Source organism: Homarus americanus, unplaced genomic scaffold, assembly GCF_018991925.1.
Source record: "Homarus americanus isolate GMGI-L3 unplaced genomic scaffold, GMGI_Hamer_2.0 scaffold34664, whole genome shotgun sequence".
In the NCBI taxonomy this organism is placed as follows: Eukaryota; Metazoa; Arthropoda; class Malacostraca; order Decapoda; family Nephropidae; genus Homarus; species Homarus americanus.
This window is the reverse complement of record NW_024755072.1, coordinates 1-52,500: the sequence shown is the minus strand read 5'-3', so window position 1 is coordinate 52,500 and position 52,500 is coordinate 1. Positions and strand designations below refer to the sequence as shown.

The following is a 52,500-nucleotide window of genomic DNA, read 5'->3' as shown; positions in this document are numbered from 1 at the left end:
CAACACACCACCACAACACAACACACCACCACAATACACACTACAACACCACCACACCACACTACAACACACCACCACCACACACAATATCACACTACAACACACACCACAACACACCATACAACACACCACCACAACAACCACCACAATATCACACACAACACACACCACACCACTACAACACACCAACCACCATCACACACACACTACAACACACACCACAACACACACCATACACACACCACACCACAACACACCATACCACCATCACACAATATCACACTACAACACACACCATAACACACACACCTACAACACACCACAACACACCACCACACCACAACACACCACCACAACACACCACCACACCACACCATACCACCATCACACACCACACCAGCATCTCCCTGCAACACAAGACGTGGTCCAGAAATATCCAGGCTGCAATATTATCTTAAACCCACCTGCTCGTAAATGCTGGGAGGGGGGGGAATACCCTCTCCACCCCCCTATTAAAGGTGGCAGTATCGACCAAGACACACACATACTGGTCTACACACACACACACACACACACACACAAGCAGAAGGAAAAGCATCAGAAAAACAGAGGAAACACAAGAGATAAAACTTGTGGGTTAATTTTGACATTATCGAACACAAGCGGAAATGGAAATATCCTGATGACTCACACACACACTCCACTTACCCTAACCTAACCTAACCCAACCCAACTCAACCTAACCCAACCTGACCCAACCCTAACCCAACCCAACCCAACCTAACCCAACCCAACACTCCTCTACCGCAGTATACCGTCACTAGATCAGGTATAACTCGGTATCCGGTCAATATATCACTTTAATTGATCTGTTGACAAAATAAACACGAGTGGCCTAGATACCTGTACCGGATGTTTTAATGAGAGAGAGAGAGAGAGAGAGAGAGAGACGGTTATGTTAGGTTACGCATAAACGACCATCAGGTAATAACAACCAGTTACCTCCACACAGGCAGCTACCAATAAGGAGGGTACTACCGCCTGGGAAGATATTGGAAGCATAATGTGTTGTGTAATGGTAGACCCTGCTGCCATATGTGACCAGGTTAGTGATCTGACTTTCTGCCTCATTTACACACAGGGTCTCAAATGTTTCCCTGACAACACAACATACATATATTGTTTCTCACTATTGATTTATTTTTTCGTTTTTGTATTTATTTATGGTTATTATTATTTTTTAGTGTTATTTTATTTGTATTAATTTGCTATCAATTGTTGTAATAATAATAATAGATATTATTATTATTACGTTTTCGCCCCCCAGGCCCTGATGTGGGTGAATGGACTGTGCCCGAGTGGACTGATCCCCGTAACCACCTGATCAATTAAGCTGTCAACCCCTTCCACTGTTATTTTCACCACCAAACAAACTAGTATTGAAATCCCTTTAACCAGAGAGTCGACTTGTATTGATATTGAGTCAAATAAACACGAGGTGACTGAAGTAGTTGACTATTATTGTGCTTAGAGTGTCAGATAGTCCCAACTGACACACGAGATTGAATTACTTGACAGAGGTGTATTGTAGTAGTAGTAGTAACACAGATAGGATAGTTTCTTATGTATTAGGATATTTAATATTAAGGTAAATAAATGGTGGCGAGGTGTGGCTATTGGGGAGGCTGGAGGCCACGTTAAAAAAAAAAAAAAAAAAAGTAGTAGTAGTAGTGTTTTTTTTTTTTGTAATGTAGAGGTTGTTGTTGTTGACGTCAGTACTCGAGGATTCTGGACGCGGGGACAGCAAGCCTTCTTTGACATAAGGATATTCAACCCCATGGCTCACCGTAACCTAGCTCTCGATGCTGCACACAGGAGGAACGAGAACGACAAGATAAAGGCATATGGGGAGAGAATTCAGAACATGGACCAGAGCAGCTTCACTCCTCTGGTGGGATGGGACCAAGTGCAAGATGTTTCGACGCCAGACTCCGAGGAGGTGCTATCAGAACGGAAACAGCAGCCTAGAAATTACGTTACAGCCTGGTTAGGATATCAACAAAACAATGAACACCTCAATGGGTTAATGTGTGTGTGTGTGTGTGTGTGTGTGAAAAACAAACAAACATCATCTCCAACATAACCTAATCTAACCTAACCAAACCTAACCCAAAACCAAACCTAACCCCTTCTAATCTAACCAAACCTAACTTAAAGCTGACCAAGACTTCCCAGGTAGCAATAGGGTATTTAATCTTCAGGTAAAATAAGCAGGGACTAATCTTCAGATAAAATAAGCTTGGGGACTAATCTTCAGGTAAAACAAGCAGGGACTAATCTTCAGGTAAAATAAGCAGGGACTAATCTTCAGGTAAAACAAGCTAGGGGCTGACATTACCACTAAGAGCCAAGTCAAGGTAACTGTGAATGGAGGAGGAGGGAGGTGTGACAGTCTCCAGGGACCTGATTGGCTAGTGTTACTGTCTCAAGAAAGGTGATTGGATGTTAAGTTGGAGGGCGGGGCTAGGGGTGGGCGGGGTCTAGAGGGGAGGTGATGGTGGGCTATAAATAGAGGAGACGATGAGATGACGCACCCAGATGACAGGTGATGATGGGGGAGACAAGACAGACAGTAGACCAAAATCCATACAAATAAAAATCAACAAAAACAGGAAAATCAGTTTAAAATAAGAGTAAAAGAGATAAAAGGGGGGAGAAGGAGGAGGAATAAATGAGAGAGAGGGAGAGTAATGTATTGTATTGATAAAGTGAAAGAATATAAATGATTGATTAAGGAATGGACGGGGCTCTCTCTCTCTCTCTCTCTCTCTCTTCACTCTCTCTCTCTCTCTCGTTACCAAAGATAACACTCATCCCACCACACCCCAACCACACCATATCCCACCACACCATATCCCACCACACCCCAACCACACCATATCCCACCACACCACACCCCAACCACAGGTATAGAGGTAAGCGGAGGTGTTTTCAAGTGCCTCTGTCGACCTGGCCCTTGAGGCACTGTGAGAGATCCAGGGGCGTCAACCTTACCTTCTGGCACTCACCCAAGTACGACCCCCCCCTCCCTCCCCTCCTCCTTGTATGAAGACGACCGGCAGCTGGATGGCAGTAGACTGTATAACTTGTTAGTATACATCATACACCCACTGGCCACCAACAGACTCTTCTACACACATAAGTGTGTGTGTGTGTGTGTGTGTGTGTGTGTGTGTGTGTATATCTGTAACTGTGTGTGTGTATAACTGTGTATGTATGTCTAACTGTGTGTGTGTGTGTATAACTGTATGTATGTCTAACTGTGTGTGTGTGTGTGTGTGTGTGTGTCTGAACTGTGTGTGTGTGTGTCTGTAACTGTGTGTGTATGTCTGTAACTGTGTGTGTGTGTGTATGTCTGTAACTTGTGTGTGTGTCTGTACACAAAAACAATAATAATTGACGGTTTATTGAAAGTTCTGCAGCCTGAAGGGAAAAATATACATTGGACATAAATGACTTATTACATACATTGGTGGTTTAACAAAGCCTTCATTAGAGAAGTAGAAACATACAGTGAACATACAGATTAATGTAGGTGTGAACAGCAAACTGTAGTAGTAACCTCTCCCAGATGGTGTTAGGAGGACCACGTGGTGTAGTAGTTCCTCACAGATGGTGTTATGAGGGCCTCACGTGGTGTAGTAGTTCCCTCAAGATGGTGTTATGAGGGGCTCACGTGGTGTGTAATACCTCACAGATGGTGTTGTGAGGCCTCACGTGGTGTAGTAGTTCCCCACAGATGGTGTTATGCGGGCCTCACGTGGTGTAGTACCTCACAGATGGTGTTATGAGGCCTCATGTGTGTGTGTGTGTGTGTGTGTGTGTGTGTGTAACTGTGTGTGTGTAACATTGACCTCAGTATAGGGTCAGGTCACCAGATACAGTAAAACCTCTATTTAAGGAACTATATGAAAGGCTTAGTTCGCTATATATGAAATCTCCTAACAGACTATATGAGAGGGGGGGTAGTTCGTTATATGGGAGTCCGTTATATGGTAGTTCGTTATATGGGAGTCCGTTATATGGGAGTCCGTTATATGGGAGTCCGTTATATGGGAGTCCGTTATATGGGAGTCCGTTATATGGGAGTCCGTTATATGGGAGTCCGTTATATGGGAGTCCGTTATATGGGAGTCCGTTATATGGTAGTTCGTTATATGGTAGTTCGTTATATGGTAGTCCGTTATATGGAGGCTTCCTAGCAGTAACTACCCATTCCCCATCACTAGTTAACCTAACCTAACCAAAAACCAACCTCACACAATTATACTATGACCATTACAAGAGAAAAAAATTAATATAATAATTTAATGTAAAATATAAGACAAACAGACCGACAGGCAAATAACAGACAGACCGACAGACAGACCGACAGACAGAAACAGACAGACAGGAAGCCTCATTATCATTTAACTTGGATAAACAATTCTTAACGAGTTCATCCACTCCATAATACTACTTCTTGTGAGGAGAACTAACATGCCGAGTCTAACTACCCTAACCTAGTTTATTTTAGCCTTACCTAACTCGTGAATTCTCCCTGACCCGTGTGTGTTCCTTCTGGCCCCGTGTGTGTGTTCCTTCTGTCCCGTGTGTGTGTTCCTTCTGGCCCCGTGTGTGTTCCTTCTGGCCCCGTGTGTGTGTGTTCCTTCTGGTCCTGTGTGTGTTCCTTCTGGCCCTGTGTGTGTTCCTTCTGGCCCCTGTGTGTGTGTTCCTTCTGGCCCCGTGTGTGTTCCTTCTGGCCTCGTGTGTGTCCGCCCCGTGTGTGTGTTCCTTCTGGCCCTTTGTGTTCTTCTGGCCCCGTGTGTGTGTTCTTCTGGCCCTGTGTGTGTTCCTTCTGCCCCCGTGTGTGTGTTCCTTCTGGCCCCGTGTGTGTTCCTTCTGGCCCTGTGTGTGTTCCTGGCCCCGTGTGTGTGTTCCTTCTGGCCCGTGTGTGTGTTCCTTCTGGCCCCTGTGTGTGTGTGTTCCTTCTGGCCCCGTGTGTGTGTGTGTTCTGCCCTGTGTGTGTGTTCCTTTCCCTGTGTGTGTTCCTTCTGGCCCCTGTGTGTGTGTGTTCCTTCTGGCCCCTGTGTGTGTGTGTTCCTTCTGCCCCGTGTGTGTGTGTTCCTTCTGGCCCCGTGTGTGTGTGTTCTTCTGCCCCGTGTGTGTTCCTTCTGGCCCCGTGTGTGTGTGTTCCTTCTGGCCCCTGTGTGTGTGTGTTCCTTCTGGCCCCGTGTGTGTGTGTTCCTTCTGCCCTGTGTGTGTGTGTGTGTGTTCCTTCTGGCCCCTGTGTGTGTGTGTGTTCCTTCTGGCCCCTGTGTGTGTGTGTTCCTTCTGGCCCCTGTGTGTGTGTTCCTTCTCCGTGTGTGTCTGCCCCGTGTGTGTGTTCCTTCTGGCCCCGTGTGTGTGTGTTCCTTCTGGCCCGTGTGTGTGTGTGTTCTTCTGGCCCGTGTGTGTGTGTGTTCCTTCTGTCTGTGTGTGTGTGTGTTCCTTCTGGCCCCGTGTGTGTGTGTTCCTTCTGGCCCCCGTGTGTGTGTGTGTTCTTCTGGCCCCTGTGTGTGTGTGTTCCTTCTGGCCCTGTGTGTGTGTGTGTTCCTTCTGGCCCGTGTGTGTGTGTGTTCCTTCTGGCCCTGTGTGTGTGTTCCTTCTGCCCCGTGTGTGTTCCTCTGGCCCGTGTGTGTTCCTTCTGGCCCCGTGTGTGTGTTCCTTCTGCCCCGTGTGTGTGTGTTCCTTCTGGCCCCGTGTGTGTGTGTGTTCCTTCTGGCCCCGTGTGTGTGTGTGTTCCTTCTGGCCCTGTGTGTGTGTTCTTCTGGCCCTGTGTGTGTGTCTTTCTGGCCCCTGTGTGTGTGTGTGTGTTCCTTCTGGCCCCTGTGTGTGTGTGTGTTCCTTCTGGCCCCTGTGTGTGTGTGTTCCTTCTGGCCCCGTGTGTGTGTGTGTTCCTTCTGCCCCGTGTGTGTGTGTTCCTTCTGGCCCTGTGTGTGTGTGTTCCTTCTGGCCCCTTGTGTTCCTCCTGGCCCTTGTGTTCCTCCTGGCCCCTTTGTGTTCCTCCTGGCCCCTTGTGTTCCTCCTGGCCCCTTGTGTTCCTCCTGGCCCCTTGTGTTCCTCCTGGCCCTTGTGTTCCTCCTGGCCCCTGTGCCCTCCTCCTGGCCCCTTGTGCCCTCCTGGCCCCTTGTGCTCCTCCTGGCCCCTTGTGCTCCTCCTGGCCCCTGTGCCCTCCTGGCCCCTTGTGCTCCTCCTGGCCCCTTGTGCCCTCCTGCCCCTTGTGCCCTCCTCCTGGCCCCTTGTGCCCTCCTGGCCCCTGTGCCCTCCTGGCCCTTGTGCCCTCCTGGCCCCTTGTGCCCTCCTGGCCCCTTGTGCCTCCTGGCCCCTTGTGCTCCCTCCTGGCCCCTTGTGCCCTCCTGCCCCTTGTGTTCCTCCTGGCCCCTTGTGTTCCTCCTGGCCCTTGTGTTCCTGGCCCTTGTGTTCCTCCTGGCTCCTTGTGTTCCTCCTGGCCTTGTGTTCCTCCTGGCCCCTTGTGTTCCTCCTGGCCCCTTGTGTTCCTCCTGGCCCCTTGTGTTCCTCCTGGCCCCTTGTGTTCCTCCTGGCCCCTCAGGTTCCCTCCTGGCCCCTTGTGCCCTCCTGGCCCCTTGTGCTCCTCCTGGCCCCTTTGTGCTCCCTCCCGCCCCTTGTGCTCCTCCTGGCCCCTTGTGCTCCTCCTGGCCCCTTGTGCTCCTCCTGGCCCCTTTGTGCTCCCCCTCCTGGCCCCTTGTGCTCCTCCTGGCCCCTTGTGCCCCTCCTGGCCCCTTGGCCCTCCTGGCCCCTTGTGCTCCTCCTGGCCCCTTGTGCTCCTCCTGGCCCCCTTGTGCCCTCCTGGCCCCTTGTGCTCCTCCTGGCCCCTTGTGCCCCTCCTGGCCCCTTGTGCTCCTCCTGGCCCCTTGTGCTCCCTCCTGGCCCCTTGTGCTCCCTCCTGGCCCCTTGTGCCCTCCTGGCCCCCTGTGCTCCTGGCCCCTTGTGCTCCTCCTGGCCCCTTGTGTTCCTCCCGCCCCTTGTGTTCCTCCTGGCCCCTTATGTTCCTCCTGGCCCCTTGTGTTCCCTCCTGGCCCCTTGTGTTCCCTCCCTGGCCCCTTGTGTTCCCTCCTGGCCCTTGTGTTCCTCCTGTTTTATAACAGGAGAAACGATCAAATTTTTCCTATTATCATCCCAATATTAACAAATACTAACACTATATTTTACATAATCAATCCACAACATAAACCTAACCTAACCCAATAGCGCTAGGGTGATTAATCTTTGGATGAAATTAATGTGTACAGTATATGTATCTAATATTAATCTAGGTCATCTAACTCATTATGCTACTAATCTATCAACAAATAAATAAGTCTTAGATACATTATCCCTCAATACCTTATTTCTTATTATTTTACAAACTTTATTTACAATTTTGATTAGTTATATTTACACCTTATCCATATTTACAAATCACGAGTTTTTTCAAGTTTACGTTTTTTTCCCCAAGTTATTTACATTTTTAATAATATATTTTTTTTACAATCGCCATTTACTTCAGCCCAGCAGTTTTTTTATCGTCATTTACAATTCACATTATTTTATCGTCATTTACAACTCTCTTATCGTCACTTACAACTCATTTTATCGTCATTTTCAACTCATTTTCCAATATTGATATTCGTACGTTTCGTCACAACAACTAATTAGTTTTGTCAAATTCTAAAAAAAAATCTGTACATTTTTTATGTATTCAAACTGTACTCACTACATAAAGCATTTCACAACTAAACTAACACAACCAACTCACAACAACACAACCATCTCACAACAGCACAACCATCTCACAACAACCATCTGTCAAAAACCACCCTCCCAGTATCACAACAACCATCTGTCAAAAACCACCCTCTCAGCATCACAACAACCATCCACAACCATCTCACAACAACCATCTGTCAAAAACCACCCTCCCCAGCATCACAACAACCATCCACACAACCATCTCACAACAGCCATCTGTCAAAAACCACCTCCCAGCATCACAACAACCATCCACAACCAACTCACAACAGCCATCTGTCAAAAACCACCCTCCCAGCATCACAACCACCATCCACAACCATCTCACAACAACCATCTGTCAAAAACCACCCTCCCAGCATCACAACAACCATCCACAACCATCTCACAACAACCATCTGTCAAAAACCACCCTCTCAGCATCACAACAACCATCCACAACCATCTCACAACAATCATCTGTCAAAAACCACCCTCTCAGCATCACAACAACCATCCACAACCATCTCACAACAACCATCCACAACCATCTCACAACAACCATCCACAACCATCTCACAACAACCATCTGTCAAAAACCACCTCCCAGCATCACAACAACCATCCACAACCATCTCACAACAACCATCTGTCAAAACCACCCTCAGCATCACAACAACCATCCACAACCAACTCACAACAGCCATCTGTCAAAACCACCCTCCCAGCATCACAACAACCATCCACAACCAACTCACAACAGCCATCTGTCAAAAACCACCCTCCCAGCATCACAACAACCATCCACAACCAACTCACAACAGCCATCTGTCAAAAACCAACCTCCCAGCATCACAACAACCATCCACAACCATCTCACAACAACCATCTGTCAAAACCACCCTCTCAGCATCACAACAACCATCCAACCATCTCACAACAACCATCTGTCAAAACCACCCTCTCAGCATCACAACAACCATCCACAACCATCTCACAACAACCATCTGTCAAAACCACCCTCTCCAGCATCACAACAACCATCCACAACCATCTCACAACAACCATCTGTCAAAACCACCCTCTCAGCATCACAACAACCATCCACAACCAACTCACAACAACCATCTGTCAAACCACCCTCCCAGCATCACAACAACCATCCACAACCAACTCAACAACCATCTGTCAAAACCACCTCTCAGCATCACAACAACCATCCACAACCAACTCCACAACACCATCTGTCAAAAACCACTCTCAGCATCACAACAACCATCCACAACCAACTCACAACAACCATCTGTCAAAACCACCCTCTCAGCATCACAACAACCATCCACAACCATCTCACAACAACCATCTGTCAAAACCACCCTCTCAGCATCACAACAACCATCCACAACAACCATCTGTCAAAACCACCCTCTCAGCATCACAACAACCATCCACAACCAACTCACAACAGCCATCTGTCAAAACCACCTCTCAGCATCACAACAACCATCCACAACCAACTCACAACAACCATCTGTCAAAACCACCCTCTCAGCATCACACCAACCATCCACAACCATCTCACAACAGCCATCTGTCAAAAATCACCCTCCAGCATCACAACAACCATCCACAACCAACTCACAACAGCCATCTGTCAAAACCACCCTCCCAGCATCACAACAACCATCCACAACCATCTCACAACAACCATCTGTCAAAAACCACCTCCAGCATCACAACAACCATCCACAACCATCTCACAACAACCATCCACAACCATCTCACAACAACCATCCACAACCATCTCACAACAACCATCCACAACCATCTCACAACAGCCATCTGTCAAAACCACCCTCTCAGCATCACAACAACCATCCACAACCATCTCACAACAGCCATCTGTCAAAATCACCCTCCCAGCATCACAACAACCATCCACAACCAACCCACAACAGCCATCTGTCAAAACCCACCCTCTCAGCATCACAAAACCATCCACAACCATCTCACAACAGCCATCTGTCAAAATCACCTCCCAGCATCACAACAACCATCCACAACCAACTCACAACAGCCATCTGTCAAAAACCACCCTCTCAGCATCACAACAACCATCCACAACAACCATCTGTCAAAAACCACCCTCTCAGCATCACAACAACCATCCACAACCATCTCACAACAGCCATCTGTCAAAAACCACCCTCCCAGCATCACAACAACCATCCACAACCAACTCACAACAGCCATCTGTCAAAAACCACCCTCTCAGCATCACAACAACCATCCACAACAACCATCTGTCAAAAACCACCCTCTCAGCATCACAACAACCATCCACAACCATCTCACAACAGCCATCTGTCAAAAACCACCCTCCCAGCATCACAACAACCATCCACAACCAACTCACAACAACCACAATCATGGGAGGTTAATCATTTTCCATCTACATAAAACAAATTTTATTAAAAAATCTCATAACTGATTATCAACATCAGTGAAATACATCAACAAATAATTTATATATACAGATTATGTATGTATGTATGTATGTATGTATGTATGTATGTATGATCTTTATAACCTGTTGCAGTAATAACATCTTGGAAAAAAATTGGAAGTCATCCTTGGTTGAATTGCCTTACCATTTGCCATGTACTTGTATGGTTATTGTTGTTAAAACTTATTTACTTGTGTAATAAACCCACTTTCTCCCTGACATCTTGCCAGGTTTTAGAGGCAATGGTTTTGGCTTTGTCAGCTCCCAGATCCAACAGGTGATTAAGGTGAGCTCTGTCACTCAACAGTTGCTCTAGTCTCAGCCTGATTGGTCTGAGGTGCTCTATAACAGCATCTGCCACCAGAAGCTTGTACTGGGCAGTGTTCACACCCTCACATTCTCTGCTGATCTGCTCCATGCTCTGGCCGGTAACTGCTCTGTGTATGGACATCAGGTTGGACACGCCGGGACGATTCTCGGCGTCGAAGTACACGGCCGATGTAAAGTCCGTTACGGCCTTCTTGAATTTTTCTCTGATCTCGTCCGGGGAGTCGGCGAGGTTGATCCTGCTCTTGGGATCCGTCTCCGACTTGGACATCTTCTTGTCGGGCTGCCTGAGGCTCTTGACCCGGGCTATAGAGTCGTCGTACACCAAGGAGCGAGGCAAGACGAACGTCTGGCCAAATTTGTTATTGAACACCCGGGCCAAGTGAGCGGCCAACTGTATGTGCTGGCGCTGGTCCTCCCCCACGGGGACATGAGTGGCCCGGTACAGTAATATGTCCGCCGACTGTAACACCGGGTACACATACAGACCCAGAGGGATCTCCTTGAGCGAGGCGGACTTCTCCTTATACTGGGGGAGGTGACCCAGCCTGGCCATGGTGGTCAAACATCCCAGCACCCAATTAAACTGGGCGTGTTCAGACACCCTAGACTGTTGGAAGAGGACGGCCCGGGACGGGTCTATGCCGCAGGCCACGAGCGACGCGGCCATGGTGATGATCTGAGAGTGTAAGGTCTTGGGGTCCTGAGGCAGGGTGATGGAGTGAAGATCCACTATACAGAAGATGACTTCTTCACCGGTCTCCTGCAGCTCCACCCACCGCTGCACCGCCCCAAAGTAGTTCCCCAGGTGTAACACTCCCGTGGGCTGAATGCCGGAGAATATGGTCTTCCTGGTGTGAGAGTCCTCGACTCTTCTGTTGAGCGAATCGTTCGGCTCGCACTGTCTGTTAACTGTTGACGAGAAGCACCGCCGAGTACGAGGATGCCCGGACCCGGCACTGTGGGCGAGAGACATCGGGCGAGGCAGGGCGCTGGCATGCCCGGCCTTCTGGAGTAGAGCGGCCAGGAACCTTCCGGGCCACATCCTCCTTCCTGCTGGAGACATTATGTACCATCTTAGCATCTCCACTGTCACTGTTAGTTGTGTGGCCGCCTCCTACAGTATTATTAGCTCTACTTCACTACACTACAGGTCACCTGATGATGTCTTGCCCTCATCAGTCACTCAAAGTGTTCTTCCACTCAGAAGTCACCGAGGAACACTGGGCTTTATTCTTAACCAACACACAGTTCAGTATACACACTCAAATATTCTGGTTTTCAAAATTTTCCGCTCAACACTAAATCACGCCATTGGCTGTTTCAATAACGAGCACACAACTTTTCTGTCAACAAACAAGGCAGAAAATGCACCTATGACCCATGTACAGTAGCTAAAACTATATGTGCATACTTTGTGGGAAACAATGAGACCATGGGCGATAAATATTGGTATATGAAGGCTGTCACTAGTCACACGCAAGATTTATGAGACCATGGACGATAAATATTGGTATATGAGGGCTGTCACTAGTCACACGCAAGATTTATGAGACCATGGACGATAAATATTGGTATATGAGGGCTGTCACTAGTCACACGCAAGATTTATGAGACCATGGACGATAAATATTGGTATATGAAGGCTGTCACTAGTTACACGCAAGATTTATGAGACCATGGACGATAAATATTGGTATATGAGGGCTGTCACTAGTCACACGCAAGATTTATGAGACCATGGACGATAAATATTGGTATATGAAGGCTGTCACTAGTCACATGCAAGATTTATGAGACCATGGGCGATAAATATTGGTATATGAGGGCTGTCACTAGTCACATGTAAGACATACAGACCATGGACGATAAATATTATATGAGGATGTCACTTACGGTCACATCAAGATTTATGAGACCATGGACGATAAATATTGGTATATGAGGGCTGTCACTAGTCACATGTAACATTTATGAGACCATGGATGATAAATATTGGCATATGAGGGCTGTCACTAGTCACACGTAGCATTTATGAGACCATGGATGATAAATATTGGTATATGAGGGCTGTCACTAGTCACCCGTAACATTTATGAGACCATGGACGATAAATATTGGTATATGAGGGCTGTCACTAGTCTCACATAACATTTATGAGACCATAGACGATAAATATTGGTATATGAGAGCTGTCACTAGTCACACGTAACATTTATGAGACCATGGATGATAAATATTGGTATATGAGGGCTGTCACTAGTCACCCGTAACATTTATGAGACCATGGATGATAAATATTGGTATATGAGGGCTGTCACTAGTCACCCGTAACATTTATGAGACCATGGACGATAAATATTGGTATATGAGGGCTGTCACTAGTCACACGTAACATTTATGAGACCATGGATGATCAATATTGGTATATGAGGGCTGTCACTAGTCAACACGTAACATTTATGAGACCATGGATGATAAATATTGGGATATGAGGGCTGTCACTAGTTACACGTAACATTTATGAGACCATGGACGATAAATATTGGTATATGAGGGCTGTCACTAGTCACACGTAACATTTATGAGACTATGGACGACAATATTAGATATGAAGGTCACTAGTCACACGTGAAGATATATGAGACCATGGATCGATATCATTGGTATATGAAGGCTGTCACTATCACATCGTGAAGACATACGAGACCTCATGACGATAAATATTGGTATATGAGGGCTGTCACTAGTCACACGTAAGATTTATGAGACCATGGACGATAAATATTGGTATATGAGGGCTGTCACTAGTCACACGCAAGATTTATGAGACCATGGACGGTAAATATTGGTATATGAGGGCTGTCACTAGTCACATGTAAGATTTATGAGACCATGGACGATAAATATTGGTATAAGAGGGCTGTCACTAGTCACACGTAAGATTTATGAGACCATGGATGATAAATATTGGTATATGAAGGCTGTCACTAGTCACACGTAAGATATATGAGACCATGGACGATAAATATTGGTATATGAAGGCTGTCACTAGTCACACGTAAGATTTATGAGACCATGGACGATAAATATTGGTATATGAGGGCTGTCACTAGTCACATGTAAGATTTATGAGACCATGGACGATAAATATTGGTATATGAGGGCTGTCACTAGTCACACGCAAGATTTCGGAGCATATCGACCCCCACCTGCACAGATAGTTGTTTTAGCTACTGTACAATAACCCACCAACAGTTAAACTACATAAAACTAAAAACCCAACAAAAGTTTAACAAGATACAGAGATTAAAGATGAAACAAAGAATTGTAAATAAAAATCACATTCACTCTACCTGTACTAAGTCACAGGAGACACTTCATATACAGGCGACTTTGTACACGATTCATCACTGTACACATGTAGGTGAACCATACACACACACTGGTCGTTAACATTAAACAACTGTACCACTACACAGAACGATAATGACTTGAGAAATTTCAAACCTCCTCTTACAAAAAGATAGACAGACACGAAAAAAATCGAGATAAAAGAACAGATATATAAAAAATCCCCCAAAAATGTCCTAATTAAATAACTGTACATAATCACATCAAGTCAATAACCCCCAATAAATTAATCCGTTTCAAATTACTTTCCTCTAGTTATTGTATTTACGTCACATATGGAGAAATTATACAAGAAAATAAATCTAGGTTTTTTTTTTCTATTTAATTGACTACAATAACACCAAAATTGACGCGATTGGCAGGAATTCCTCAGGCCGGGTGTTTTCAGTCGTGTTCCGAGAGTTAGATTAATACTCGATACAGCTATACTAAGATAATTTTATGAAGCACAAATAATCAAATCCCTTCATTACCACAGACATACAGACAGACACAGAGTATAAACAGACATATAGGCATACAAGCCATTTCATACAGTAGTCACCTAACCTAACACAAGGTCAACATGGCATCGACTGCTAAGAGGTAAGTCCATTATATCGAGGTCCGTTAGATATGAAAAGCCCATTTAAGTAAAACGTTCTTTATATCGAGGGTCCGTAATCTATTAAACCCCCATTTAACAGAATACACAGAGATCAGTCCATTATATCGAGGTTTCACTGTACAATACACTGGACCCCATAGAAGAATTATTTCCCGCATCATATTAATAACTCACGTCCTCGAACAATATATTAGAATAATTGTATTTTCTTTAAACTGTAAAGTATTTCCTAAACTTTGGGGACCTCAATCCTGCATCACTGTATCCCGAACAATGTAACAAACTTTCTCGTAAGCAATAAATAAAAAAAAATTTGCAAAATTTCATGCACAGTCAACCAAAGATGCACTGAATCCACCCTGGGTCTCGTGCTGGCAATTTTACCCGTCAATACTCGGTAAATTAATGCTGTATGTAAAGGTGGTTGTGATTGGTGGATCTGTATGTAAAGGTGGTTGTGATTGGTGGATCTGTATGTAAAGGTGGTTGTGATTGGTGGATCTGTATGTAAAGGTGGTTGTGATTGGTGGATCTGTATGTAAAGGTGGTTGTGATTGGTGGATCTGTATGTAAAGGTGGTTGTGATTGGTGGATCTGTTTTGGGCTGTATAACTCGACTACAACCACAGCTGCCATAAGATTCTCACATCAAATTGTCGTCATTATTTAAACAAGTACAGCTCCTCCCCGACTTACGTATTTTCAAGTACAGACAAAATTTTCATCTGTAATTTCTTTAAAATGGCTGGCAAGCTTAAAAGTGGGTGTTTTGTGGTGCTGAGAAGAAAAGAGATCCCATTTTGAATTTTCTATGTATTATTTAAGCATTTCCGACTTAAGACCTGGATGTCGGTCCCTAATCCCGTCGTAAGTCGGGGAGCAGCTGTACACAACAAAATTGAAACATCTCTCGACGGGTAAAATTGCCATCATGAGACCCAGGGTGGATTGGGTGCATCTTTGGTTGACTGAGCGTAATAAAAAAAAAATAAGTCGGAATTTTTCACTTACTGTAACCTATAGAAAAGCTCCTTAAATGTTCACTTATCCTAAAAATATTGTCACATTTTTTCACATTGCCCTCAAGAATTACCAAATTAGTCTCGGATTAAGTCTTTATGCTATCAGGGTTTAAGGATAGGTTAGATTAGATTAAGTTAGGTGGTCAGGTTAGGTTAGATTAAGTTAGGTGGTCAGGTTAGGTTAAGTCGGGTAAGTTAGGTTAGCATTTGGGGTGTTTTGCTATTCATAAGGTTAAATAAGCTGGGGTGCCTAAAAATAAGCTTGGATGCCAAATATTCCAGTGAAATAAGCTGGGGTAGCTAATATTCCAGTGACATAAGCTTGGACGCCTAATATTCCAGTGAAATAAGCTGGGGTGGCTAATATTCCAGTGAAATAAGCTGGGGTGGCTAATATTCCAGTGAAATAAGCTTGGACACCTAATATTCCAGTAAAATAAGCTGGGGTGGCTAATATTCCCGTGAAATAAGCTTGGGTGGCTAATATTCCAGTGAAATAAGCTTGGACATCTAATATTCCAGTGAAATAAGCTGGGGTGGCTAAAATTCCAGTGAAATAAGCTTGGATGCCTAATATTCCCATGAAATGAGCTGGGGTGGCTAATATTCCAGTGAAATATGCTGGGGTGGCTAATATTCCAGTGAAATAAGCTTGGATGTGTCTAATCTTCAGGTGAAATAAGCTGGGACGCCTAATGTTCAGTGAAGCTGTGGGGTGGTTAATATTCAGTAGAAATAAAGCTGGGATAGCTAATATTCTAGTGACATAAGCTTGGACGCCTAATAATCCAAATTGAGGAAATAAGCTGGGTGGCTATATTCAGTGAAATAAGCTTGGACATCCTAATATTCCAGTGAAATAAGCTGGGTGGCTAATATTTCCATTGGGGAAAATAAGCTGGGGTGGCTAATATTCCCAGTGAAATAACCTGGGTTGGCTAAAATTTCAGTGAAATAAGCTTGGATGCCTAATATTCAGTGAATTAAGCTGGGGTGGCTAATATTTCAGTGGAAAATAAGCTGAGGTAATATGTTAGTGAAATAAACTTGGATGCCTAATATTCCAGTGAAATAAGCTTGGTGTGGCTAATATTCCAGTGAAATAAGCTGGGGTGGCTAATATTCAGTGAAATAAGCTGGGGTGGCTAATATTCAGTGAAATAAGCTTGGATGCCTAATATTTCAGTGAAAATAAGCTGGGGTAGCTAATATTCAGTGAAATAAGCTGGGGTGGCTAATATTCCAGTGAAATAAGCTGGGGTGGCTAACTATTCCAGTGAAATAAGCTGGGGTGGCTAATATTCAGTGAAATAAGCTGGGGTGGCACAATATTCAGTGAAATAAACTTGGATGCCTAATATTCCAGTGAAATAAGCTGGGGAGGCTAATATTCCAGTGAAGTATTAAGCTGGGGTGGCTAATATTCCAGTGAAATAAGCTTCAGTGCTTAATATTCCAGTGAAATAAGCTGGGGTGCCTAATATTCCAGTGAAATAAGCTTGGATGCCTAATATTCCAGTAAAATAAGCTGGGGTGGCTAATATTCCAGTGAAATAAGCTTCAGTGCTTAATATTCCAGTGAAATAAGCTGGGGTGCCTAATATTCCAGTGAAATAAGCTTGGATGCCTAATATTCCAGTAAAATAAGCTGGGGTGGCTAATATTCCAGTGAAATAAGCTTGGATGCCAAATATTCCAGTGAAATAAGCTGGGGTGGCTAATATTCCAGTGAAATAAGCTTGGATGCCAAATATTCCAGTGAAATAAGCTGGGGTGGCTAATATTCCAGTGAAATAAGCTTGGATGCCAAATATTCCAGTGAAATAAGCTGGGGTGGCTAATATTCCAGTGAAATAAGCTTGGATGCCAAATATTCCAGTGAAATAAGCTGAGGTGGCTAATATTCCAGTGAAATAAGGTTCAGATATGTTAAGGTCAGGTCACCGGTACATTACATTTAGCTAGGTCAAGTTGGGTTCTATGTGAAGTTTAATTAAATATCGAGACTTCAGCAAAATCACCTAAGTTAACCTAACCTAACCAAAACTGACCCACCAGACCCTAGGAAAATAACACGTTCGTAACTCGAGCACCGACTACAGTTTGTTTATAGAATGACCTTTGTTTTGGTACAGAAGTGAGTAAAAAATTATATACTGTAACTGTATTCAATTTGTGTATAATGGACTGTACTTTCAAGACACATTACTGAGGACGGGGTGATTTTTGTAGGACTGAATCAACCACTTGGATGAACGGACCACTTGAAGGAACGAACCACTTGGATGAACGAACCACTTGAAGGAACGAACCACTTGAACGAATGACCATCAATACAATCTTAACACCGCAATAATGAGCCACCACTTAACGGTGTTGGCGATGTAACACAGAATTTAACTTTCCCTTTCGTTTCAACTTTTAAGAGAATTTATTCCTTATTCTCTTAAATAAATAAATACCTTATTCCTACGCCTAATATAAAGCATTTACGCCATAGCAATAGTTAGTGAAATCCCCGAAGAAAATAATAGTTAACCTGTGGGTGGGATTTCCTTTGGGGGTGAATAAAATCATCTGACGTTACCCAAAGATGCATCCCTGTAGTGAAGATGTTAAGGAAGTGGGCCTAAAATTCCCACCAGTAGCTACATCACCCCCTTGTTCAACACTGAGAGGCCTTAGTCTAGCTCCAGTGTGTGCGTCTGGCTCTGATAATTGCCAAAACCTTAAAGTCAGGCCAAATAGGAGAATTCTTAACAGGTCTAGTTAGGTTAAATAATATTAGGTTAGGTTAAATTACCCTGAATATTAAGTTGGGTTAGGTTAAATTTTATTAGGTTAGGTTAAATTATCCTGAATATTATGTTAGGTTAGGTTAAATTACCCTGAATATGAAGTTAGGTTAGGTTAAATTACCATGTATATTAAGTTAGGTTTAGTTAGATTGGGCTGGTTAGGTTAAATTATATTAGATTAGGTTAAATTATGTTAGGTTAGGTTACATTACCCTGTATATTAAATTAGGTTAGATTTTGTTAGGTTAGGTTAGCATTCATAATTGTACTTTGAGCCGAGATTCAACTCAAAATGAACAGCCATATACCCACCAAGGCCTCAACAACTCTCACAACCCCCCCCTAACCTACCCTCATACTCTCCATCACCAATCAAGTGCCTCAAACCACCGGGAGCCCACCACAGATTCCCGCAGTCCATCTTGGCCCCAATAAAACCCCAACATTGCAACGAGTGTTAAAAGACCATTCGTGCGATTTTAACAATATTGCAAATTCACGACGATCACTGATTTGCAACACCCTAAGATACATTAATGATCAGAGTCTTGCATCATTCCAAGACATTAACGATCAGAGACTTGCATCACTCCAAGACATCAATGATCAGAGACTTGCATCACTCCAAGACATCAATGATCAGTGTTAATAAGATCAATCCAGCGAAGAATTCATGATGATGCGACAACATTACCAAAGGCTAAATACAAAACTTTCAAAATTTACTAAGTGATATCGTAAAAATTCTAGTTAAATTCCGACGTTATTTCTTGTTGCAGAATTTTTGTCATGGATATATATAATTAATGGTGCGTTTGTTTTAATGCAGAAAATTTAAATTCACAGAGAAACTACAAAATATTTAGTACAAAAATTAGTTAGGTACCGAGCCTAACCTAACCCACTCAAACCTAACCTAACCCACTCAAGCCTAACCTAACCCACTCAAACTTAACCCACTCAAGCCTAACCCACTCAAACCTAACCTAACCCACTCAAGCCTAACCCACTCAAACCTAACCTAACCCACTCACAACCTAACCTAACCAAACGCACCACAACATCAGGAGTAGTTCGGGTTACATTACATCAAGTCGTGCGATCTTTCGTACTTGTGGCTTTCAAGTTTTTCTCGTTCCCCACCTCCTCTCCACCATACAGTAAACAAACATTCCCAAATAAAGTGTAACCGCCCCGCAGACGATACAAATTTAATTAAGGTATCGTCAGTCTTCCACGACACTAATTTAACCGCAGTGTTAGTCGAGTCTTTACACCCCCAATACCACACCTCTACCGCCGCCTTAGGTTCACCGCGGTAACACCCGAGGCATCGCTAAGTCTCACCCCCACACCACACCACCACCCCTAAGGTCCATCATCGTCTAGAAAATAAAATCATAAAAAAAAATCACATCTTAAGTGATAAATTCTACCCTCAAAGGATATCCTCCTAAGTGGCCCTCAAAGGATACCCTCTTAAGTGGCCCTCAAAGGATACCCTCTTTAAGTGGCCCTCAAAGGATATCCTCTTAAGTGGCCCTGAGAATACCCCTCAAGTGGCCTTCAAAGAATACCCCCCTCGTGGCCTTCAAAAGAATACACTTGTGGCCCCCAGAATACCCCTCAAATGTACCCCTGAAGTGACCCCCAGACTACCCCTCAGAGTTCCCCCAGGCTACCCCTCAAGTGACCCCCAGACTACCCCTCAGTGACCCCCCAGACCACCCCCTCAAGTAACCCCCAGACCACCCCTCAAGTAACCCCCAGACTACCCCTCAAGTTCCTCAGACCACCCCTCAGAAGTAACCCCCCCAGACCATACCTCAAGTAACCCCCAGACTACCCCTCAAGTGACCCCCCAGACTACCCCTCAAGTGGCCCTCAAGACACAACTGGAGTGTCAGGTCGAGTCCAGAGGTCACCCCCAGACAGTGTGTGGGCGTGTCCTGACGGGGGGAGGGTTAAACCTACCATCAGAGGTTAATAAACGGGTTAAAATATCTCCTTAACATAGAATAACTTAAAAGAAACATAATAATAACAATAATAACATAAATAACAATAATAATAACATAATAACAATAATAACAGTTGCCTATATGACCTTCCAGAAAGATTCATCTCACTAACCTAATAATTAAAATAACTCCATATACCACAAAACAATAATGGTATTTAGATTAATTAACGTATTTATAAGGTAGTTAAGAGCCATGATAAGAGGAGAATGAATTAATGAATGTAATAAGGGGGTGATGGTAGCCGCCCATGACTAAAGAGGCGGATCATATAACCTTATCTAAAACCCCTTTATTTAATACCTCTATAACCTACCATTACTCGTTGATGGACTCACTTAATAATACTGTTAAGATGGTTTATAAATTTAGGGTTCTACTTACTGTAAGGTGTTAAGAAATAGAGGAGAAGAGGAGTGCACACAAAGGCGCTGGTGTATTGATCGCACGACTTCCCTCTCTGGCAGACGACGACCATCTGACCCACTCACGCCAGGGGGTTCCTATAACATGTTCTCTCTACCTTAATATAACACTGTATTCTATAATTCCCCTTTATAACAAACTCAGTGTATTTTATTACGTTGATATATTTATTAAGAATATATAATTATACAATATATATCATTAAATTCCGGGTATAATTATATTTTAGAGGATAATATTATACCCTATGAAATTATACACCATGACGAGTTAAATATACGTGGTTATTTTATATAATTAAACAATACAGTAAATATTGTGTATATTAATTAGATATATATTTATATCTTAAGTATTATAACAAATAGAATAAGTTAATAAAATACATAATAAGATAGAATAAAGTATACACAACCTGGGCGTCTCATGAACCAAAACAAATATGGCGTCAGTTGGTGTGAAGGGAACGATGTTTTGATAGTTAAATGTCCTTGACTCATCTGACCCTTAACAGTCCACCTATCAAACTACCAGGTGGGTGTTAACTACTTGTACTACCCTCCAGGAACTAACCCTTAACTCATCTGACCCTTAACAGACCACCTATCACACTACCAGGTGGGTGTTAACTACTTGTACTACCCTCCAGGAACTAACCCTTAACTCATCTGACCCTTAACAGACCACCTATCACACTACCAGGTGGGTGTTAACTACTTGTACTACCCTCCAGGAACTAACCCTTGACTCATCTGACCCTTAACAGACCACCTATCACACTACCAGGTGGGTGTTAACTACTTGTACTACCCTCCAGGAACTAACCCTTAACTCATCTGACCCTTAACAGACCACCTATCACACTACCAGGTGGGTGTTAACTACTTGTACTACCCTCCAGGAACTAACCCTTAACTCATCTGACCCTTAACAGACCACCTATCACACTACCAGGTGGGTGTTAACTACTTGTACTACCCTTCAGGAACTAACCCTTAACTCATCTGACCCTTAACAGACCACCTATCACACTACCAGGTGGGTGTTAACTACTTGTACTACCACCTCTAAGAACTAACCCTTGACTCATCTGACCCTTAACAGACCACCTATCACGCTACCAGGTAGGTGTTAACTACTTAATACTACCACTCCAAAGTGCCAGCTCATCTGACCCATAACAGACCACCTATCAAACTACCAGGTGGGTGTTAACTACTTGTACTACCCTCCAGGAACTAACCCTTAACTCATCTGACCCTTAACAGACCACCTATCACACTACCAGGTGGGTGTTAACTACTTGTACTACCCTCCAGGAACTAACCCTTGACTCATCTGACCCTTAACAGACCACCTATCACACTACCAGGTGGGTGTTAACTACTTATACTACCCTCCAGGAACTAACCCTTAACTCATCTGACCCTTAACAGACCACCTATCACACTACCAGGTGGGTGTTAACTACTTATACTACCCCCCAGGAACTAACCCTAACAACCTAATGACCTATAAGTGAGTGATGAGGCCTTAAACAACCTCATTTATATTAAGATGTTTTTTTTTAATGTTCCTTCTTGTAGATCTTAATTCAGTGTTTTATTTAAATTAACCACAAAACAACAACAGATCTCTTTAACCATTGTCTTAACACATTAATTATATCACCTGGGCTGTTAACATCTTCTAACCACCTCATTAACCCCTCTAGGTAATCACCACACAGGTAATTAGACTCTACAGTGTCTTAATTAACGACTTGTATCTGGTCAGGTATAGTGAAAGTCGCCTCCAGTTTTGGTTAGGTTATTTTACTGAGTTATTGTTACTTTACTGAGTTATTGTTACTTTACTGAGTTATTGTTACTTTACTAAGTTATTGTTACTGTCCTGAGGTATTGTTACTGTCCTGAGGTATTGTTACTTTACTGAGGTATTGTTACTTTACTGAGGTATTGTTACTTTACTGAGGTATTGTTACTTTACTGAGTTATTGTTACTGTCCTGAGGTATTGTTACTTTACTGAGGTATTGTTACTGTCCTGAGGTATTGTTACTGTCCTGAGTTATTGTTACTTTACTGAGGTATTGTTTCTGTCCTGAGGTATTGTTACTGTCCTGAGTTATTGTTACTTTACTGAGTTATTGTTTCTGTCCTGAGGTATTGTTACTGTCCTGAGTTATTGTTACTTTACTGAGGTATTGTTACTTTACTGAGGTATTGTTACTGTCCTGAGTTATTGTTGCTTACAGAGAGTGTGTTACTGCTATTGTTACTTTACTGAGTTGTTTCTGAGGTATTGTTACTGTCCTGAGTTATTGTTACTTTACTGAGGTATTGTTACTGTGAGTTATTGTTACTTTACTGAGGTATTGTTACTGCCCTGTTATTGTTACTTTACTGAGTTATTGTTTCTGTACTGAGTATTGTTACTGAGTTATACTGAGGTATTGTTACTGTCCTGAGGTATTGTTACTGTCCTGAGTTATTGTTACTTTACTGAGGTATTGTTTCTGTCCTGAGGTATTGTTACTGTCCTGAGTTATTGTTACTTTACTGAGTTATTGTTACTTTGCTGAGTTATTGTTACTTTACTGAGTTATTGTTACTTTACTGAGTTATTGTTACTTTACTGAGTTATTGTTACTGTCCTGAGTTATTGTTTCTGTCCTGAGTTATTGTTACTTTACTGAGTTATTGTTACTTTGCTGAGTTATTGTTACTTTACTGAGTTATTGTTACTTTACTGAGTTATTGTTACTTTACTGAGTTATTGTTTCTGTCCTGAGTTATTGTTTCTGTCCTGAGTTATTGTTACTTTACTGAGTTATTGTTACTTTACTGAGTTATTGTTACTTTACTGAGTTATTGTTACTTTACTGAGTTATTGTTACTTTACTGAGGTATTGTTACTTTACTGAGTTATTGTTACTTTACTGAGTTATTGTTTCTGTCCTGAGTTATTGTTACTTTACTGAGTTATTGTTACTTTACTGAGGTATTGTTACTTTACTGAGTTATTGTTACTGTCCTGAGGTATTGTTACTTTACTGAGGTATTGTTACTGCCCTGAGTTATTGTTACTGCCCTGAGTTATTGTTACTTTACTGAGTTATTGTTACTGTCCTGAGGTTTTGTTACTTTACTGAGGTATTGTTACTTTACTGAGTTATTGTTACTGTCCTGAGGTTTTGTTACTTTACTGAGGTATTGTTACTGTCCTGAGGTATTGTTACTTTACTGAGGTATTGTTACTGTCCTGAGGTATTGTTACTTTACTGAGGTATTGTTACTGTCCTGAGGTATTGTTACTTTACTGAGTTATTGTTACTTTACTGAGTTATTGTTACTTTACCTTAATTCTAACCTGACTCACCTAACCTAACATATTCTCATGTAATTTAACCTAAGCTAAACTTACCTGACCTAAACTAACCTAAGCTAAACTTACCTGACCTAAACTAACCTAAGCTAAACTTACCTAACCTAAACTTACCTAAGCTAAACTTACCTAACCTAATCTAATCTAAGCTAAGCTTACCAAACCTAAACTAACCTAAGCTAAACTTACCAAACCTAAACTAACCTAAGCTAAACTTACCTATCCTAATCTAATCTAAGCTAAACTTACCTAACCTAATGTACTGCATAACATTAGATGTTTTACAGTGTTGTGTTAGATGACGTTGATGATGTTGTGAATTATTGTAATGTTGCATGTGGTACTAACTTGAGCCTTTGTTCTCCTCCCGCAGCAGAGTGCACCTTGTGGCATGAGACGTTCACGCTGGGACATAAAGGGGGAACGCGAGTGTGCCAAGGACCAGTCGAGAAGATGGGGCGGTCGTTGTTCATCACAGATGGACTGGGACGTGAGTAGTGAGGCGGAGGCCCGTCCTCCCGCGTCCTCCCCCCCGCGACCCGGAGCCACGCCCTCGCCCATCGACTACAGGAGCGAGAGTCGACGTCGTCATGACGACGAGCAGGAGGGCAACGCGGCCCAGAGTTCGGCGTCGGCCTCCCGCGGTCCCCAGCAGTCCTTGATGGGTCCGCCGTCCACGCACTTCGCCACCTCCTGGCCCCTCTTGGCGGCGCCGAACGTCCTCGCGGACTCTAATCGCAGCCACCACGCTCCTCCGCCCTATGCCACACACCACCGCTGGGCGCAGGCACACCCGGGCTACTTCCAGACGGACAACGGCCAATACGCCTTTGACATGAAGTGGTGGGCCCAGCAGAAACAGTCTATGGACGCCTACCTCAGCGGTCCCAGCTGGAGAGACGACAACAAGGGCGCCCATCCCGACTCCGGCGAGCCCCAGTGGTCGTTTGGCACCCGGGTCGCAAAAAATCACAAGCGTAACGGCAACCACAGACCCGGGAGCCGCAGCCACCGCCACTCGGAGGGCGGCTACGGCGGGCAGCACGGACACGACTCCGGGTACGACCCGACGGACTTCCGCCGCAGGTCCTCCTCCCTCTCCCACCACAAGAGCAGAGACGGCGGCGGGAGGTCCGGCAGCTGCACCCACCACGCGGAGGCCGCTTACGACGGACAGAGACACGACCCGGGCTACGGTCCCGCGGATCATCGGAGGCCGCCTCCGTCCCCGCCCTACACCCACCAGAAGAACAGAGACAACTCTCACGACTCCAGAAGAAGACACCTGATGGATAAGAGGAAGACAAACCCCATCCACCATCAACCTTTCAGGGAAGCTTGGGGCAACAGTGAAGACATTACTGGCAAGGGCAGAGGCAGCAAAGGAGGCAAGAAAAACAAGACCAAACTACAGGCCGGCAAGTGCGACGCTCCCGGCGGCTACAAGTGGAGCGTACGGCCCTCCAGGGAGGACTGGTGTACGTTTAAGAGTAAAGGCAAAGAGAAGAAGACCAAGGGGGACGAGAGCTCCACCTACGCCGAGGCCGCCAAGAAGAAGGCCCTCGCGGCGGCCGCCAACAAACTGAGGAGGACGTTCCTCGCGGCCAAGAAGAAGAGCAACGAGGGAGGGGAGTGTTCGGCGGCCGAGGAGGACGATGACAGCAGAGACGACCGCCGCGCGGGAGGGACCGGAGAAGACGACGACGCCGAGGACCTGTCCATGCCCCGCCGTCACCCCAGCTGTCTCGAGTTTGACATAGACATACGCTTCAGCGCGAAGGAGTGGGCGGCCGTGGGGCGCGGCCAGGGAGGAACCGGCAACATCCTGGACGCGCCCCAGACGGCCGCATCCAGGAAGAAGCTGAGCGTCCTGCACAAGAGCGGCAGCATGGCCTGCGGGGAGGAGCAGGAGGACTCGGGCACTTACTCGGACACGGACGCCGGCAGGACGGAGACCCGCTGGTCCTCCGTGTCCTCCGCCCAGCCGTCCTCCTCCGCCTTCGCCCGCAGACGACACCTGTCGGAGAGTTCGGGGGTGATCGACCTCCGGAAACGCCCGACGGCGGGGAGCGCGGCGGCCAGGCCCGGGCCGGGACGCACGAGGTCGTGCTCCATGAGTCTGGTGGAGGGAGCCGGGGCCAGCAAGGAGGGGGGTGGAGAGTCTCGGGTCAAGCTGCACCTCATGCCTAGACTCAGGAGGTTGATGCTCAAACAACTTCTCACTATGGATAAAAAGTCACTTCAGGTAAGTGTACTGCTCACTACCTCATGGGGGTACGTTAGTTTTGTTTACATTAAGTCAAGTTAGGTTAGATTAAGTTGAGTTAGGTTAGATTAAGTTGAGTTAGGTTAGATTAAGTTGAGTCAGGTTAAATAAGCAGTCCAGTGTTTAATCATCAGCTGAAACAAATGGGTGTGTAGTCTTGAGGTGATCCTAACTGTAACTAATGATCACTATAACAGAACACAGTTAGAGAGGTAATTAACGAAGGAACTTGTTAGTGTAATAAACTAGTCACACTCACCTTCATCTACCAGACTAGAGAGAGGAGTGTGTTATATGTAAACCTCCATCTAATGAACCTGACAAACTTAACCTAACACCAAACTAACACAAATTAACACAACACTAACCTAACCTAAATTAACACTACCCTAACCTAACCTACCCTAACCTAAATTAACACTACCCTAACCTAACCTACCCTAACCTAAATTAACACTACCCTAACCTAACCTAACCTAAATAAACACTACCCTAACCTAACCTAACCTAAATAAACACTACCCTAACCTACCCTAACCCAAGCCAACATTACAGGAGCTGGTAGATGACCCCAGATCACGGAAGGCACAGTTCATGATGACTCACCTCATGTCAGAACACCGAGCGACGTTATCCCAGCGCCTCACTCAACAGCGCTTCAGGATGCCGGACACACTTGTTGATGACGAGCTACAGCTGTTAAATAGCCTGGATAACACACACCTCAACTCTCTCCCGCCTGAAGTTGTCCAGCAGGTAAACTTATCCTGCATGTGTGTGTTGACTTGACTTGTTATTATTGTAGTTATTTAGTTTACGCTTTTATTTATTCATTTATTTATTTATTTATATATTTTATTTTTTTATTTATGTACAGTGGTCCCTCGGTTAACGAACTCAATCCGTTCCAGCAGGTCGTTCGTTAACCGAAAAGTTCGTTAACCGAAACCATTGTTTCAATGGGTTTTGGGTAATTGGTTCCAGCTCACCGAAAATTGCCTAAATTCAACAAAAATGGTAGAAAAGTTCACTTACTTTGAGGTGTGTATGTAGAAGGCTCCTGGATGATGATGATGATGATGATGGGAATTAGAATGGGGGTGGAGGAGAAGGAAGAAGAGAAGGCATTGGGGTTGAAGAAGTCACCCCATGGCTTCATTTCACCCATAAAATTTTAGTTCTCTTGGTGTATTTCAAGATTATTTTCTTTAAATCAACACTGCACTGCATTATATATTGTCAATATGTAAAATATATTTCAAAATGACCAATAATTTGCTTGGAAACACAGAAAAAAAGCGTTTAGTTGAAGAGTCTCAAGCAAGATGTTACCTCCAGTGAAAACAGAGAGAGACTAACGCCTGTTTGCTGTGTTAAGAGGCTGGATGCCGCACATTAAACTAGTCACTTTACCTTCAATTATGTTCAATAATTGTTAAAATGACTAAAAAATTGAATATTAAACTTTTAAAATTATTGAATAGTATAAACTTCTTGATATTTACTAAAATAGTAAGGAATTTAAGCCCTAGAACCGATTAATGTATTGGCGGACTGATACTAAAGCTGGTTGCCCGGCCAGTGCAAGCGAAAACATGTTGAGGTCGGTTCGTAGAAATTCGTTAACCGAATTTTTGTTTGTTAACCGAATTGAAGATTCTTATGGAAGGCAGTTCGTTAACCGAGGGTCACTGTACAGTAAAAGTCCAAAAATCCGGATGCCAGAAATCCGGACCACCCGAGAATCCGGACTTTTCAAAAACGATTTTTTTTTTTTAGCGGGCATTTGTGTGCATGTGCGCATGCGTGAGCGCCACAGCTGCACAGCGACAACAAGCGACCACGTGGTCGCCACTTTAAAATGGGCAATCAAACTGTGACAACATACCGTATATACTCGTCTATAACCCCCCCTCGTTATCAGTCGACCCTGATTTTTTGACCAAGAAATCGTTAATTTATGATATTCCTCGTTTATAGTTCCACCCACGTTTTTGAGGGTAATGGAACAACAAAACCACTAAAAACGCTCTACGTCCTATAAACTGAGGCTCGCCGTGCATGAAACACAAGTGCTGAAGGCAAATTGTTTACCATTTATTATTACGACACTTTACACTGAAACCCGGGTAGTTTCAACAAAAATATTGTATATTTCCATTCAAGTATTTATTCAAGTCAATTAGGAGGGAATATTATTGAAATACAACAGTTTTTAAACTAAACCATTCGAAAAGCGATTACGGTAACATCTTTTGAACGAAAGAAAGCGAAAGTCATTGTTTTCGTCATGATTTTATCCCACTTTCCACTGTAATACGTATGTAATTTCAGGAAAAATATTACATTTCCGTGAATGTATTATATCAAGCACAGTATGAATAGAATATCATTGTAATATATCAGAATTTTAACCGAAAACTATTAAAAAAACGAGTAACATCTCAAGAACATCGGAAGCTTAGGTAAAGTCTTTTGTTTTCGTCATGTATTTTATCCTATTTTACATTGAAATACGTCACGTTTCCACAAAACTACTATTTATCTCCGAGAATATATTCATTCAGGCGCAGTTTAGGTAAAATAGACGAGTGATGTAATAGTTTTTTAACTGAAAACGATTCGAAAAACACGTACCCTCTAGCCCTGTTCAAAGAGAGGACTGGGAGAAGCTGTTTGGTGCTGCAGACGATGACAAGGAAAATGATTTTGATGGATTTTAATGAAAATATTCAGAAATATGGTATCGTAGTATTTATTCAAGTCAATTAGGATAGAATATTATTGTAATACAACAGTTTTTGAACTGAAAACCATTCGAAAAGCGATTACGGTAACATCTTTTGAACGAAAGAAAGCGAAAGTCATTGTTTTCATCACGATTTTATCCCACTTTCCACTGTAATACGTACGTTCAGCAAAAATATTACATTTCCGTGAATGCATTATATCAAGCACAGTATGAATAGAATACCATTGTAATATAACAATATTTTGAGTCCTACTCTTTCCATTTACAGAGTACTGTACAAGCCCATAATAATGGCTCCTAAAGTAGATAAACTTCGTTGTGTGAAGAGAAAGAAGAACACATTGAAATTGAGTGACAAACTTGAAATAATTAAGAAACTAGATCGTGGTGTGAGCAATACTGTTCTAATGGAAACATACGACATTGGAAAGTCTACAATTTATGATATATAAAAGGCAAAGAATAAAATTTAGAATTCACAGCTTTTTCATTAAAACTGCTCGTTTTGATAAATGAAGCATGCTATATTTGCAAATGAATAAACTATCAAAATGTACCTGTTCATTTCTTCTTTATTCTTCATTAAATTTGAATTTTAAAAGTACTGCCTGAGAATCCGGAAAATCCGAAAATCCGGACCGACCCAATCCCCAAGCAGTCCGGATTTTTGGACTTCTACTGTATTTCATTTTTATTGTTTTATTTTTTTTTTTTTTTTTTTTTTTATTTATTTAGTTTTCTTTAGTTTTTATTTATTTAGGTTTATTTATGTTGAAGCAATGAAGGCCATCCTCGTATACAGAGATTTTATTTATTTTAAATTTTTTGTTGTATTTCTTAAAAAAAATTGTATGGGAATGATCTCTCTCTCTCTCTCTCTCTCTCTCTCTCTCTCTCTCTCAAAAATAAATCACGGACTGTTTCTGTCAATAACGGGGAAATTAATGTTGTTGTTTTTGTTTTAGGTTCGGGAAATCTTGGCGCTGGAACAGAACGGCAACAGTCGGGCGTGGGAAGAGGTGTCTCTCTCCCTCAGTGACCTCCTTAACGCTGACTCTGACCCCGACCTGGACTGTCAGATCATATCACCTCCCCCCCGCGACCCGGCCTCCACCATCACCATCCACGACTCGGATTCGGAGATGGAAGATCTGATTCACGGAGACAGCGAACAGGAGGAGGACGATCACGAACGAGGGGGCGGAGAGCACGAGGAGGACGAAGAACAGGAGGACGAGGAGGAAAATGAAGATGAGGAGGAGGTGGAGGAGGAGGAAGAGGAAGAGGAAGAGGAGGAGCGAGTACAGCACCAGGTTTCAGTATCTCCGGTGACGGCGGAGACCGGCGACTCCAGACCTCCCATAGGCAAGAGAGAACCTCCGACGCCTCCCACCGGCAACAAACCTGCGGGCGCTCCTCTGCAGATGTTGCCTCCGATCTCCGTAGAAGTCCCGCTGTGCGTCATGGAGACCCTAGCCAGTGGCCCCAGCAGCACCAGAGAGCTAGGTAGCCAGGTCTCCGATGCCACACTCAACCTGATGGGTTCTGGCCAGCCTCCGTTAAGTGACCAGAGACCAGGGGGTGAAAACATCCCTGGACCTAGTTCAATACTGCTGGCCCCTGCAAGGTTAAAGGTCAGTTCAACATAGTGACAGTACAAAAGGTAGTGGGGAGAAGGTCATACTACAGGCCAGTTCAACATAGTGACAGTACAAAAGGTAGTGGGGAGAAGGTCATACTACAGGCCAGTTCAACATAGTGACAGTACAAAAGGTAGTGGGGAGAAGGTCATACTACAGGCCAGTTCAACATAGTGACTGTACAAAAGGTAGTGGGGAGAAGGTCATACTACAGGCCAGTTCAACAAGTGACAACAGTGGGGAGAAGGTCATGACAGTACAAAAAGGTAGTGGGGAGAAGGTCATACTATAGCCAGTCTAACATAGTGACAGTATGTAAAGGTAGTGGGGAGAAGGTCATACTACAGGCCAGTTCAACAAGTGACTGTACAAAAGATAGTGGGGAGAAGGTCATACTACAGGCCAGTTCAACACAGTGACTGTACAAAAGGTAGTGGGGAGAAGGTCATACTACAGGCCAGTTCAACATAGTGACAGTACAAAAGGTAGTGGGGAGAAGGTCATACTACAGGCCAGTTCAACATAGTGACAGTACAAAAGGTAGTGGGGAGAAGGTCACACTACAGGCCAGTTCAACATAGTGACAGTACAAAAGGTAGTGGGGAGAAGGTCATACTACAGGCCAGTTCATGACTGCAAAAGGTAGTGGGGAGAAGGTCATACTACAGGCCAGTTCAACAGAGTAGTGACTGGTAAATAAAAAAGGTAGTGGGGGAGAAGGTCATACTACAGGCCAAAGGTTCAAGAGCAGGACAGTACAAAAGGTAGTGGGGGAGAAGGTCATACTACAGGCCAGTTCAACATATAGTGACAGTACAAAAGGTAGTGGGGAGAAGGTCATACTACAGGCCAGTTCAACATAGTGACTGTACAAAAGGTAGTGGGGAGAAGGTCATACTACAGGCCAGTTCAACATAGTGACTGTACAAAAGGTAGTGGGGAGAAGGTCATACTACAGGACAGTTCAACATAGTGACTGTACAAAAGGTAGTGGGGAGAAGGTCATACTACAGGACAGTTCAACATAGTGACAGTACAAAAGGTAGTGGGGAGAAGGTCATACTACAGGCCAGTTCAACATAGTGACAGTATAAAAGGTAGTGGGGAGAAGGTCATACTACAGGCCAGTTCAACATAGTGACTGTACAAAAGGTAGTGGGGGAGGTCATACTACAGGCCAGTTCAACATAGTGACAGTACAAAAGGTAGGGGAGAAGGTCATACTACAGGCCAGTCTAACATAGTGACAGTACAAAAGGTAGTGGGGAGAAGGTCATACTACAGGCCAGTTCAACATAGTGACAGTACAAAAGGTAGCGGGGAGAAGGTCATACTACAGGCCAGTTCAACATAGTGACTGTACAAAAGGTACAGGCCAGTTCAACATATGACAGTACAAAGGTAGGAGAAGGTCATACTACAGGCCAGTTCAACAGTGACTGTACAAAAGGTAGTGGAGAAGGTCATACTACAGGCCAGTTCAACATAGTGACTGTACAAAAGGTAGTGGGGAGAAGGTCATACTACAGGCCAGTTCAACATAGTGACTGTACAAAAGGTAGTGGGGAGAAGGTCATACTACAGGACAGTTCAACATAGTGACTGTACAAAAGGTAGTGGGGAGAAGGTCATACTACAGGACAGTTCAACATAGTGACTGTACAAAAGGTAGTGGGGAGAAGGTCATACTACAGGCCAGTTCAACATAGTGACAGTACAAAAGGTAGTGGGGAGAAGGTCACACTACAGGCCAGTTCAACATAGTGACTGTACAAAAGGTAAGATTGACTGGGAGTGAATACACTGGTTGATTACAAGTTGTTGATAATTTTTACAATGGTTGGGACTGGGCTGTTCTTATAGCGATCAGTTCGTGCTCGTTTGGGCTGGATGCGGTTGTGGTGTCGAACAGCAATTCTCGGGCGAGGGATCTCAGGTGGTAGTAGGAGCCGGTGTCGAGGATGGTGTAGAAGCTTCTTACCAAATTTGTAGATGAGGTCGTGGTGATGGTCAGAGAGGGTCAGTATGTTGAGCGCTTCTTGATATGGGAAGAGGAGCAGTAACATGGTTGGGTGTGACAGGTTGTTAAGGCCATGTTATTAAGATAGTTAGGTTGTTAAGGCCATGTTAATAAGATAGGTTGTTAAGGCCATGTTATTAAGATAGTTAGGTTATTAAGGCCATGTTATTCAGATAGTTAGGTTGTTAAGGCCATGTTGTTAAGATAGTCAGGTTGTTAAGGCCATGTTATTAAGATAGTTAGGTTGTTAAGGCCATGTTATTAAGATAGTTAGGTTGTTAAGGCCATGTTATTAAGATAGTTAGGTTGTTAAGGCCATGTTATTAAGATAAGTTGTTAAGACCCTGTTGTTAAGATATGTTGTTAAGGCCATGTTGTTAAGATAGTCAGGTTGTTAAGGCCATGTTATTAAGATAGTTAGGTTGTTAAGGCCATGTTATTAAGATAGTTAGGTTGTTAAGGCCATGTTATTCAGATAGTTAGGTTGTTAAGGCCATGTTGTTCAGATAATTAGGTTGTTAAGGCCATGTTATTCTGATAGTTAGGTTGTTAAGGCCATGTTGTTCAGATAGTTAGGTTGTTAAGGCCATGTTATTAAGATAGTCAGGTTGTTAAGGCCATGTTGTTAAGATAGTCAGGTTGTTAAGGCCATGTTGTTAAGATAGTTAGGTTGTTAAGGCCATGTTGTTAAGATAGTCAGGTTGTTAAGGCCATGTTGTTAAGATAGTTAGGTTGTTAAGGCCATGTTGTTAAGTTAGTCAGGTTGTTAAGATAGTCAGGTTGTTAAGGCCATGTTATTAAGATAGTTAGGTTGTTAAGGCCATGTTATTCAGATAGTTAGGTTGTTAAGGCCATGTTATTAAGATAGTCAGGTTGTTAAGGCCATGTTGTTAAGATAGTCAGGTTGTTAAGGCCATGTTGTTAAGATAGTTAGGTTGTTAAGGCCATGTTGTTAAGATAGTCAGGTTGTTAAGGCCATGTTGTTAAGATAGTTAGGTTGTTAAGGCCATGTTGTTAAGTTAGTCAGGTTGTTAATAGAGAGTTGTTCACCAGGTTAAGGAAGAGCGTCCATCACCCATCAGTGAGTGCGGACTGTGTATGCACAACCCACGGACTCCTCACACCTCAGAGTGCGTGTACCCCTACGGTCTGGCTCCCCCGTCACCGGTGCCCCTGATGCCCAGCCCGCCACGACCACTGGGCACCACACCGCCCCAGAGACCAGTCCCTCACCTACCTACTGCCCAGCACCCACCACCACCTGCCGTCCCACTCTCATCCACTCACTACCAGAGATCTATCAAGCAGGAGAAGTGTGATGGTCAGTACAGCTGCTGCCATCAGTCTTTACCAATAATAGAATCTCTCTCTCTCTCTCTCTCTCTCTCTCTCTCTCTCTCTCTCTAATTATTAACATTGATCAATATTATTATGTTTTATAATTTATGTTGGGTTATTTACTCCAAAGGTCAAATTAATATAAAGCAGTGAACCATACAGTATATTGTAGGTGTAAACCAGCTTCTTATACCTGTTCTATATACAGTGGTCCCTCGGTTAACGAACACAATCCGTTCCAGCAGGTTGTTCGTTAACCGAAACCATTGTTTCAATGGGTTTTTGGGTAATTGGTTCCAGCTCACCGAAAATTGCCTAAATTCAACAAAAATGGTAGAAAAGTTCACTTACTCTGAGGTGGGTATGTAGAAGGCTCCTGGATGATGATGATGATGTGCATTTGAAGTGGGAGGTGGAGGAGGAGGAAGAAGAGAAGGCATTGGGGTGGAAGAGAAGTCACCCCATGGCACCATTTCACCCATAAAATTTTAGTTCTCTTGGTGTATTTCTAGATTATTTTCTTTAAATCAACACTGCACTGCATTATATATTGTCAATATGTAAAATATATTTCAAAATGACCAATAATTTGCTTGGAAACACAGAAAAAAAGTGTTTAGTTGAAGAGTCTCAAGCAAGATGTTACCTCCAGTGAAAACAGAGAGAGACTAACGCCTGTCTGGTGTGTTAACAGGCTGGATGGCACGCCAGAAACTAGTTTCTTTACCTTCAATTATGTTCAATAATTGTTAAAATGACTAAAAAAGTTAATATTTAACTTTTAATATTATTGAATAGTATAAACTTCTTGATATTTACTAAAATAGTAAGGAATTTAAGCCCTAGAACCGATTAATGTATTGGCGGACTAATACTAAAGCTGGTTGACCGGCCAGTGCAAGCGAAAACATGTTGAGGTCGGTTCGTAAGAAATTCGTTGACCGAATTTTTGTTCGTTAACCGAATTTAAGAATCTTATGGGAGGCATTTCGTTAACCTAGGCATTCGTTAACCGAGGGACCACTATACTGTATTATACTATACTGTACTGTACTGTATGTGTATTAATTACTGTACTTAATGTCCTTTATGTTCTCCACAGATTCATATCTCAAGTATGAACATGTAAAGCGACCGTCCTCAGAAGAGCGTCCCAAGAACCCTGCTCCTCCTGACGCCCTGCCGTCGGATCCCTCGGTGCTTCACTCCATCCCTCACCTCAGACCGCTCATATTCTCTCCCGACGACGACTTCCCCGATCCTCCCCGGCCGCCCCCGCCGCCGCCCCCGCAGTTCAGTCCGCGCATTAAGGTAGAGCGTCACACCCCTGTCCAGTTTATGTGCTGCTGCATGAGGAACGAGTGCGAGCGCAGCAGCACGCACAGTGCCGAGATGCGGCCACCGTCACGACGCAACGGAACAACCCCGCAGCCCACGACGGAGAGGAGACCCACGCCTCACGTGTACAAAATGGAACCCCCGTCCCCCTGTGCCTCGCGGGCCAGAACCCCGCACCAGAGTCTTCCCGGCCACTTTGCTCCGCCGGCTTCTCCGCGCGCCGGGGCCTCCGACACGAGAGTGACCGTCGGCGTGCAGACGGAGAAGGAGCGGCCCCTCCCCCCCTGCGACCAAGGTGGCAACAACAACAACAACAATAAAAGACAATACGTTCCTAACCTGAGTCTGGCCAGAAGCGTGACTCCATTAGTGACCATCAAGGTGGACCAGAGTACCAGCACCGACGACCTAGGAGGAGTGTGGGAGCAGCGGGGCAAGAGTAGAGGTAAAGGCTGGTGGTGGCACAGAACGGGTCGACCCAGAAACCATCTCAGTCAGCTCACCTCAATATCAAACTCCTTAAGTGATTTTGAGTTCAGTCAAGATACAGGAATTGCTCTACAACAGATGATGGTCTTCAGCGAACAGGAGACAGAGTTCGTCCGTCACCTGGAAAACATCGACCAGGAGATACACGAACTGATGAGAGAGAAGAAGCGCATGACGGAGGAGCTGGGACGGCTGCAGCACCTCCGTATAGGGAAGCTGCAGCAGCTGGTGAAGCAGGGCGGCGCGACGGTGCCGAGGGGCGAACCTCCGGCATTGAGAGGACCCTGCGGCGGCGACCCGAGGACCCGTCGCGACTCCAGTTCCGACGGCGGCGACCCCGCGGATGCCGGTAACTCCACCGCCACGTACAACATCGAAAACATCTCCCTTCGGTACGGCGTGTCCAAAGAGGACGTGCGGGTGCAGTCCACGACGGACAACGCCTCGGTCGTCTCGTCGTCTCAGGAAAAAGGTCCGAGGGTTCGCTCCTTCAGCTTCTCTCACACGTCGTCCAACGACTCCAGCAACGAATCTCAGTCCGTGAGAAGACAGAGATGTACCTCCACATGTCACTCTCCGGGTAGTAGAAGTCACAAGTCCAAAGAAACTCTCCAGATCACCTACCTGGGACCCATTAATCCCAACGAAGAATTTTATCAACAGATAGCGAGTAACATCCACAAACTGCAGCGGTCCATATCTAACACCGACTCGGAGACGGACAACGACGCCAAGGTCCCGGAGGCTCCCGTTGAGAGTTCCGAGGCCAACGCCTTCTACCGGGAAGATGCGCGAGAGGCGACGAGCAGAAACAGAAGCGACTCCGTCTCCAGCTCCGCCGAAGGCGACGTAGAGAGCGAAGTGGCGGTGGACCGCGACGAAGAGGAGAGACACGGGCGACACATGTCCACCGACGACGGTGAAGACGTAGTGGACTCCTCCCAACGGCCGGACAAGATGGACAACGAGTCTTCACGGGGAGAGAGCGAAGAACTGTCATTAGATAAACCGCGGGAGGAGGAGAGCGAACGACTCGACCGTAGAGGAACAGTTGACAGAGAACTCCAGAGAGAAGGAGAGGAACTGGAGTGTTCCCGGGGCCCGGGTTCCTCCGAGTCCGGTCGGGAACCCTCGTCCGCCAAAACCTTCCCGGACAGATCCCCGCCCGAGACGTGTCGGAAATACGGGTCTTCGGGGGCAAACCGCCGGGCGCGGTCGCCCCGGACGTACCGGGACCCCGGCGCCGCGGAGTCCAACGCAACCCGACGGGAACCGACGCCGGCCGAAACGTCGCGGACGACGAGCTTTGGGGAGACGAGCCGGACGACGGACAAGGAGGAGTTTGTGGCGACCCCCAGAAAGAGCTGTTCGTCCTCCCCCTCCTCGTCCCCGGACGGTCAGAAGTCGAGAAACTCCTCCGGCGAACACTGCCACGCCTTGAGGTCGACCTCGGGGGAACACTGCTACAGCTTGAGGTCGAGAGGACCGCCCAGCAAGATCAAACACAAGCCGCCGGGCAGCGCAGAGACCAATAACGACTCGCCGGACGAGAACTCCAACAAGACCGCGCCGGAGAAGATCGAGAAGGTCGGAGAAGAGGACCACGCGGACGACGAGAGGGAGAGGGAGGACGAGGACTTCCGGATATCGCCCAACCCGGAGGGCACGGAGGAGGGCGGAGAAGAGAAGAAGAGAAAACGCAAACGCAAGACCAAGAGACACAGAGTAAACAAGAGGAAGAAGAAGAAACTGCCGGAGAAGAGCGACAAGTCCTCCCCCGCCGGCAGGAAGTTGCCGGCCGCGTCCTCGACCGACGGCTCCCTCGCCACTCCCGGGAAAGACGCTGCGGAGAACGGCATCGACGCGGACGAGGCGATGGAGAGTTCCGGAGACGAGCACGTGTTTGTCAACCCCCCGGCCCATGGCTGTGCTGTCCTGGACATTAAGGTAAAGTGACTTATGGTTAATAGTATAACATATAATAACAACATATGATTAGTAATGTAACATAACACATCATTATTTTCTGGATACAGTTATGTCTCCTTATCCGGGTCAATTGGTGCTGAACACTTCCGGGAATGACAGATTTCTGGGTAACGAGACGACTCTCAAACCCGGAAAAAACTCTGCAATCCCCAGAATTTTCCGGATGTCGGGAAAATTTTCCAGAAAACTCCGGCTTTGGGAACGATTTTCCAAGAAAATTTCAATTCCGGCCATCGGAGAGTTCCGGGTTTGATGGATATCCCGGCTAACGGAGATGTTACTGTAATTCTCCTGTGGCTTTACACTCTGGTAATATTCATTGTATTCTAGAACCTCAACACAACGCCAAAAAAAAATTATTGGACACTGTGTGGTGCTCCTGACCGCCCGCTGTTCACCAGAGGTCCAATACAGTCTATATAAAAGACCGGGATAATTAGCATCAGTTCGGACGATTTGTGTGTGTAAGAGTGTGTGTGTGTGTAAGAGTGTGTGTGTGTGTGTGTGTGTGTGACGGAGAGATGTTACCATATCAGAATTTTGAAGTGTGTGAGGTGAAGGTGATACAGTAATGACAGTTAAGGGTTAATGGTGTACAATATTTACACCAGTTAAGGGTTAATGGTGTACAATATTTACACCAGTTAAGGGTTAATGGTGTACAATATTTACACCAGTTAAGGGTTAATGGTGTACAATATTTACACCAGTTAAGGGTTAATGGTGTACAATATTTACACCAGTTAAGGGTTAATGGTGTACAATATTTACACCAGTTAAGGGTTAATGGTGTACAATATTTTCACCAGTTAAGGGTTAATGGTGTACAATATTTACACCAGTTAAGGGTTAATGGTGTACAATATTTACACCAGTTAAGGGTTAATGGTGTACAATATTTACACCAGTTAAGGGTTAATGGTGTACAATATTTACACCAGTTAAGGGTTAATGGTGTACAATATTTACACCAGTTAAGGGTTAATGGTGTACAATATTTTCACACCAGTTAAGGGATAATGGTGTACAATATTTACACCAGTTAAGGGTTAATAGTGTACAATATTTACACCAGTTAAGGGTTAATGGTGTACAATATTTACACCAGTTAAGGGATAATGGTGTACAATATTTACACCAGTTAAGGGTTAATAGTGTACAATATTTACACCAGTTAAGGGTTAATAATGTACAATATTTACACCAGTTAAGGGTTAATGGTGTACAATATTTACACCAGTTAAGGGTTAATAGTGTACAATATATACACCAGTTAAGGGTTAATGGTGTACAATATTTACACCAGTTAAGGGTTAATAATGTACAATATTTACACCAGTTAAGGGTTAATGGTGTACAATATTTACACCAGTTAAGGGTTAATAGTGTACAATATTTTCACCAGTTAAGGGTTAATGGTGTACAATATTTACACCAGTTAAGGGTTAATAGTGTACAATATTTACACCAGTTAAGGGTTAATGGTGTGCAATATTTTCACCAGGTTGTTGGAGACTTCGTGGTGACGGCATCAAGTGATGGCACCGCCAGATGCTACGACATGGCGTCGGGTCGGGTCATGACCTCATACGTCGACCACACGGACATAGTGACCTGCGTCGGGGTGGTCGGCAAGCCTGGCTTTAGTCCCGAGTCGCCGGAATTTCAGGTGGTGACCGGGTCGGCCGACAAGACCATGTGTATATTCAACGGCAGGGTAACGAGTCTTTCCTTACACTGTGTTTGTTTATTTAGGCCTACGTTACTTTTGTTTAGGCCTATGTTGTCTGTACTGTATGTGATTGTTTGTCATAAATCATGCGAAGAAACTGCCTTAAAACAGTTGATATTGATTTATTTACAAGTTGGTGTGGACTGTACGACGCTCTGTAATAACCGCCACACAGTTGCCTTCGCCTCTAACAGTGTTATTCCCTCTCGGTGATCCGTGGTAGACGGGAGAAGTGAAACAGAGATGTGACGTCGGGGAGGGAGTTCGCTGCCTAGACATATCCTGGGGTCAAGTGTTCCTGGGTACTGAAGGAGGGTGTGGTGCCAGATGGAACTTTAAGGTGAGGAAAGGTACAGGTGTGTGTGTGTGTGTGTGTGTGTGTGTGTGTGTGTGTGTGCGCGCGCGTGTGTGCGCGCGCGTTGTAAGAAGGTAAGAAATGAATGAATAACAAATGAGAAAAAAATCGCAACTAAACCATAATTCTAATTGAGACATAGTTAATAATTATACATTTTTTTTTCGTGATGAATTATATTATACAAGTCTTGTGCTTTGTTGGTGATAAAACGAACCAATTAACCCCCCCACCCCCCACCCGCACCCCCAGGACAAAGGTGTAACTGAGATGGTACAGTACTGCGGCAAAGCTCTCACTAGCCTGAAGGCCATGACAGAGGGAGGGAGGCGCGTGCTGCTGGTGGCGGCCAAGACGACTCCTCTTATGATCCGGGACGCTATGTCTGGTGAGTGTAGAAAGGGTGATGGTGTGTAAGTGTAAAATGAACCTAACCTAACCAAACCTAACCAAACCAAACCCAACCTAACCAAAACCAAACCTAACCTAACCTTAAGTAAATCCACCAATAAGAGGATTCGTGTCTAATGTAAATATGTGTTTGCCGCAGGTTTGTTTTTACGGACGCTGGAACACATACAACTGACAGTGTACGCAACGGTCTCGCATGGGGGACTACTGTACACCGGCGGGTCAAACAAGGCCATTGTCTACTATGACTTTACGGTGAGCGTCGTTTGATCGTTAAGCTAGCTAATTAATGTACCTTATTTGGGTGTGGCCATCGGCATTGTTATTGTTGTCGTCATCGTTATTTGCCGCTACTGTCACCACTGCCATCGTTACCACCACCATAATTATTACCATTATTATCACCACCATCATCACCACTATCTACACTGTAGACTCTTTCACCTGACCTCTTGATAATTACTGTACCAAATTATTTTCAATTCCTTCCTTCCTTCCTTCCTTCCTTCCTTCCTTCCTTCAGTGAAATCAGTCAACTCTTTCTCTAAACCTGGTGAAATCTCTTACAGTTAGGATTAATCCCCTTCACCCACCATCCTCACACTTCACTATGGCCACCATCCTCACACTTCACTATGGCCACCATCCTCACACTTCACTATGGCCACCGTCCTCACACTTCACTATGGCCACCATCCTCACACTTCATTATGGCCACCATCCTCACACTTCATTATGGCCACCATCCTCACTAACAATGTCCACCGTCCTCACTAACGATGGCCACTCCTTGCTAACAGCCGTCACAAATTACCAGACATAAACTAACGCTCGTTTCTCCTTCACAGACGGGCAACAGTCGGGGTCACTTGGCGAGCGAGGCGGACGTCTCTTGTCTCAGCATCTACAAGGGGCGGTTAATTGCCACTTGTTATGATGGACTCGTTAGAATATTCTGCCTGGCTGTGAGTTCCCTCCAATAATACTCTCTCTCTTAAATTATTCTACTGTATTATGTAACAAATTCTGTAATGTAATTTTGGATAACACACTTCACATTTTTTTATATAAGTCATGACACCACAAGTATGTTTTAGTTGTTATAAACGATAACTTCGAGCGAACACACACACACACACACACACACACACACACACACACACACACACACACACAAACAAGTTTAATACATCTGGGTCATATAGCCTATGTCTCTACCAGCATAATAGTCATAATAGTAGTAATAATAATAGTAGTACTGAGAAATTAATCATTGTGTGTTTCAATAATTATAATACATTCATACAGTATATGTCGGCGTATAAGACGGAATTTGAACCTTAAAAAATCAGCCTCAACTTAGGGGTCGTCTTAAACGCCGGGTATAAAGTCCGCACCTCTACATCCTGTGGTTTAGTGGCGATGGAGAACAACGTAAAACACTCGCCTTAATCCAACGGTCCTACCGCTAATTATTTTCTGCTGAAACTTACGCTTGGGAAGCTGGATTAAAAATAAGATTACCGGTATATTAAAATAATAAAAATGTATTATAAACCCGTCTAACAAACCGTAAATAACAACTTAATAAACGCAGGTATCATCGAGCACCTCCTGCCATTTGCTACTGCCGCCGAAGTAAACAAACGGCCAGTCCTACCGATCGTCTCGCGAAGCAAGTTTATAAATTAAATATAATACCTGCAGTGTTGCCTACAAATAAATCAGTAAATCCATTTCAAGTACAGTACAGCGGTCCCTCGGTTAACGACCACAAGTCGTTCCAGAAGGTTGCTCGTTAACCGAAACCATTGTTTCAATGGGTTTTTGGGTAATTGGTTCCAGCTCACCGAAAATTACATATAAACTAAAAATAAATGCAGTAAAGTACACTTACTTTGAGGTGTGTATGTAGAAGGTTCCTGATTGATGATGATGATGATGGGAATTAGAATGGGGGTGGAGGAGAAGGGAGAAGAGAAGTCACCCCATGCCGCCATTTCACCCATAAAATTTTAGCTCTCTTGGTGTAATTCAAGATTATTTTCTTTAAATCAACACTGCACTGCATTATATATTGTCAATATGTAAAATATATTTCAAAATGACCAATAATTTGACTGGAAACACAGAAAAAAACATTTATGTTAGAGAGAGTCTGAAGCAAGATGTAACCTCCACTGAAAAGACACAGAGACTGACGCCTGTATGGTGTGTTGACAGGCTGTTTGGTGCGCTAAAAACTGGTTTCCCTGTACTTAAATTATGTTAAATAATTGTTAAAATGACTAAAAATTTTAATATACCGTATATACTCGTGTGTAGTTCGAGTTTTTAAGACCAAATTTTTAGGCAAAAAATTGGGGGTCGACCTCTACATGGGTAATAGTTTTGTTAGGTTGAACCCGTGCATGATAGGACGGGCGAGGAGCAACTGTTGACATGAAAAATATTTACCATTTACTGCCAGTAAACAATAGAAATGTAAAATATGTACCAATTAGTAATGAAAAGTTGTGCAGTTCCTTCAGCAGATGAAGCTCACCAACTTACAATAGGCTAAATTACCTTACAACATGCTTTCAGTAGTCTATGTTGAAGTTCTTAGCACAGGCTAACTTATCATGTCATATACGGTATCACAGTACTCATTGATCTACAAAAATTACCAGTAATAAAAACCTTTTCGATATTTCACACTTAATACAATACCCGGTAATCCACCTCAACCTCATATTGTTTACAACGATGCACGACGCACCACCAGCTGTTGAGTATCACGGTACACGTGTTTATCGAATGGTTTTCAGTTAAAAAAAAACTGTTGTATTACAATAATATTCTATTCTAATTGACTTGAATAAATACTTGAATGGAAGTATACAATATTTTTGCGGAAACTACCCGCGTTTCAGCGTAAAGTGTCGTAATAATGGTAAACAATTTGCCTTCGGCGCTCAGTGTTTCAGGCACAGCGAACCTCAGTTTATAGGACGTAGTGTTTTTAGTGAAGGTTTTGCTGTTCCATTACCCTCAAAAACTTGGGTCGACCTACAAACGAGGCATATCATAAATTAATGATTTCTTGGTCAAAAAATCAGGGTCGACCTATAAACAAGGTAGAATTACTGTATAGACGAGTATATACGGTAAGACTTTTAAAATTATTGAATAGTACAAACTTCTTGATATTTACTAAAATTGTAAAGAATTAAAACCCTAGAACCGATTACTGTATTGGCGGACTAATACGACAGCTAGTGTGCAAGCGAAAACACGTTGAGGGACGCTCGTAAGGAGTTAGTTAATCGAGGGAATGCTCGTTAACCGAAGTTAAAAATATTATGGGAGGTAACTCGTTAAGCAAAATCTCGTTAACCGGGGCGCTCGTTAACCGAGGGATCACTGTAAATGGTCAAATTTTACTCGACACCGATGTTAGTTCCAGAAGACGCCTAAGCGACGTCAATGGTGTTTACACTACACCGGCTGATGCCATTACTTGAAGTTAATTGGCCTTATATTAAATAACCAAGGATGTGTTCCTTAGCAGTGTGTTTAACAGCATCACTCAGTGGGATGGTTGGTAAAGGACTACTGGAGCGGTAAGCTCCCAGTGGTCAGTGTCACATTTGGGGGTCGTCTTATACACCCCGTGGCCTTGTACACCGACATATACTGTAGTAATAATAATAACACTGTAATACTAATAATAACAACACTGTAATACTAATAACAACAACACTGTAATACTAATAACAACAACACTGTAATACTAATAATAACAACACTGTAATACTAATAATAACATCACTGTAATACTAATAATAACAACACTGTAATACTAATAATAACAACACTGTAATACTAATAATAACATCACTGTAATACTAATAATAACAACACTGTAATACTAATAATAACAACACTGTAATACTAATAATGACAACGCTGTAATACTGTAATAACAACACTGTATTACTAATAATAACAACATATGTACTAATAATAACAACACTGTAATACTAATAATAACAACACTGTAATACTAATAATAACAACACTGTAATACTAATAATAACATCACTGTAATACTAATAATAACAACACTGTAATACTAATAATAACAACACTGTAATACTAATAATAACAACACTGTAATACTAATAATGACAACACTGTAATACTAATAACAACAACACTGTAATACTAATAATAACAACACTGTAATACTAATAATAACAACACTGTAATACTAATAATAACAACACTGTAACACTAATAATAACAACACTGTAACACTAATAATAACAACACTGTAATACTAATAATAACAACACTGTAATACTAATAACAACAACACTGTAATACTAATAATAACAACACTGTAATACTAATAATAACAACACTGTAATACTAATAATAACAACACTGTAATACTAATAATAACAACACTGTAATACTAATAATAACAACACTGTAATACTAATAATAACAACACTGTAATACTAATAATAACAACACTGTAATACTAATAATAACAACACTGTAATACTAATAATAACAACACTGTAATACTAATAATAACAACACTGTAATACTAATAATAACAACACTGTAATACTAATAATAACAACACTGTAATACTAATAATAACAACACTGTAATACTAATAATAACAACACTGTAATACTAATAATAACAACACTGTAATACTAATAATAACAACACTGTAATACTAATAATAACAACACTGTAATACTAATAATAACAACACTGTAATACTAATAATAACAACACTGTAATACTAATAATAACAACACTGTAATACTAATAATAACAACACTGTAATACTAATAATAACAACACTGTAATACTAATAATAACAACACTGTAATACTAATAATAACAACACTGTAATACTAATAATAACAACACTGTAATACTAATAATAACAACACTGTAATACTAATAATAACAACACTGTAGTACTAATAATAACAACACTGTAGTACTAATAATAACAACACTGTAATACTAATAATAACAACACTGTAATACTAATAATAACAACACTGTAATACTAATAATAACAACACTGTAATACTAATAATAACAACACTGTAATACTAATAATAACAACACTGTAATACTAATAATAACAACACTGTAGTACTAATAATAACAACACTGTAATACTAATAACAACAACACTGTAATACTAATAATAACAACACCGTAATACTAATAACAACACCGTAATACTAATAATAATAACACTGTAATACTAATAATAACAACACTGTAATACTAATAATAACAACACTGTAATATTAATAATAACAACACTGTAATACTACTAATAACAACACTGTAATACTAATAATAACAACACTGTAATACTACTAACAACACTGTAATACTAATAACAACACTGTAATACTAATAACTACACTGTAATACTAATAATAACAACACTGTAATACTAATAATAACAACACTGCAATACTAATAATAACAACACTGTAAATACCACACAACAACACCGTAATGTCAATAACAACAACACCGTAATACTAATAATAACAACACTAATATTAATAATAACAACACTGTAATACTAATACTAAATAAATACTGTAATACCAATAATAACAACACTGTAATACTAATAATAACAACACTGTAATACTAATAATAACAACACTGTAATACTAATAATAACAACACTGTAATACTAATAATAATAACACTGTAATACTAATAATAACAACACTGTAATACTAATAATAACAACACTGTAATACTAATAATAACAACACTGTAATACTAATAATAACAACACTGTAATACTAATAATAACAACACTGTAATACTAATAATAACAACACTGTAATACTAATAATAACAACACTGTAATACTAATAATAACACTGTAATATTAATAATAACAACACTGTAATACTAATAATAACTACACTGTAATACTAATAATAACAACACTGTAATACTAATAATAACAACACTGTAATACTAATAATAACAACACTGTAATACTAATAATAACAACACTGTAATACTAATAATAACAACGCTGTAATATTAATAATAACAACACTGTAATACTAATAATAACAACACTGTAATACTAATAATAACAACACTGTAATATTAATAATAACAACACTGTAATATTAATAATAACAATACTGTAATACTAATAATAACAACACTGTAATACTAATAATAACAACACTGTAATACTAATAATAACTACACTGTAATACTAATAATAACAACACTGTAATACTAATAATAACATCACTGTAATACTAATAATAACAACACTGTAATACTAATAATAACAACACTGTAATACTAATAATAACTACACTGTAATACTAATAATAACAACACTGTAATACTAATAATAACAATACTGTAATAATAATAATAATAACACTGTAATACTAATAATAACAACACTGTAATACCAATAATAACAAACACTGTAATACTAATAATAACAACATCCGTAATACCAATAACAACACCGTAATACTCACAATAACAACACCGTAATACTAATAACAACACCGTAATATCACTAATAATAACAACACTGTAATACTCAATAATAACAACACTGTAATACTAATAATAACAACACCGTACTAATAATAACATCACGTAATAATAATAATAATAAATAATCGTAATACTAATAACAACAACACTGTAATACAATAACAACACCGTAATACCAATAAACACCGTAATACCACACAACAAATTGCACACTAATAATAACAACACCGTAATACTCAATAATAACATCATCATAATATCTAATAACAAATAACACTGTAATACTAATAATAACAACACTGTAATAATTAACACAACAAATAATCGTAATACTAATAACAACAACACCGTAATATCTAATAATAACAACACCGTAGCACTAATAATAACAACACCGTAATACTCATTACCAATAAATAAATAATCGCAATACTAATAACAACAACACCGCAATACTCACAACAACAATCGTAATACTAATAATAATAACAACACTGCAATACTAACAATAAAACACCATAATAATAACACAACAACACTGCAATACCAATACCAACAAACAACTGCAATACCAATAATAACATCACCGTACCAAATAACAAATAATCGCAATACTAATAACAACACCGTAATACCAATAACACAACAACACCGTAATATCAATAATAACAAATAATCGCATAATTTCGATAATAACAACACTGCAATACTAATAATAACAAATAACGAATACTAATAACAACAAATAACCGTATCAATAATAACAACAACACTGGTAATTAATAATAACAAATACCTGTAATACTAACAAACACCGTAATACTAATAACAACAACACTGTAATACTAATAATAACAACAATACTAATAATAACAACACCAATACCACACAACACCGTAAATAATAATAACAACAACACTGTAATACCAATAATAACCATAATCACACTAACAACAACTACACCAAAATACCAATAACAAACACTGCAATAATTAACAACAACAACATCGTAATACCAATAATAACAACACCGTAATAATTAATAATAACAACACCGTAATACTAATAACAACAACACCGTAATACTAATAACAACACCGTAATAATACTAATAATAACAACACTGCAATACTATCAATAACAACACCGGTAATATCAATAATAACAACACTGTAATACTAATAATAACAACACCGTAATAATAATAATAACAACACTGTAATACTAATAATAACAACACTGTAATACTAATAATAACCACAATCAATACTAATACCAACAACATTGCAATACACACAACACCTCGTAATACTCAATAACAACAACACCGTAACATCAATAATAAACAACACCGTAATACCAATAATAACCACACTGCAATACCAATAACAACACCGTAACACTCAATAACAACAACAACACCGTAATACCAATAACGTAATACCAATAATGTCAATTCGTAATACTAATAATAAACAACACTGTAATACCACACAACAACAATCGTACAATTAATAACAACAAACACCGTAATACCAATAATAACAACACCGTAATACCTAATAATAACAACACCGTAATAACAGCAACAACACTGCAATACCAATAACAACACCGTAATACCAATAATAACAACACCGCAATACCACAATAACAACACCGCAATACTCAATAATAACAACAATCGCACACTAAATAACAACAAATAACCGCACTAATAATAATAACAAACAACCGCAATATCACTTAACAACAAACACCGTAATTAATAACAAATAACCGCATTCAATAATAACAACACCGTATCACCAATAACAACAAATAACCGCAATACCAATAACAACAACGAATACCAATAACAACAAATAATCTGAATACTAATAATAACAACACCGCAATACTAATAATAACAACACCGCAATACTAATAACAACAACACTCGTAACAATACTCAATAACAACAACACCGTAACACTATCAATAACAACACCGTAGTACTAATAACAACAACAACACCGTAGCACTAATAATAACAACACCGTAATACTAATAACAACAACACCGTAATACCAATAATAACAACACCGCAATAATTTCAATAATAACAACACCGTAACACTAATAATAACAACACCGTAATACCAATAATAACAACACCGTAATAATTAATAACAACAACACTCAAATACCAGCCAATAACAAACACCAAAATACCAATAACAACAACACCGTAATACTAATAACAACACCAACACTAATAACAACAACACTGCAACACCAATAACAAATAACTGCAACACCAATAACAACAACACTGCACACTAACAACACTGTACTACCAATAATAACCAACACCGTAGTATACTACAATAACAACACCGTAGTACCAATAACAACACTGTAATACTAATAATAACAACACCATAATACCAATAATAACAACACCGTAATACCAATAATAACAACACCGTAATTGACCAATAATAACAACACCATAATACCACAATAACAACACCGTAATACCAATAATAACAACACTGTAGTACTAATAATAACAACAACACTGTAACACTAATAATAACAACACCGTAATAATTAATAATAACAACACCTGGTAATACCAATAATAAACAACACTGTAATACCACAATAACAACACCGTAATACCAATAATAACAACACCGTAATACCACAATAACCACACTGTATTACCACAATACAATTGCAATATCAACAAAAATAAATACCGTAATGACTAATAACAACAGCACCGTAATACTAATAATAACTACAATTGCAATACTAATAATAAATAATTCGCAATGCTCAATAACAACTGCCCGTAATACCAATAATAAATAAATTCGTAATACTAATAATAACAACACTGTAATACTAATAATAACAACACTGCAATAATACTACAATAACACCGTAATTAATAATAACCACACCGTAACACTAACAATAACAACACCGTAATACTAATAACTACACCGTAATACCAATAACAACAACACCGTATCACTAATAGAACCACCGTAATACTAATAATAACAACACCGTAATACTCAATAACAACTACACCGTAATACCAATAATAACAACACTGTAATACCAATAAACGCACTGCAATACCAATAATAACAACACTGTACTACTCAATAATAACAACACTCAATACTAATAATAAATAACACTGTAATACTAATAATAACTAATTGTAATACTAATAACAACAGCACCGTAATACTAATAATAACAAATACCGTACTAATAACAACACTGTAATAATTAATAATAACAACACTGTAATACTAATAATAACAACACCAATACTACAATAACTACACTGTAATACTCAATAATAACACTGTAATACCTTAATAATAACTACTAATTGTAATACTCAATAATAACAACACCAATAATTAATAATAACTACAATTCGTAATACTAATAATAACAACACTGTAATACTAATAATAACAGCACTGTAATACTAATAATAACAAATAATGTAATAATTAATAATAACAACACTGTAATACCAATAATAACAACACCGTAACACTAATAATAACCACACCGAAATAATAATAAATAACACTGTAATACTAATAATAACTACACTGTAATAATTAATAATAAATAAATAATCGTAATACTAATAATAACAGCACTGTAATACCTAATAATAAATAAATAATTGCAATAATAATAACACAATACCAATAATAACAAATTAATTGCAATACTAATAATAACCACACTGTAATACCAATAACAGCACCGTAATAATTAATAATAACAACACCGTAATACTAATAATAACAACACCGTAACAATAATAACAACAAACACCGGGTAATACTAATAACAACAACACCGTAATACCAATAATAACAACACTGTAATACTAATAATAACAACACCGGTAATACTAATAACAACACACCGTAACACTAATAACAACAAACACTGTAATACCAATAATAACAACACTGCAATACTCAATAACGTACACTAATAACAACCACAACCGTACCAATAACAACAACACCTCGCAATAATAATAACCACTGTATCATCAATAACAACAGCAGCAATCGTAATACTCACAATAACAACACCGTAACACCAATAATAACAAATCGTAACACTAATAACAACTAATTCGTAATACTCAATAACACACCGTACATCAATAACAACAACACGTAATACTAATAATAACAGCACCGTAATACCAATAATAAATCACACCGTAATAATTAATAATAACAAATTCGCAATACCAATAACAACAACACTGTAACACTAATAACAACAACACCGTAACATCAATAACAACAACACCGTAACACCAATAACAACAAATACCCAATACCAATTAACAACAACACCGTAACACTACTAACAACAACACCGTAACACTAATAACAAACTACACCGTAACACCAATAACAACAAACACCGTAATACCAATAACACTGCAATACTAATAATAACAACAATTCGTAACACTAATAATAACAAATAACTGCAATACTCAATACAACACTGTAATACCAATAACAAACACTGTAATACTCAATAATAAACAAATAATCGTAATAATTAATAATAACCACACCGTAATACTAATAATAACAACACTGTAATACTAATAATAACAAACACTGTAATACTAATAACAACAACACCGTAATAATAATAATACCAACACCGTAACACTCAATAATAACAACACTGTAATACTCAATAACAACAACACTGCAATACCAATAACAACAACACCGTAAATACCAATAATAACAAACACCGTAATAATTAATAACAACACCGGCCATTAATAATAACAACACCGTAATACCAATAACAACAACACTGCAATCCAATAATAACAACACTGTAATACTAATAATAACAAATAATTGCAATAATAATAATAAATTAATTGTAATATCAATAATAACAACACCGGGTAATACCAATAATAACAACACCGTAATACTAATAATAACAACACCGTAATACTAATAACAACAACACCGTAACACTACTAATAACAACACCGTAATAATTACTAACAAATACCGTAATACTAATAACAACAACACCGTAACATCAATAATAACAACACCGCAATAATTAATAACAACAACACTGCAATACCACACAACAACACCGTACCACACAACAACAATTGCACATTAATAATAAAATACCGTAACACAATAACAACACCGTAATACTAATAATA

General features: G+C 41.4%; 3 protein-coding genes across 3 annotated transcripts in view; 1 reads left to right on the top strand and 2 right to left on the bottom strand.

Moving 5' to 3' along the window:
• Positions 1-7,369, bottom strand: part of LOC121856419 (fibril-forming collagen alpha chain-like) — a gene marked incomplete at its 3' end in the record, with an annotated part of 9,045 nt that extends 1,676 nt beyond the window's left edge. The window contains exons 1-3 of the mRNA XM_042352017.1: positions 7,366-7,369; positions 6,036-7,173; positions 2,202-2,265 (exon numbers count right to left, since the gene is read on the bottom strand). Coding sequence (XP_042207951.1) covers positions 2,202-2,265; positions 6,036-7,173; positions 7,366-7,369 — 1,206 coding nt within the window. The remainder of the gene's footprint in view (positions 1-2,201; positions 2,266-6,035; positions 7,174-7,365) is intronic.
• A 2,505-nt stretch (positions 7,370-9,874) lies between these two features.
• LOC121856421 (tryptophan--tRNA ligase, mitochondrial-like) lies at positions 9,875-20,981 on the bottom strand. The gene is made up of 2 exons (XM_042352019.1): positions 20,889-20,981; positions 9,875-11,698 (listed from the first exon to the last, which is right to left on the bottom strand). The coding sequence occupies exon 2, from the start codon at positions 11,685-11,687 to the stop codon at positions 10,503-10,505; it is 1,185 nt and encodes a 394-aa protein (XP_042207953.1). The 5' UTR covers positions 11,688-11,698; positions 20,889-20,981; the 3' UTR covers positions 9,875-10,502.
• Positions 20,982-22,114: 1,133 nt separating this feature from the next.
• On the top strand, positions 22,115-41,657 carry LOC121856420. Its single transcript, XM_042352018.1, has 11 exons — positions 22,115-22,134; positions 24,690-26,561; positions 27,138-27,338; positions 30,300-30,968; positions 34,048-34,315; positions 35,435-38,106; positions 39,653-39,865; positions 40,104-40,220; positions 40,488-40,623; positions 40,786-40,901; positions 41,495-41,657. Exons 2-11 carry the CDS (start codon positions 24,708-24,710, stop codon positions 41,627-41,629), a joined length of 6,381 nt encoding a protein of 2,126 aa, XP_042207952.1. The 5' UTR covers positions 22,115-22,134; positions 24,690-24,707; the 3' UTR covers positions 41,630-41,657.
• The last annotated feature ends 10,843 nt before the right edge of the window (positions 41,658-52,500 follow it).

Coding starts and splice junctions, on each gene's coding strand:
- LOC121856421 (XM_042352019.1), bottom strand. CDS start 11,687: ATGTGGCCCGGAAGGTTCCTGGCCGCTCTACTCCAGAAGGCCGGGCAT.
- LOC121856420 (XM_042352018.1), top strand. CDS start 24,708: ATGAGACGTTCACGCTGGGACATAAAGGGGGAACGCGAGTGTGCCAAG. Junction 34,316..35,434: donor CAAGCAGGAGAAGTGTGATG/GTCAGTACAGCT, acceptor TGTTCTCCACAG/ATTCATATCTCAAGTATGAA. Junction 39,866..40,103: donor TGTGTATATTCAACGGCAGG/GTAACGAGTCTT, acceptor GATCCGTGGTAG/ACGGGAGAAGTGAAACAGAG.